This window comes from Dendronephthya gigantea, unplaced genomic scaffold (genome assembly GCF_004324835.1).
Source record: "Dendronephthya gigantea isolate DGI-Jeju-01 unplaced genomic scaffold, DenGig_1.0 000040F, whole genome shotgun sequence".
Taxonomy (NCBI): Eukaryota; Metazoa; Cnidaria; class Anthozoa; order Malacalcyonacea; family Nephtheidae; genus Dendronephthya; species Dendronephthya gigantea.
This window is the reverse complement of record NW_021163050.1, coordinates 869,797-941,885: the sequence shown is the minus strand read 5'-3', so window position 1 is coordinate 941,885 and position 72,089 is coordinate 869,797. Positions and strand designations below refer to the sequence as shown.

At 36.3% G+C, this 72,089-nt stretch overlaps 1 protein-coding gene and 7 pseudogenes across 1 annotated transcript; 1 reads left to right on the top strand and 7 right to left on the bottom strand.

The window, feature by feature from the left end:
• Positions 1-49,531: 49,531 nt before the first annotated feature.
• LOC114526711 lies at positions 49,532-49,650 on the bottom strand (annotated as a pseudogene).
• A 123-nt stretch (positions 49,651-49,773) lies between these two features.
• Positions 49,774-49,892, bottom strand: LOC114526708 (annotated as a pseudogene).
• Positions 49,893-49,976: 84 nt separating this feature from the next.
• On the bottom strand, positions 49,977-50,095 carry LOC114526720 (annotated as a pseudogene).
• Positions 50,096-50,462: 367 nt separating this feature from the next.
• LOC114526681 lies at positions 50,463-50,581 on the bottom strand (annotated as a pseudogene).
• A 124-nt stretch (positions 50,582-50,705) lies between these two features.
• On the bottom strand, positions 50,706-50,824 carry LOC114526705 (annotated as a pseudogene).
• Positions 50,825-51,434: 610 nt separating this feature from the next.
• LOC114526706 lies at positions 51,435-51,553 on the bottom strand (annotated as a pseudogene).
• A 124-nt stretch (positions 51,554-51,677) lies between these two features.
• Positions 51,678-51,796, bottom strand: LOC114526684 (annotated as a pseudogene).
• Positions 51,797-54,294: 2,498 nt separating this feature from the next.
• LOC114526638 lies at positions 54,295-56,457 on the top strand. The gene is made up of 2 exons (XM_028548223.1): positions 54,295-54,567; positions 56,230-56,457. Exons 1-2 carry the CDS (start codon positions 54,415-54,417, stop codon positions 56,455-56,457), a joined length of 381 nt encoding a protein of 126 aa, XP_028404024.1. The 5' UTR covers positions 54,295-54,414.
• Positions 56,458-72,089: the final 15,632 nt, after the last annotated feature.

Here is a 72,089-nt window from a genome sequence, read left to right as displayed (position 1 = left end):
CATAACATCAACATGAGTTTCTGGCTATGGATCAAGAGTTTTCTGTCACAAAGGACACCAGCAGGTCAAAATACAAAATACTCTATCATCATCATCACCATGCCCTGCGGGGGTGCCACAGGGATCGGTGATCTCACCTGTTCTGTTCAATGTGATTATAAACGACCTAGAAGATGCTGTCCCTGGACATATATCCATCAGTACAGATAAGTATGCAGATGATTGCACGCAATGTGAATATGTAACTTTGAATTCGCATAGCAATATGCAGGAAGTAACTGATGAAATAATAAAGTGGGCGGACAACAATAAAATGGAGTTAAATCCAAAGAAAACTAAAGATATGTGGATATGTTTCTCAAATAAGATCCCTGAACCACCTAATATTCGCTGTGGAACAGAAACAATTGAAAGAGTCCAGTCGTTTAAACTTTTGGGGGTATGGCAACAGAATAATCTCAAATGGAACACTCATGTCCATAACATTACTCGTAAGGCCTGTAAAAAGCTTTTTTATCTACGTGAATGTCGCAGATCCAACCTCCCCGTAGAAATTGGACTCACTACATATATCTGAAAAATAAGACCTATACTGGAATACGCATCCCCGATATGGGGTGGTCTCCCCAAATACTTAGAAGATGAAATTGAACAAATACAGACTAGAAGTATGAAAATCATTGGCCTACCGAAGAACTACCTCCCTACGTTAAGAGAAAGCAGAATTGAAGCAACTAAAAGAGAACTTGAAAAAATTAAATCAGATTGCAACCACCCATGCAAAGTATTTCTACCCAGTTTAAAAACTCATAATTACAATCTTAAAGGTAAATCCAGCTTTAACAAAATAATATCAAAGACAGATAGACATAAAAGTTCATTTATTCCTAGGGCATGTTCACTGACTGTTTAATCAATGTAATATATTGTACAATTTGTTAATATTTTTTAAATGTAAATCCATTGTATTTTTCAATCTAAAGATGGATCAATAAACCTCTATACCACTTCCAGAGATATGTATTGTTTGTGGAAGAGACGCCTCTTGGTTTTCACTAGACAAGGTATGGTCATTTTGGTATGGTCAATTATACTAGTGCAATGTGCACTAGTACATTGCACTAGTAGCACAACATTCTCGGGTTTGGTTTTAAAATATCTACAACAAATATATTCTCCGTCCTGTTTGATACAGGTAGGTTTTTTACCTGACACAATTTTCAATGAATTAAGATGTTAATGTAAAACGGTATTTTGAAACAATAGCCAATGAATTGAAGTGATTTAGCATACAAGCAAGCAAAATGTACAATGTGTTTTAAACAATATTTGATGTGTGTGTATTTATTCGTTAATATTACAAGGTTTAATCTTTATTCCATGATTTAATTTTGTTGTTTTCACACAGGAAATCGGGGAAAACCCACAGGGAAAATCCATTTTTCCTGTTGAGCGTGCGCAGTGCGACTTTGGCTGACATGCGCATGCGTATTTGCTATTAAAACAATGGCGGTTCAAATATTTCGAAGCACCAAAATAACAAACTTTGGAGGGATTTTTTTCCCAATTGTGCACCTGTTTCACTTGGGGAGCAACAGATTCTGATAAAGTAAGTTTTTATCAATTGATTAATGTAAAAATTACGTAGTTCCACGAGGGGTGCAACGGAATTGCATCTTTTCGATACTCATCCCACAGCCTAACATGTTCTTAGTCATTTGACTGAACACTTCCATATCACTCTTTTTTGTTGCAATAGTCAACAGTATTCAAATGATCCTCCCCTCAATCTCAGCAACAAAGATTTCAACAGCATTGAGTCTCTCCAAAGGAAATCTTCAAGAAGCAGTTGAACTACTATTAATGGGTGAAGATAGTAAGTATGATCTTTGATCCACCTATATTTTGGCACACATTAGTCAACAAACCAAAATGTGGGAGGACAGTTTATAATCCTTTTATTTGTGACTTTAAAAAAGGTTGCAAGTTATTGCTAGATATGTAAATGTGAGGGTCTTTATTTTGTGTGTGATGGTGGGGATTTCTTGGCCTCATTTGTAATGCAATATTTATTTCAGGATATTGTTTTAATTTTGACTTGCAGATGTATTTCTTTGATGGAACCCACAATTGTTGTATAAATATAAAATTAATTAGTAATGGAAAGTTTAGTTGTAACTTGTAAACAAGTCCAAAGTGAAGTTCCTCACATCCTTACATGGCAATGTGCTAGGAAATTTTTTGCACATTTTTTGAAAAAAAATTTGCATGTCTCCAAAAAAATATATGTCTACGATAGATAAATATATGTCCTGCGATAGACGGTGGACAACCTGTGCGGGAGTTCTTCACAATTCTTTTGAGACAACTATTGTCTCCATCATTACCTGTTCGCCTGTTCGTAGGAAAATAGTATTTTATTCCGATACACAATACAGATGCCTTACCTTCCAATTTATTCAAGGTGGCAGGGAAAATGGTGACAGCGTCCCTATGCCATGGGAGTCCTGGCTTGCCAGTATTCCCGAAGGCAGTATATTCGTACTTCCAGGATCCTAATCCTGGCAACTTTATTGATGAGATTAGCAAACAAGATGTCGTAAACATAGAAGTACTCAATGCAGTCAACAAGGTAATTGTATATATAAACCTTAAGACTCGGTGAATATCACTGATATCGAACGTTTCAATCATCCACGGCAAATAATTGTTAATATATAGATATATGCTCTTGTGTTATATCTAGTTGGACACTGTCAAACAAGAAGATGTTGCAGCAGTAGCAGTGGATTTACAGGGTTTGTTAATAGAACCTGGATTTCTGCACATCCTTACATATGAAAATAGGTTTCAGTATATATAAAAAGCCAATATGATATGGATAAAAAGATATTCATACATTAATATTAATTACATACTCTGTGTCTTCATTCTGTCCTTTTATCAAGAAAAGCCGAGTTGGACCAATTTACATCTAGTTTGGGACCTCTTGTCAATGTTGTGCGTAGGCATCCTGATCTTGCCGAGGCACTTTTCCTTGCTGTTAGTTCCAAACCTCCTAATCCTGAAGATGTTCTTTCCATTGTGGAATATGAAAATGTTGATGAAAAATACAAAGAGTTCTTCCAGAATTATGTAAGAGCAAAATGTAAGTACACCTCGTTTATTAGTGCAAAGTTTCTGTGAAACTTTGCAGTATTGTGGTGAGTGGCGAAAATTTACATCAGACAGTCAGTCAGTCAGTCATTCATAGTGTAAACTCCGGGGGGCGGAGTGTTTTTTGTTTGTCGTCTTTGATCCTATGTGGGTGGGTATCAGGAAGTTTGTTTGATCAAGTATATAGTTTTCTGATTTGTATATTCTTTTAGCATTTTCCAATTTAAACAAAATATAAAAGAATTACTGTGGTTATTGTAAATTTTATAACATTCCTTACGATGATATGTGTGTTGTTCCCCCCGGTACACGCGATTTCATCTTGAACAGCGCATTAATGCGCATAGGGCCGCGATTAATATTCAGAAGCGCAAAACACAATAAGGAACGATGGAGCGACAAAGTGTTGTTTTGAAATATTTTAAAGCGAAAAGCGAGCAAATGTTCGAGAATTTGTGAACTCATTAAACGCAGAACCAAGAAAGAATACGTCCACATCCACTATCGTATTTTAACTACACGCATAACATAATATACACGACTTATTTTGATAATGTACTTCACGAATCTAACATGTGTTGATAGCAATTGATACTGCTGTATAATCGACTATGGAGGTTAAAAATTTTTTAACCATAACAGTGCTTAATAATTACTATTTGTTATAGAGAAACAATGGAGCGAGACAGTTCTGTTTAAAATGTACAAATCTGAAGCAAATGGCGATATTACTAGCAAGTGCCGATCAGTATTATCAGGTTAAATGGTATGCTAAGGTGCTACACGACATGCACTATTACTACACGTAATAAACACTCTATTTGAACTGATCCATTGATGCGCGCATCGTGTTATAAAACACACGCATAGAATATTACACTGCGCGATTTATTTAGATCGTATACTTCATTGAATAGAGTGCTAGACAACACAAACTTCATGAAGCATAGGATTGTTTTGTATTTTACGTATTGCAGTTAATTCTCGCTAAAATGTTGACAATTAAGTGCTAATATTATTTAGTTCGTTTTCTTACAGCACAACTTCATAGAGCTATATTTATTTAGTGCTTTGTATTTTATTTAGGTAGGCTATAGTGCGATTGCGCGCATATGGTTATGTAAATAGATGGATCGGTTTTGAATATATTCAGGCGTCCAATCAGTCCAAAAGAAGGGCAAAGTAACTATTACATTAATTACGTTAGACCATGTTTCATCTGCGCGACCACATTTTAAAAGTCCCGTACGCCTATGCACAAACCAATTTTACTGTCATAAAAAATGCTTGAAAATGAAAACTGTGGATCCACACAGTAGGCATTCAAGGCTAATTATATTGTTATGGTTGATATCCATATATAATATCGCGACTATAGTAATGTAATTTGAGTATGTTTGGTTATATTTTCGTGCTGTCAGGACAAGTGATCGATTCACGCATCGGTTATGTAAATCATGCAAGGTTTATTTACTTTAAGGGTTTATACAGTATAGTGCAATTTGAAAGTATTTTGTGGGATTCTTCTCAGAAATATTTTATTATAAAATGTTTACATCATTTATTTAATACTTCAGTTCAGGCGAGAACGGGTTGTTTGTTTGAGCTATATTCCTCAAAAGCACAACTCGCAAAATAATGATGTACGTAAAAATTGAGCTAGACGCACACCTTGCCGTAGCTTTTGTTTTCTTGATAATAGATGAAATATATTGATAATATAATACGCATCACAATAATATTTTACCTCGGAAGTTGAAACATGAAGCGTCAATTCACAAGTAAACTGCAGTGTAATATTAGTAAAAATAAATGTAATATATAAGTAGAAATACCCCTTGTGTGCGAAATTTATATCAGAGCTATAGTTCTTATAACTAAACATAATCACAAAATTTTGAATGGTTCCATCTAGAATAACAAAAGATATAATCGATTAAACACTGCAAGATGGATTTCTATTTTTACAAACTTTCTGAGCGCTGATTGGCTGAAATATGAGCGCGAGATCACCTGGATAACCGCGCATTTTTGCACAATCACAAGTATAACAGCATTTGCATTAAAACTTTGCACTATCCTTGGATCCCTAGTTTGTTATCCTCACAATAATTGCGTATAATATTAATTTATATTTTAACTATTATAGAGTGACCAGATTGCCAGGTTTACTGATGTTTGCTACAGGTTGCCGAGAAATACCATCAATGGGATTCTGCAACCCTTCTGGGATAACTGTGCTAAAAAATGCATCCGTTTTCCCTAATGCAAATACCTGTCCCTTGGAGTTGGAAATTCCAGGAATGTTGATACATATGAAGAATTCAAGAAAAACATGGATTCTGCAATAAATGCTCAGGAAGAAGGATTTGGCATAATCTAAAGCTTCTACTTGCACTACAGAAAACTTGGACTGCGATTGCTTTGCTGTTAAGTTTTAAAAGGATTTGACCCCAGAATCCCACCCGAAAATTTGAAGCCCGCAAAGAGTACGGGGCTGAATAGATCACGTGGTGTGTCAAAGGCACACATGTGGTCACCTAATCCGTGACCTCAGTCTTGATCTTTAATGCATGGCTTGAAAATATTATAAATATGGATGAGTTTTTGGGTAAGGATATTTAATTTGTTAGTGATTGGTTGAGAGCATCGAACCTTCCAAATCTTGTGGATGTTTTTGAAAGTATGTAGACATATTAAATACATTTATATCTTTTTTCCATATCATATTGGCTTTTTATATATATTGAAATAAATTGTGTGACAGCGGCCATCATCTAGAACTGCCTACGATTGGATTTTAATATCTCACAAAGCAGAAAGCTGGATTGCTAAAATTTTTAAAGAAAAATTTGATATAGCAATTGTAAAATGTTTGCAAGTTAAATTTTTTGTTTATAATACTTGTATATCAATATCAGAACTTTATATTTCGCACCATATTAATTTAATTTCTTGACCTTTTACAGTATAGTATTTACAATCAGCACTTTTTTATATAAAATCTCACACCATATTAATTTTATACTCTTTGACCTGTATAATAAACAATCAACACTTCATTTTTAATACTTCACACTATATTAATTGAACTTCTTGACCTATTCACAATCAGTGCTTTTTATAATTTCACACCATATTAATTGAACTCTTTGACCTATATTAAAAAATCAACATTTTATTTCATTTTACACTGTATTAATTGAACTTCTTGACCTAATTGCAATATTTAATTTCACACCATATTTATAATTGAACTATTAACCTATACACAATCAACACTTTATTTCACACCATAAATTTATTTATTGAGCTTCTTGACCTATTGACAATTTGTATAGAATATTTGTATAACAATAATTAGGGGTTCAGGATGACTCCTTCTTGGCTAGTTAATTAAAACTAATAAGCATACATAAACAAAAAATATAATGAAATAAATATTCAAATGAATTGTTTGAATATAATGTACTCATACAATAAATTTAAACTTTTAAATTTGAATTTTTAATTTTCTGGTTTATATGCATTCATATTAGATTGTATTGGTTTACAAGAATTTCTATCATTCAGCCTGGCATAAAACTGCTTGTGAGATTCTGAGACAATTCAATGAACCAGTCTCAATCTACAGCCCTTTTACTTGTAGAGTAGTAAGTGGAAATAGCATTGCAGTGGGGGTTAGAAAGTTGTTTATTTTAATATACTTGATTATGGATATTGGTGTAAAAAATATCTTTAAAAGAATGATATAAATTTTGTATAGAAAATGAAATTGATGGTGACGCTTTTGTGCTATTAAACGATCAAGCAGTAAAGGCAATGATAAAAAAGCAAGGTCTGCTTTTGAAATTTGAGAAGAAATTCCAACAACTGAAAGAACAAGAGGAAAGTGCCTCTATTCCTACCAATAACCCAGATTCTTCCATTGAATGTACTACCAGCATGGAGTCAACATCTACAGAGTCTTTGCCTCAGGTGAAAATCATTCAACCAATGATTAGTAAAAATGTGATAAAAGAACAGTCCAAAATATATGGTAGATACAAAGATAATGCCAAGCTTTCAAGCTGGCAAATAGCTGTAAATGAAGCAGCTTTCGTTATAGCACAAGAAGCACCAGACATGATGTACGACCGTGCTCAGTTGAAACTTCCTGCTGAGGAAGAAGCACGGAAAACATACATATTTAAAAGAAAATATGAATCAAGGTCAAAATTTGAAGATGGAGATAATGCTCCAAAAAAGAAGAAGATGTCAACAACAGAACGAAAGCAAGAGATTGTATCCTGCTCAGAGAAAATTCAAATGATTACTTCAAAAATTACCAAAATTGAGAGGGACATTAACCGTGCTAAAGTAACTAAAGACTTTGGAGCATGTGCCAAGTTGCATAGTGAACAACGCACAATGATGAAAGATCTCAATGGTTTGTTTAAAAAAGAAGTATTCCAATCTGCAAAAAAAGGAAATTAAACATCAAAAATATCTGGAGAAAAGAAGTACTGAAAGCCAACGTAAAGGTTCTTCCAGTGAATGTGAAGATGTTCTTCAAAAAGATATCAGATATTTTATGCAGAAACCAGGAAATGAATCAAGTGGCAGCCAAGACCAAGTGCAAACCAGCCAGCATCAACCAGAAAGTGATGATACAATATTACTTTCCAGTGATAAAGACCAATTTATTTGTAGAAATGAAGAAGAAACAAAGAGCACAAGTGAAGACGATTGCAGAGATGAGAAGATGTACCCTGAAGAAGAGATCCATGCTGAAAGTACAAAAATAAATGATGATCTTAACAAGAATGAAGCAGATGAGAATTATGTTATAGAAAGAGATGAAAACAAGAGAAGCAATTTGCCAGAGAGTACTACACTACCTTTACAAAAACATGAAGACAGCAAATCAGCAGAGGGTAAAGAAGTTGAGGAAATTTTTAATTCCACCCAAACAGAACCCATGAATACCCACATCATGGTAGAAGCGAAGGGAACGGAAGTGGAAAGCGATTCTTTTTTGTGACTTTGGAGCCTCAGATAACTAACAATCTGAGGGCTCCTGGTAGAAGAACAGTTGTGGAATTAGTTGAAATTTTAAATAAGCAAGAGTCCAGAAACCTTGTAGACACTAAAAAACAGACAATTTCAGATTATGTTAATGTTAGTTTATTTGAAGGATTGAGTTTGTCACAATATGTTGTTGCCAAGATGGCGAAATGTGAAGAAATACACAAGAGCAGTAATCCGTGTTCAAAATGTTCACCATTAATTGATGCTGCAAACAGTTCTTAATGGAAGCCCAGCATCACTACCCTATCTTTGAAGGAAGAAAGAAACATTACAAGAATATAACACCCTTCAAAACAAAATCCAATCAGAATTAATTTTAAAGAGTCAGAAGTCACATATTTCGAGAGAGGAATATCAGGTAATCGTCTCTGCGGTGCAAGGGGAACCTGAAAAGGAACTGTTAAAACATACATTGTTTAGCTCGCAAAATCTTTCAAGAAGGAAAGCAAGTAAACTGTATGGGATATCAAAACTGAAAGAGAGAGCAGACAAAACTGCTATGGCTATGGAGGAAATAAAACACAGACACTCTACTTTGGCGAAATTGGAGAAAAAAACTTTCTTGCTTTCTTGTGCAGAAAATGTTGATGAGTACTAAACAAGTAGTTCCGATTCATTTGTTGAAACAGATAGTTCAAGTGATGAGAGTGAAAGCGACGTAGACGAAAATACTTTGACTGAAATTCAAGGCAACATTGGTATATCATATGCTAGTATAAACATAGCAGATAATGATAAAACTAAGGGTGACATCCAAACAGCAGCAAACCTATTAAGAGAAGTGTCATTAAATTAGTATGCTTTTGTTTGTCCTACTGCAATCTAAGTTTGCTTCTGCAGGCTAACCTATGGTGCATTTGTTGATGATTGAAGTTGCCTCACGGTTGCCAGAACTTGTATTTGGTGAAGTGGAAGTTGCACTGATTGGGCAATCACGCTCTGCTTATTTAGAAACAATTCAGCAGAATGAAATTAGTGCAGATCATTTTCTTCAACTGATTCTAGTACAGAGGAATCAGAAGGAGAGAACCAGGAACGTCCTCAGCACAAGAAGAAAATACAGGCAACATTACAAAAAATAAAAGACAGGTCCCGAAAAAGAATGGTTAAAGAGATTGAGGGAAAACGTTTTCTTCGGAGGAAGATCTTTAAATCTACAAAGACCATATTGAATACGTACAACGATATTGGTGAAATCATTGAGAAAATCGTTGAAGAATGTGATGTAGGCGCCGATCGTTGGTGCAGAACTGGTGTCTACACCTTTTCTGGCGATGTTAATTCATCAAAGAGAGTGACTTTTGGCAAAATTCAATGAAAGCTGGAAGAACACTATGGAAGGCGCTTCAGCTATGGTACGGTAGTACAATTATGTGTCCCCAGACACAAGCGCCATCGTTCGTCCAGACGTTACTGCGGTGTTGCCAATGTGAAGTACATGAGACCAAGAAAAGGTTTCACATTAAAATTTAACCCCGATTTCAAATGGTCTCGCTCAATGTACAAGTCTCTGAATGAATTACAAATTGATGGGAAGCACATGGTTCTTGTGAACAGAAATGACCAAGCAGGTTTTCGTTTGGACTCCACGTTTACCCACAACAACTACCCTTCGTTGTCAGTAAAACCAACTGTTACAACTCGCACTGACTTCCTAAATAAATATCAGGCTCAGTTGCAGGTCACAAGCTACAACTTTACAAAGACAACAACAACCGAAGAACTATGTGCTGGCATTGTAAAAGCTTCTGGACTTCATGAAAAGTCACCTTCCCAGCATGGTGCAGATATGTGAGTGATTGAAAGGATGGATGCGATAGCGTCATCATTTTTAGATGATGATGGAGAGAGCAAAGAAATTGAGTGTATTAGAGTGGATGGCGCAACAGACGACGGTCCTTCACACATTGAAGTACAATTTATCTGGTGCGAGCGTCATGTAAATAAGAAAACAACCACACTTGTAACAACCCTGTGTAGCTGCGATAGTTACCTAAATTGTGTCGAATTGCAAAATGGGTGTTTAAGTCGTGGACATTCCAACACATTCATTCTGTCTTCTCTTCAGGGCGCGCCCTATTCAGAAAATGGTGAATTTGATAAGAAACTACATGAAAAGAACATGTCTACTGCTTTGGATCAGTACATTAGTCGAGTCGATGGCGCTCCTTGCATGAAGACTGCAATCCATTTGTCAAGAGGTGCCGAAAATCATGTCTTTGTGTGGAGGAGAAGTAAGCTATTGGTGTTTCTTAAAGGAAACAAAATGGAAAAGCAAATGTTGGAGAAGGAAGACCCTAGAATGTTTTAAGTATTTTTCAGAAATCTGGGATGTTCGTAACAACCACATAGACAAAAGTTTACCGGAAAAATGTTTTTTTGTTGAGGTGTTGTTAGGCAAGCAATTAGAAATGACATATGGTCCAGTCCAGTTACACTCTAATTTACCACCTTTTCTTGAATCATTTCTCATTGATTTCAGTAAAACTTCGTCTCCATTTTTAAAAGAGGGACGCTGGTGCTTTGCGTCATAATTTGCCTTCATACGTTGTTGGGTTTTTGATATGTTCTTTAGTGCCTTTGCGTTGACTTGTTGACGTATCTCTTTCATCACCTGAACCTTGTTCTCAAACTGTACATGACCAGCATTCGCACAGCTTTCATCTTCTGAAGTCGAAGGAAATGGTGGTATTTGGAGCTCAACTGGTAGAACAGGTTTTCAGCCAAACATCAACTCGTACGGTGAGTATTAGGTGGAATCGTGGATACTAGTGCGGTATGCAAATAGGACTAAGGATACATGGACATCCCAATCTGTTTGATTCTCGTTTACATATTTAACTAGAGAAGCTTTGATTGTTTGATTCATGCGTTCATTTAGACCATTTGTCTGGGGATGGTATGCTGAACCAATTCTATGATCTGTTCCTGTCAAGCGAAATAGCTCTTCGTTGATCTGGTTCACGAACTCTCGTCCTTGATCAGAGATTATAAACTTCAGTTACTCCATATTGTGTTAGTAATTCGTAGAGGAAATCTGCCACACCAATAGCCGTTTTATCCTTTAATGGTTTCGCTTCTGGCCATTTGCTGAAGTTGTCGGTGCATGTCATGAGATACTTGTTACCTTGAGGAGTCTAGACAACGTTAAACAAAACTATATGGAATATGAAATTATTATTATTATTATTATCATCAATATTTAAGCAGCATTTTTCTTCAGTAAAAGACTGTTATCAATGAAATAGCTGTAACTACAAGTATATAGATAAAAAACATTCCATGCACTAAGAGTATTACGAGTTATTAAAAAATATGTTTAAAATGTTAATAGTTACTTTTATATCTAAAAAAGTCCCGGCTTTTATGTTTAAAAATAGTTATATTATCTTCTGAAACAATTTCTTTTGGTAGAATGTTAAATAACAAAGCGCCTTGAAAACAATAAGTTTTTCTTCCATTTTCACTTTTAACTTTTGGCAATCTGAGTCCCTTTTGATCTCTCCTTGTATTTTTACCATGACTAAAAACTTCGAAGTAATCATTGAAAATGTTGGGGCCTTGATTATTTATTGTTTGATAAACCTGCTGTGCCACTTGTTCCAAACAAAGTTGTTTTATTGTAGGCCATTGATTATCTGAAGTTGATTTTCCATATACGATCTTATGTGCCCGGTTTTGAAGCGCTTGGTATTTACTATTCATTATTGCTGAGGTCATCAGTTCATTCTCTGTTGTCGTTAATAAAGGTTGTATTATTGTTTTGTAGATGGATTCTGCAGTGTGAGGAGATATTTCGTTTCGTATACGCGACAGCAATTTCAGTCTCTAAGACTTTTTTGCTGACTTTTTCGACATGTGGTTTCATGGTCAGGGATTGATCAAGTGTTGTGCCAAGATATTCATAAACATCAGTGGTGTTTATTTTGACTGTATCAGTTGAAATATTAAGTTTTGCAGCTTTCTTTAATTTTTGTTGTGTTCCAAACAACAATGCTTCAGTTTTTCCAGCTTTTGGATTTATAATCAATTCATTTTCCTTTAGCCAATCCAGGAGCCTCTCAAATTCGATTGTTAAGACTTCTTCGACATTTTTTGCACTGTCATTACTGTAATACAAGACCATGTCGTCAGCATAGAGAAGCATTTTTGATTTATCTATCGTTCCCACAATGTCATTAATATGGAGAAGGAAGAGAAGGGGCCCCAGTATAGAACCTTGAGGTACCCCCATTGTGACAAAAAGCCTTTTGGAAATAGTTATCTTCAAACTGTACCAGTTGCTGTCTCCCAAATAGATAATCTTTAAACCACTCCAATTCCCTTCCTTTAATACCATATTGGGGTAATTTGGTAAGGAGAATTGCATGATCCACTGAATCAAACGCCTTTCTTAAATCGATGTAAATTGCCCCTGTATATTGCCCTTTATCCATACTTTCTCTTATGCGATCAGTTAGATATGTGATAGCGTGTTTCGTATTGTGACCTTTTCTAAATCCAAACTGGTAAGAGGTGATGAAATTATTTCTTTCCAGGAATGCATATACTTGGTTATAAACCATACGCTCCAAGATCTTCGATGTAATAGGGAGTACTGATACTGGCCCATAATTATCAAAAAGGTCACGGCTCTCCGCTTTATAAATTGGTGTTACTTTAGCAATTTTCTCAATTGAAGGAAAAGTAGAGGTCACCAAAGAGCGGTTTATTAAGTGAGTTAGAATTGGAGTAATTTCCTCAGCACCATCTTTTAATAAGTGAGGTGGTACTTGGTCGATACCAGCAGCTTTACCATGTTTAATTTGCTTCAGCTCTCTTAACACTTCTCTTGGTTCAACCGTTTTGAAACAGAACTCTTTGTTGTTTTCGTTTAGCTGTGTAAGTGAAGAGGTTACGTATCTACGATTCTTCTCTTCATAATAGTTACCTCGATCCCATGACAGTTTCTTGCACAAGGATATCCAATAATCATAGGAAGTTTAGAATAAACAGCTGTTCCATGATATGGACGATTGAGATTTGAAACATCGTCATTTCTGAATAACTCATGGCCTTCAATTGCGTACATTTCACCAGGATCTTCTTCACTAAATCTCGTTTGGGTAAAAATTAGGATATCAGCAGACATGTAATTAATCTTTTTGTATATCTTCAATGTGTTTGTGCAAAGATCTTGCATTAAGATAGCAAATTTTTAAATCAGTGGGATTCAGCATGTACAATGGAGTGAAACAAAGATCTAATTTATACTCATTTCTCAGTAAGTGCATCTCTTCTACAACTTTAGGATCAACGGAAATCTTACTTTCGCACAGATCAGTTATATATAGCCCTTCGATTGTTGTTACTCGGCTTAGAGCGATGTAATATGAGGAATTATTCTGCTTGTATTCAAATTAATGACGATTTGTGACTGAGTATCACCTTGTGATCGATGAACCGTTTTCGTGGCAGCTGGCCTCAAAGGAAATTGCTTTCTTACCACTTGAGCAGACTTCGTTTTACCTACAGCAAATTGCGTTGTAACAGGTTTTATTGGTGTCCAAGTACTTAGTATAGATGTACCTCGAGCATAAAGAATTCTATTTTCTTGTCGGGTTTTCTTTCCAACATCTTCTCGTCAAACTGAACCCAAACGATGCCAGAAGGTTTAGTATTATCAGTCAATTGAACATGCTTAATGACATTACTTGCACCGTTTGTCAGACCATCATCAGTGCGTATATTCACCGCAATTTCTGTTCGTTGTCCGACAGCAATATGCAGTTTATAAGTCAACTGTTTTGAATTTTTCAAAGGAACATGTGGTATTTGTCTCATTATCTTTTCTTTCAGTTCAGCTGAACAGGCTCCAATTACGCTATCTTATGCCCTGATTATGTATTTATTACGATCATCAAAATGATTGATAAACTATATCATTGTATTCATCAACTAAAGCATTTTGAATGAATAAACGTGGGGCTTCTTTGGGGCAAGCACTCTCTTCAATACATCTTTCCTTTAGTTTTGTAGATCACTTGGAGTATGATTACCTTCACGAAGTCGATTAAGTATCTCTGCAAAAATCTTGCTTTCTCTCTGTCGCATGATTTCATCAAGCTCAAACATTCTAAAATATTTTCTCCATAAGTTCGGGGCAAGAACATCATAAGAACTTAAAGACTGAACATCTGTAAAAATGTAACCATCCATTACAGGTTTGAGTTGAGATAAGTCACCTATTGTGATTATGCTGACACCACCAAAATCATCTTTACTACCTTTTAAATCTTTCAAACGGTTGTTCAATTGAATGGTGAACATGCTGTTGCCAACCATTGATATCTCATCAAGCAATATTAACTTTAATGAACTTAGTTCGCATCTCATCGTGTTCAGTCTTCCAGAATCTAATGGTTTATAATTTTTCAATGACTGACTAGCTGGAATGCGCAAGACTGTAATGTGTTACCTTTTATAAGATATGCAGCTTTTCCCGTTGGAGCAAAAGCAATAATATATGAACACAATGAAAATCGTCCCCAGCTTGTGAATTGTAATACTTCAATGCTGCCTGGTAAATCGATTTAATAAGGTGAGACTTTCCGACACCTCCACTTCCACTGAGAAATGCGTAAAATGGTTTATCTGATGTTTTTATTAAATGCAGAGCATGATAGAAGAATTCTCTTTGCTTCTTATTCAGCAGCTGAACTAAGCTTCGATATTCGTTATCTTGCATTTCATTTAAAATCAATGGCTCATTATTTGGTAAAGAAGACGGTATGCCCAAATTTTCAGCAAGATGATCAAATGTTTCGTTTAAATCAGGATGTGTATTCACGCATCCTTCATCCTGATCATGTCGTTCAACATCTTGTGTCACAGGTGCAATGGCATCAAAAGCATCATCATCACATTCGTCTAAATGATGTCCAATTTCATTTACTACAAACAGCATATTGTTCCATTTGCTTACTGATTTCTTCATTTCGAGCTAAATAGTGCTCTTCAAAACAGAAATAATTTCCCATCAAATCGGTTTGCTCATTCCGTCAAAGAGTAAAGAGTATGCTCTTGCATATTGCATAATTAAAATTGCATAATTAACTCGCGATAATGTTTTTCAGGTTAAGTCTCTTTATTGAACCAGACACTTCGGATTACTCTAGCTCGAGATCTTTCCTTATTTTCATATTTTCAGGAGTTTTTACAACGTGAAGATTATCGTCATTTATTAACAACTCGTCGTCATTATCTTCATCATTATTTTCTAATGGAAGATTATCAACGTCAGGCTTGTTTGTTTTCCTATGTTTTTTGACCACAAGAGTCTTACCATGCTGCCCAATCAGCCAGCTTCACAATCAGCCAGCTTCACATTTTGCAAACAATCAGGTCGTTCTACATATCTTTTTAAAAGACCACCAGACTGAATTTGTTCTGATTCATCAGACATTTTCTCTATTTCACTCAATGGTTTAAGTAATTCGACTCTTTCAGAAGGAGGAGATGTGTTCATGAAAATTACATTACGTGACGATTTTCACATTGGAAGTTGCAAAACAATATACACAGCTTCTTGTGCACATATTTCAACAGAATTCAAAAATTTGTTGCCAATATCACGAACTTGCTGTTTGATATTTGTATTACCTTCTTTCGCTTCAGCACAAGCTTTACATAGTAATTCACTCATTCCTTTTTGACCTTTGGAAATATATGATACAATATACATTGCACATGCATATACATCTAAGACATATTGAATGTCCATATTTGCTCGCCAGGCCCGAAGGCAAACAGGATTGTAATTATTGATTCTTAATTCATTTAGACTTCTTTTTAAGAAGATTGTTGGATGATTGTATAGCAAGATGATTGTATAGCAAGAATATATTGCCGTTCCAAAACACCTAACTCTTGTACTAATTCATCAACTCTTGTACATTTCTTCAGAGTACTGATCTCTAAATAAACTCAACGGCCTGTTACCTTCACCAGGAGCAACATTATAGATTTCCTGTCTCTCACTATCACTGACAAAGTCTGGAGGAGTCAACATACTATCAGTTACTCCAGCTGGTATTTCTGCTTCAGCCTCACTCCATTCATCTTCAGGGAGGTTTGATGTTAAATCATCTTCACCATTTGATGTCTCATATAATATCACTGGTCACATCCAACGACTCTTCCAGGTTTCCCAATTCTGGTTTATAACAATTCCTTGATCTTGATATAAAGCGCTTGTGTTAATTAACCATGCAGTTGCTTGCATTACTTTGTGAGGTCTTATATTCATTGAAAGTGCAGAGCTTTTGTATTGTAATCTTCGTTTAAGTTGAACTTTAATAGTACCCATCTCATCTGATAGTCTGGGCAGCACATTAACAGTGCTGTTTACATCTGCAGGCACATTGACAACATTACCTGTAATCTTGAGTTGGCCACCTCTTGGGCCCTGAAAAATCTTTTGAAATGCCAACCGAGGAGCAATAAGTCGACATTCTAGTTCATTTAGATCAAAGAAAGAAGGTCTTTCAGGAAATTTCATGCCATTAGCAATTGCACAAGGGGGGACTTTGCTTTTCTTTAAATGGTTGTTACAAGTTTGACAAAGCCATTCAATGTTGTCAACACTCTTTATACTTTGTAGATACTTGGTTATATCAGGATAGACCATTCTTAGTCTGTCTGCCAGAGAAACAGAATGTTTATACCATAATTGGTCACAGCAAGTGCAAACATACAAAGGTCCTGTAGATACAGAATTATGAAAATTTCTCACAAGTGTCAATGTATCAATATCTTCACTAAGCAAGTAACAATTCTCAGCATTTGCAATATTTTGAACTGAATGTGATTCATTACTTTTCTTTTGCTTTTCAAAGCAGGTATTTTTTCTAGAAGCTCTCTTTCTTTCTTTCTCTTTTGCAATTGTTCATTCCTTCGCTCAGTAGTTTCATTTTGTTTTGTTGCTTTCTTAGCATTATTATTTTTTGCAAGTCTAGCATTCCTTTTCCTCTGCTGACTCATTTTGTCTTCTTACTTTCTGATAATTTCTATTTTTTGAAAGTCTAGCTTCCCTTTTCCTCTGCTGCTGACTCATTTTGTCTTCTTACTTTCACAGCATTTCTAATTTTTGAAAGTCTAGCTTCCTTTGCCTCTGCTGACTCCTTTTGTCTTCTTAATTTCTCAGCATTTCTATTTTTTGCAAGTCTAGCTTCTTTTTCCTCTGCTGACTCATTTTGCCTTCTTACTTTCTTAGCATTTCTTTTTTTTGCAAGCTTAGTTTCCCTTAGCTGAGTGGACTCATCTGGTCTCACCCTTTTCCTACATGTATTTATTTGACTACTAATTATTTGACTTGTTTTATATCACATTTACGACCAGATAAATACTGTACAAGAGTTTTAATTCATGAGAGAAAGATTACTTCGAGCTACCTATATTTATATGAAGATGTTCAAGTCCTGGATTACGCATAATTATGAATAGCTAATTATATGTTATTATACATATCTAATTGAATATCATTACATCTCCTTTTTTTTTTAAGATTTCAATGCCTTATCAAATAACAAACTAAACTATAATTACAATGTTGCTATACATATTTAGTTTCTATATTAAGTACATATATATACATATAATTATTCTAAACTATGTAGAGTACCTCGATGGCGGTTTACTAATACGTCCAGATCTAGTTATATAATGTTGTTCAACAGCTTGTTGTTGTGTTGGTACTGGAACTATAGGAACTGGGTCTACATCAACATTCGTTTCCACATCAAATTTTTCTGACGTTGGCAAGAGATCCTTTCTATTTCTTCTAATATGATTCCCTCGAGGTGTTTCAACAACATATGATCTTGGAAACCTCATATTCGAAACTACCTTGCACTTAGTTGACCATTCTTTCTTATCAACTTGTTGAATTCGAACAGTTGATCCAGGAGATAATTTACATAGGTCCTTTGCACTCTTATCATAGTATAGCTTTTGCCTCAATTTATTCTGTTGCAACTTTAATGTTAAGTTCTCATTTCTTAAAAGAGGGCAAACAATTTCTAATTTTTCTTCCAAACATTCTCTCTGCTGGAGATGGTAATCCATCAGCCGTTGGAGTAGAACGATAAGATAAAAGTGCTATGTATGGATCATCATTAGCTTTCTTTGACTTCTTTAACAACTTCTTTATAGCTTTAACTGAACTCTCAGCAAGTCCATTTGATTTTGGATGTTTTGGACTACTTGTTGTATGTTTGATATCATACTCCTTACAAAATTGCTGGAAATGAAAACTTGAATATTGAGGACCATTATCACTAATTATTATCTTTGGAATGCCATGTCGAGCAAATATTGACTTCATGTGTTTTATGACAGTTGCACTATGTGTGTCTTGCAACAAACAAACTTCAGGGTAATTGGAATAATAATCTACAACAAGTAAATAATTTTGTCCCAGACAATTGAAGAGATCTGTCCCAACCTTTTCCCATGGACTAAAGGGAATATCATGTGATATGAGCGACTCCTTCTGCTGACGATCTCTATGCTGTAAACACACACTACACTTAGTTATATAGTCCTCAATCTCTGCATTCATACGAGGCCAGCACATCACCTCTCTAGCTCTAGCCTTACATTTTTTAATTCCCATATGTCCTTCATGAATACATTTTAACATGTCACGCCTCATTGACGATGGTACAACTACTTTATCCACTTTAAGAATTACATCGTCAACAACTGTAAGTTCTCTCTTAATATGATAATATGGTTTAGCTTTTAATAAACATTCGGAAAATGATGCCACCCTTTCCTAATAAGACTCATTATTTCTTGTAAAACTGGGTCTTTCAAAGTCTCTTGTCTAAACTCTTGAAGCTTTGCTAATGAAATCGGCAAGTTAGAAACTACACAATGGATTTGATACTCAACTACCGGTATCTCACATTCGGAAACATCTGACAAATATGCTCTTGATAATGCATCAGCTATATACATATGCTTGCCAGGAGTAAATTCTACATCAAAATCATATCTCTGTAATCGAAGAAGAAACCTTTGTATTCTGGGAGGCACTTTAATAATTGATTTTGCTAAGATGGGTTTAAGAGGTTTATGATCAGATTCTACTGTAAACCTTCTCCATATAAATAATCATGAAATCTATCTGTTCCGAAAACTATTGCAAGTGTCTCTTTTTCTATTTGTGCATAGTTCCTTTCGCTTGATGTCATGGCCCTGCTGGCATATGCAATCGGTAACCAGTTATCTTCATGTTTTTGGAGTAAGACTGCTCCTAAACCTGTTTTTGATGCGTCTACTGATATCTTGGTCTCTAGTTTTGGATAAAAATCTTTAAGTACTGGACTTTGCGTGATTAGTTTCTTTATTGTATCTAATGCTAGTTCATGCTGTTCAGTCCAGTTCCATTCTATGTTATCTTGCAAAAGGTGTCTTAATGGTGCTGAGACAGACGATAAATTAGGTAAGAATTTTCTTAAGTGTGTCACCATGCGCATGAATCGATGAAGAATCCGTTTTGTTGTTAGGGACTGGCATTTCCATTACAGCTCGAACCTTATCTTCATCTGGTTTGACCCCGTTTGCAGTAAGAGTACGTCCAAGAAATGTCAATTCTTGTACACAAAAAACACATTTTTCTTTATTTAATTTCAAATTAGCTTCTCTAATTCTATCTAGGACTACTTTGAGCCTTTGATCATGCTCTTCTTTCGAGTGACCCCAAATTATAATATCATCCTGGTTGTTCCTACAACCTTCTAATTCTTCAATTATTTCTCCTACTTTCTGTTGAAACACTTCGGAGGCACTTTTTATGCCAAATGCCAATCGATTGAATTTGTACCTACTGAACGGGGTTTGAAATGTTAGCAGCCCTGTACTAGGCTCATCTAATTTAATTTGCCAATACCCTGATGATGCATCCAATTTAGAAAAGTATTGGGTGCCTGCCATATCTGCAATGATATCATCTGCTGTTTGCATAGGATAGTGTTCTCTTAAAATTGCTTCATTTAAGTTCTTTGGGTCTAGACATATTCTAATAGAACCATTTGGTTTTTCTACCACAACTATAGAATTAACCCATTCTGTTGGCCCATCTACTTTCTAAATAATTTCTAATCTCTCCATCCTGTCAAGTTCATTTTTGACTTTTTGCTTAAGCCCAAAAGGTATGGGCCTTGGAGAATTTATAACAGGAGGAACTGAAGGGTCTAAATCGATTATGTTCACCGTTTAATACCCCTATCTCTCCAAATATATCATCATATTCACATAAATAATCAGGTGCTACTTGGTTTTACCACCATTACTCTTTTGATTAAACCTAAACGTTTGGATGTTTCCAAACGAAGTAAAGGGGGTGATTCAGTAGGCACAACAAAACATTGCACTGGGTAAGACTTTCCAGGTACATCTGGCTTATTTGATTCTACTGTTACTGAGCCAATAAAGAACTCATCATCCTCCGATTGATTTGTATACTCACTTTCTTTTTCAACATGCACTGTTTTCACTCGTTTTGATGTCAAACATACAGCAGAAAAATGATTTAATTTACCACAGGATGTGCAGACCTTGCCATAAGCTGGGCATTGTCCTCTATCATGTGTTTTACCACAATATCTACACGTCTTGAATCTGGAAATTTTTTATTCTTTAACCTCTTCGTGATATTTGGATTTTGGCCTGTGTTGTATATCGTTTCTTGTCCGACTATTTTCCTTTTTACTTTTGTATTTACGACTAATTTTGACAGCACCTACTTTGCTTTCGAGATCAATTACGTGTTTCTGAATTTCATTTGTTTGATTTCTAGTATCTTCATCAGCTTTGCATATAAGAATGGCTCTATCTAAAGTCAAATCCGACTCTCTTAACAGTCTTTCTTGTAATTTCAAGTTATTTACGCCACACACAATTCTACCTCGAATTAAACTTTCAGTTAGCTCTTTGAATTCGCATGCTTGCGCTTTAGTTTTAAGATCATTAATAAAGTCGTCGACTGGTTGATTTTCTTGTTGCTTTACGTTAAAGAATTTAAACCTCAGGAACGTGACATTCGATTTAGGACAGAAGTGGGCATCAAATTGTTCAATAACTGTTTTATATTTCATGCTATCTTCTTCAGTATCGAATATAAAATTATAGTATACTTCCCTACTGTTCTGACCAATGCACGACAATAATGTTGAAGTCTTTATGTTGTCTGCTTTCTTATCAGTCTTTGTAGCGACCAGGAAGAATTCGAATTATTTTTTCCACCTGCTTCCGATATGTTTGCATTATTATCCAAGCTCAACTCTCTGGGCGGCGGGATCTTTGCAGCCATAATATCTTCGTATCTTCCTCTAATAAACCAAAGTGATCCCACACCTGATACCATGTTTTATATCACATTTACCACCAGATAAACACTGTACAAGAGTTTTAATTCATAAGAGAAAGATTACTTCGAGCGACCTAAATTTATATGAAGATGTTCAAGTCCCGGATTTCGCATAATTATGAATAGCTAATTATATGTTATTATACATATCTAATTGAATATCATTACATGACTGTTCAATTCTTTTCTGTTAACATTATGTTGTTCAAGTACCTGAGTAGTATCTGTCATATCTGTATTTTCATTATCTTCTGTAGACAATACTAGTGTCTCTAAATCATTATTATTGATGCACTTTACGCCCTTTAACTCAAATGGCAAAACAATATTTGCTTCATTGCACCTTGATGTTAACTGAAAATACTCTCCAAGATTTTCTATCCCTTCCAATGATATCAAAACACAATAATGCAATGCGGATGGTCTACCATACATATCTCGTGAATGAGAATCAAACACTTTAAACACATCAGGAAAAGGCATCATGATTGCCACAGTGTTCATACCAATTGTAAGTAAACAACTTTTATAGTTTAAAGAATAAAATACTTCATTCAAAGCATTTTCACTCAAATATAATGCTCCTTAAAAGGAATTACTGTATTGCAAATTAAAGGTATGATTATCTATGTCTACAAACTCAGGGACATCAGTTAATAATAAATAACTCTTATTTATACTTTGGCTGATAACACAATACAAACTGTTTCCACTTACTAAAATTGTGTTTAGAATTGACTTGTCCCAAATATTGACTGATTTAATTTCTTTGTAAACAATTGCATATAGTGACATGGCAACACACTGCTTACCAGCATTCACACCAAACATTTAAGTCATTACCTTAATTAAAATCAGCATGGATTGTACAAGCAGGGTCAACTATATAATTTATAGTCCTAGGACCTGGATTTTCCTCCACATCATTTGAAAGTCTAAGTAATAATGGCGCATAAACATTATTATAGTATATCATTTGAACATACCATACGCATAATTCACTGTTTTTTTGGCTCTTATTCAATTGGCTTTTGAGATAATGCAAGCAGAATACATTAAAGTAAAACATTAATAGTAATTGATTCCAAAGTATACCTTTATGACGACACAGACTGTTGCGACAATCTGTAAAATTGTGATGTGAACCAATCCTGGCGCGATAAACTTCAATAGTCACACCCATATTTAGGGCCTAGAACTCAGAAACCAAATGTCAATTCTTGACTATAAAGTGTCTTATTTGTCAGTAATTTGCGTGCAAGTCGGCAGGTAATATTTGGGTATATTATAAGGTTGTCAGTATATTTGTTAAAAAGTGTTGTAAATGCAAGTTGGCAGCAATGTTAAATAGTTTGTTTGAGTATACTAGCACAACGGCTGTCGTTTTATATACCCGCACAATGGCTGGATTCAATTTCAATACTCGCACAATGGCTGGGTTCAATTTCAATACCTGCACAATGGCTAGGTTTAGTTTCAATACCTGCACAATGGCTAGGTTTAGTTTTGATACGTGGTCTTTCACGTGAATAGTACCCTGATCTATGACGACCAGTGCGAGCAAAAATGGCTCCAGTTTATTTGATTTTGATACGTGCACCTTTGACACATAGAGCGCCTGACAAACCGTCAGTGCAGGCAAGTTCGCCCCGAATATATAATATGTATGCTCCAATAATCCGATTGTGATCAAACAAATGTAACAAAAATACACAAACTTTAAAGTACTCACCTTCACTTTAAAATTTGACAAACGTATTTACGGGACTTTGGTTGCTTCCGTCCTTCGAAGACAACAAAATTTTCCGGAAGTAGAAAAACTATAGGCAATCGTAAAACGAACGTACCGTTCGTCATCTTTCGTATATCCGGCTATTGCCGAAGATGTCGCACCCACCAACACTACATAGTGACTTCGACTACATAGTGGTTAGCCGCGCATGCGCAGGCTACCCACAAAAACCCTTACATGTATAATATTTACTTATTATATAACAGTCTGCAATGCAGTAATAAATAATACAGGTAACAGGATCATTATGATAAACAGTATCTGAATTAAAGACACAATCCCTATAATTACACAGTAATAACTAATTCAACCATTTCAATCATTGTTCAACATTCTTTTGCTATCAGATTGCTCTAGACTTTCTGTTCTTTTCATTAAACATTCTTTCTATTTGGTACCAATTCCAATAAAAAACCATGATGTAGATATAAGTCATAACTGCATGTGTGATCTGTAATTTTTAAGCACACTACCTGCTTTTTTACAGGAAACTATGTCATATTACACTTTGTTAGGTTCGCGCAGTAATTTACCTCCAAACTTTATCTGTGTTTACATGTGCAAAGCTGTAATTTTGGATTTATCTGTGCCATAGAAAACAAATATTTTCCATTTTGTCAGAAAATAAAGATATTTGGCGTCCATTTTTATATGCAAATTACACTTATACTGCTATTTACCGAATTGATACGCTGAAAAAATTTATAAAATGAGACAATATCGTTTTCTAGGTCATTTTAATCAATATAATTTATTCTCACACACATTTGATATATAATAAATTATATAATTATATACCAAAAATATAAGATTAATATTATTCATTAATGTTTAATATATCGTCCATGATTTGATACGACTAAAAGTAGCCTTCGAGCCATGGATGCGGTGAGTTTCCTGATTGCATCAGGTGAAATACCTCTAGCAGTAGTTTTAATTGCATTCCAGAGATCTTGTTTTGACGAGTACTGTTTTCCACCGGCATGTACCTCTCTTTTGAGAATGCTCCACAAGTACTCAATTGGGTTGAGATCCGGAGAGCATGCTGGTCATTGCATAATTTTACCTTTTTTAACAAGAACTTTAGTAAAAAAGCCTGTTGTCAAGTGTGCAGCATGGGAAGGAGCATTGTCCTGCCCAAAAACCATATTCTCCGAAAAGAGGAATTTTTCTTCTTATACCATGGCAAAAAATGCTCCTTTAGGAAAGCTATGTATTTCAGGGCAGTCATTTTAACTCCATCCTCGACTCTAAATGGGCCGAAACGTTCATCATTGATGATCGCAGCCCAGAACGTAACTCCACCTCCGCCTTGTTGACGCCTGCCACACTGTGGAGGTAATCCTTTCATATTACACCATCCTCTTCTCCAGCCATCGGGTCCATCAAGGGTTGCTCGGCAGTCGTCAGTAAAATATTAATAACACCAACTCAAAGTTCTGTTTCATGTATTTTTTCGCCCACTCGAGTCTCTTTTCTCAATGAACTTGCTTTAAAGGAGGTCGCACCAAGGGTTTCTTACATTTTGCTTTAGAATCGAACATTGTGTGCTTTTAGGGACGTTACACATACCAACTGCTTCGAAAACCTGCTTGGAGGTCTGTAGAGGATTACGGTGGACTTCGCGTTTAAGTGAACTGAGTACGCGACAAGACACACCTGACTTTTCCCGAATCTTCCATTGCAGGATTGTGGATTTGTAGCATACTTTTTGATTGTACGATGGTCGCTTTGAAGCATTTTGGCGATTTCAAGGGTGGGTTGCTTCTGCTGTAGTGCTTGTATAATTTTGGTCTTCTCAACCTGCGTCAATGCCCCTCTGCGGCCCATCTTGCATATAAAAATGGACGCCCAAGTTTGTTTACTATTGCTCAGATCAGCCAAAAGCTTCAGTTGTGTGCATGTTACAGTGTTTACATAATATATACCAAATTTCATAATCCTCTTTTAAAAACCAAATGAAATGTAGCGCAAAAACGATTTTGCATATAATTATTGGACGCAGTGTATGTCTTACAAGTTACGTCCTCTGTATAAGTTTTACATAAAACGTATTTCCTTCGAAGGTATTTCCTTCGAAGAAAACTTTCGTCAGCTATTCAAATATTCAAACACCCGTTAGAAAAAGATAAAACGACCAAGTTCAATGGCTTATAAAAAATGCAGTGCAAAGTAAGGCCAAATTTTACCACTTCAAAAACAAGGTCAGATAGGCTTTTTACGGAACACCGCCTCGTTTGTTTACAAGAGATGAAATCATAAAAAGTTATAACTCTGTAGTTTATTGATTTTTATATGGTATAATAATATGCTTTGGTGGACAATAAATAAAAAACCAATTGCTTTTTGCTGGGATAAATTTGGGCAAATAATTTGTATATTAGGGTAGGTCTTTTGACAAATTTTCATATTAAAAGCCGTTATAATGTGTCTCCGGCAAGCTGCAAACACGGGCGCACAACTTCAATAAAGATTTATTCCAAAAAGTCACCTGCACTACAAAAAACAGTCTTGCAGATGAGGTGCAAGGTCGGTCAAAAAAAGAACTGCAAATTTAGAAGCAATAAGACATTATTTTCACTTATGTTAGGGGAAATCGTGGAGCTCTAACTTTTTGCAATGTGTAGCTATATTAGTGAAATTAACCAGAACGCCAAACAAAATAATTTACAAAACATAATTCACAAATTAAGGCTGGTTACTTCAGATCGATGTGTTAATTTCCTATTGTATTAAGTCTGCGAGATAACATACCTTGGTAGATTATGAGCGGGAAATCCTGAGTTGATTAAGCAAGTTCAACTTGTTGAACGGACCACCAATAGGAGCACAGGAATTTTTTTGGCTTGCGCTTCACAGAAAATCAGGCTTGCCCTATTTCATGTCAACCAAATTCCTACGACTCGACTATGGTGCCATCTGATAACTTGTATTCCACCATTACAAAATACCGAGTTAGACGTCATAGTCTTTACCCATAAGAAATAAAAGTTGAAATAAGACAAGTCCTTTGTGCCGGCGTTCTCGTCCCGTCGCACGTGCATCAACAAAAACCCAAATCCTTCGAGATTTCGAGGTATGAAAGACGGACTACTTTTCTTTTTGCAGAAATAAATTTCAAACCAAAACATTGTACAAGTTTTCTACAATCCGGATATAAAAATAATATGTTTTCTGTTTTTTACTTCCTTTCACGCTTTGCCTGCACTTGGAACAGAAGCCTGAAACTAATGTAAAAATCAACCAATCAGACAATTGTTGCCTTTGTTCTGCTTAGCTCTTCTGCCTCATTCTCATTTAATGGTAGTTCAGTTTCTGGAACCACAACATTGATTTCATCTGTTGCTGCAGTGGGGCAGGGACTATCCCAGTCAACCCCATAGTGTGCATAGTCCTAGATAATAAACATATATGAGTTCGGGTTAACATGTGCTTAATAACATGGTATGTAGATGCAAACTGCAAAGCTTTAAACGCTATAAAAAATGAGATTGTCACTGGATAGTACACAAGACTGCACATATTTAAAAAATATTTATTTACGTACATGATCAGAAGATTCTTCTGCAATTCTCCTGCTAGGGTTTGAGAGCATTCCTCTAAACCATAATTGCTCAGGGGAATGGTTTTGCTCTGTACTGATAGGTCCCCTGTTGTGGCCCTCTGTGAATAACATCAAATGCCGATTGATTATTGGAAGAAAAACATAATGTAATGCTGCCAGATGTTGTTCATTTAATGGATTAAGAATGCCTTCATCTTCCATATGGTAAAACAAGTTGTACAAAAGATAAGTGCAACCAGTGAATAAATCTCTCCACAACCTTTCTATTTGTTGGTTGTGGACACTTTTACCAGAAATATGACTCCCCCTGTCTGGACCTGTTAAAGGGTGTGACAGCATGTACCACGCAACTTCGGTATTCTCACCAGAAATATGGCTCCTCCTGTCTGGACCTCTTAAAGGGTGTGACAGCATGTACCACGCAACTTCGGTATTCTCACACCCCCCCTTATCTGAGCGGACACGTGAAGGAAGCCCAAATTTTTCAACAGCTGATGCGAAGCACTGAAGAACAGTAGAAGCCCAGTTGGTTGTAGAGCATTTCAGAAACACAACCATACGGGAGAAGCCGTCTATCCCACCATGAATTATAAAATGCCAATTGTAGTAAAGCATGAGTATTTTTTTTCTCAAATATTTATAATGGTAAATTCAGAATTCTGGTGTACCTAAAAGTTAATTCACTTAGTATCGTAATACTGTATTAACACTTTGGTAACACTTTAAGAGAGTACAGGTGGTTTGCAATTGCCACCATCTTGGTTGATTTTTCAAAACATGTACACAAACAATTTTTTCGTCATTGCTGTATTTTAAAACCAGCCCAATAATACAAAAGAGATAAGCATGCAGTTACAAAATAAATAAGTAAAAATTAAATAAACGCAGTTTGTTCTAGATCTCTTGAAAATCAGAAGTATCAGATGCCGCCTAATGACTGATCATGACGTCATATGCAAACTACCTATTGTAACAAATATCAGCTAAGTGTACTATACATAAGCATGTGAATAACATACCAAATTAATTTGTGATTTCCATCTATATGCCATAAGAAAAGAGGCCCAGCAACACTGTAATGTCTTCTGGAAATTATATTCATTTCAAGTGCATGTAAAAGAATTCCATCAGGATCGACTCTATGCATGGATTCACGGATTCCGACCTGCTGCACGTAGACCCCCCTTGCCCTCAAAAGGCCTGTAACCCTCTTACAAACAACATTTGGAAAATCCCTTTGAATGTCAGTTATTAATGTATCTAATTGTTCATCAGATAAAGAGGTATAAATACTTGAAGCGGACAAGCCAAACTCATGCTACGCCTTTCAACAGTACATTTACTGATGTTGAATAATTTTGCAATTTCATCAATATTTAATTTTTTTGCAATAAAAATTCCAGCTGTTCGAATGGTATTTGAAGACGTGGTCTGCCTTGCTCTCCTGAAAAAACTCTTTCAATTGCAAGTGCTTGAAATGTACTGCTCCCTGTGTTTAGCTGTAGGCATTCCTTAGCCAGTATGCAGTTAACAATCCTCTCGTCAACAACACCCAAGTCAACATACCTCACAACTGTGTTATAAATCCAGTCAAGACGATACTGTACTACCACTGAACAACAAAACTTGAACATCAAATTACTCATATTAATGCTCGCCATTCATCTGCATTAGCAAAAAAGATATCCTCAGATGATATGTCTGGGTTTGAACCTGTTGTATTTCTAGCAAAAGGTGCCAGAGTCATGTTAATCATGAATTTGTGGTCAAGTGTAGGCTTCTGTAATGGAGCAACTGGAATGGTTGTTGATATTGTCTATCAGATCAACCACATGACTTGCCTATTGCTGTCATTATTGACTTTGAAAACTACAGAGGTCCCGTTTTCAATGTAATATGTCTAATCACTCTCTCATCACAGTCAAAAACAGGCTTTCATAAGCGGCAACAGTTGCCTCTAAGACTCGCCTGGGCTCTACTAACTATACACAAAAGCCAAGGACTAACTCTTCCAAAAGCTTGTGGAAATGCTGCAAATATAATAATAATTGAGATACCAAATCGTTTAGCTGGATTTTTTAAACTTCAGCAAATTCAATGGTGAATAGTCTAAGACACATAAACCAACAGTGGCAAGTGATGTAAAACTTGACCCCTCTGAACATGGCCCTCTTTCGTATATTGCTGGCTATATAGTTTCAAAATTTCACCAAAATTCAAGGAATAGGAGAAATGAATGCAATTCAGAGTTGAAAACTCTTACAATCCTTGAAATCAGCTGGACAGGATAATGAATTTATACTTGTTCGAAGCAGAGGGGGTCTTGTTGCTTCTAGCCATCACCTAATACTATCTGTAATTCTACATTAAGCTCTCTCCGGTCCAGTCGTTGTGGAACAACATTGTACGAAGCAAAGGCAATTAAAGGAACTAATGTATTTTTGTGATCTATTTGCATATTTACATTGTAATGCTTAGTAGTTAGTAGAAAAGCAAAAATAGAAACCATAACTTTCCATTATTTGCCTGGCACAAAATATATCACTAATCAACCTCTAAGACAACATTAATTGCTTTCTGGATAGCTTGAAGAAAATTCTCTTTGATATGGGCTTCTTCTTCGTCGTCATCCATCAGAAAATCTTTGATTGCTTCCATTGGTAGCGCCATTCCTTTGCGTCTGGCTTTTGCAAGTCGCGAAAAAAAACCTTGGATTTGTGTCTTGGTCAGCCATTTGTTCCTTCTAAAACGTCTCTCGCCATCGTGTTCTCTTGCTGATCTCATATCTAGGGAGACTTGGTGCGGGTCTGCTTTATTTCCTGTAGCTTCTCCCAAGTTAAACTTAGTAACAAGGTAATCAAGCAAGATTTGGGGAAACTGCATCCCGCCTGTTTTTTTGCTTGCTTAGAGCCCAACCCATTTGCAGCTGCACCGATTTTTCTTGGATAGCTAATCCTCTCAAACTGTCGCTGAAATCAACTGTTGTTTGTGTCTGGGTCACTGTCGAGTAAGAGGCTGCCCACTCTCTTCTTAAGGTATCATAAACACCCTCGTTCTTTAAAAACCAGCAGTGTTCGCCAAAACTCTGGTTTAAGTCTAAATCATCAAGTGAGGAGCAGACGTAGTTGCACCTTGCTTTGGGACAATAAAATAATCCACTATTCTCGTTCTCCGGATCTTCATTTTCACTTGTTTTTACAAGCTGCGTTGATGGTTGCCTGACAGTAAACTTCTTTTCAACAAGAAGACTTGTGTTTTCCTGGTGGGTAGTAAAAATTTCAGTGTATTTGAATTTCTTTCCTTTACCAATACCATGTGCTTGCCATACTCTTATGCCATCATCCTCATATCTAAAGTTATGAAAAGCGCTAAAGTGTGTCAATTTCTTGACTTTAAGTTGGCTCACGCATTGATTGATTTGGTTCACCGAGGATGAGGTGCCTTTCACAGGATGAGTAGTATGTGAAGCATGCATATCAGATGCACTAATGATGTCATCTCCTTCATTGCAGTATGTATGGATAGGAGACTTTAGAGGACAAATTTCCGATCGCAGACGTCCTTTCCTTGTCGAGGCTCTGAGTAGTCGTATTGTGTGACGGCAATCCCTTTACGGTCTCCCACATATCTTAATCACCATTGTGGTAGCAGCCCGCCTCGTCCGACCGAAAATACACAGTTTTCGCAGAAGGATAAATAGACTTGATGTTGCCAAGAAGATCGTCAGCAATGGAAGCCATGGCGAACCAATCTTGAGTACAGGAGTGGAAAAGATGTGCAAAGGATAGTACGTTGATGTGCTTCTTATCGGCGCCCTTCGAAACAACAGTACTAATGTGCCAACTGAGTCCTCTCTTTCCAAACCAGTCTGATTGTTTCTCTCTGTGTTTGCGTTGCACATATTTAATGGCCCAATCCATGACTACTAGAATAGATGTTTCGTCCAGGGTGTGGATTGCTTCTTGCTTTGCTTCTTCCTGATTGACTGATCTGATCTTGATTATACTTGCTACTCTTAAAAAAAGTTATTTTCTCATTCAGCTCTGCGAGAAGCAAATCTAAAGCTTTGCACTGTTCACAAACAAGCAGATGTTCATGATTGCAACAGGATTTGAAATCGTCATCGGCTGGATCGCTTAGAGCAAAGAACTTGACAATTGTCTGTGCATCTGCTAGTTTTATCTTGACAATCAACCCAATAGTCAGTCTTCAAATATTGTTTACGTTTGTCCAATTTTGTGTTCATTGCTTGGCACCAACTTTTGTCCACTCCAAACAGCTCCAGTTGCTGAACAATAGTCTTCAAAAATCTAAATGCTGTAGATCCTTCGGCAGCAGTATGGTCTAATCCCTGCGGTGATTTTCGTTGACTGGCCTCTCTTACCTCTAAAATACGGTATAGAGTCCTTCTACTTAGAGGCTTGTATCCAATGTTTTCGCAGTGCTGGTTATACTGCATAACCATAGTTGTTCTGGTTATTATACGAACTACATCAGGCATAGAAATAGTTTCCCCGTTGTCTAATTTTAAAGTTCTCATCCCATAGGCAACATCTTGATGGAAATAATGTCGATTTAGGAAATCCACGAAATGGTCTACTTTGGTCATGCTGCCCTTTTTTTATGACGAAGGCTCTAGGACCACATTTCTGAGCATGTGCCCGGGCTCTTTTTATTTGCCATTGACTCAATATAGCGCAGGGTTCGTGGATTCTTTGGAGTGTCTTAATAGGATACTCGTACGAGTAAATGCTTAAAATCTGTATTTTTAAATTCCTCGCTGGGGCTTTCAAAAATGCATTCATCAGCGCAATGAGGTCGCTCATCGTCAGCATCAATTGTTTAAATCGCGTTTGCAGACGAGTTTAATTACGGATTTTAATACTTCAAAGTGTCGTTTTTCCAACTATACTAGTCACTGTATGAACACCGCAGAAATTGGTGTTTATGAAGTTTCAATCCGTAAAGCTGATCGCTGGTTCAGATTGTGCATTTCTGTATCGCTATCAAAGAGAAAACTATTGAACAACTTTAAAAAGTTCGGTTTTTCTTCCGAATACGCATTATGCAATCTTTTCACAGCTCATTGTAAACATCTTAACATTTTATTAACACCATTTTGAGGCTGAAAGTATACGCAAGGTTATTAATTCAGATGATTCGTTTTTGCCGTGAGCAAGCTTTAAATCTTTTGTGCAAGACATATTTTGTGTAGTATCTATAAATCTTTTTTCTCACCAAGTTTGAAGCCTAAGTATTGAGAATTGCGGCTAAGTATTTTTCAGTTTTACCAATTTCCGCGGTGTTCACTGTATGTATATAGGAGTGGAGTATAGTAGCATTTTAAAGCCGTATTTTGACATGGCGCTCTATATCGCTAAATATTGCCACAAATGCTCTGTAATTGAAAACCTAAGTTTAGTTTAGACGAAATTAGGATACATTTTCTGTGCTGAGTGTGAATATCAGAAATTTTAAGCAATAAATTTTGAAGTTATGTTTATTTAAATTCAGCCCATTTTTTTGTTTAATTAGCCGGTGAATTTCTCCCGCGATAATGGGAGACCAAAAAATCGCTAAAACATTGAAACTAAATATATATTCAAAATTCCAAACAACGTTTGTTTGTTGCTGAAGTAAATGTCGTTCACGGTAAAAGTTTCGAAGAAATCTATTTTTCGAGGCCCAAGTAAGTGGGCAGTTTTTAGAGACACACACTATTAATTGTTGAAAAATTTGATGTACGTATTAAGTAGAACTCTCTATTGTATTGTGATGTGTTGTGATGTCTGTGATGCACAATCGTAGGTAAATAAATGTAATGTGATATGATGCCATATGTGATGTGTCATGTTAACTAATTTAATGTAATGAAATGTATGTGTAACTTTAACTTTCCTTGTAAATTCGTGTAAAATGATATTTGACATTAGGCAGACTTCTGATAGAAAATAAATACTTATTGTGTATTTACTTATTAAAATACCTATTGTGTTAAAATAATTTTACAATATAAAAATTTTTCTTGAATATTAAAACAACCGTGTAATGTGTTATATAGATCACACAGCTGAATAGACATACGCTGATGTCATGACGTTACTCGTAAAAAAATTATATATCTAACTAATCTCTCAAACTTTGATTTAAGCCTAATTTCAGGGTGTGAGGATGTAGAGTTCATACTTTATTGATGGCACGTACCGTACTGTCCCATATGCTACATGCAATAGTGTTAAATAGATATGCCTCACCTAACAACGAGGCCTAACAAGAAGCATACATAATTAATTATGATCTACTACATTACATTCCTCCCTTTGTCAAAAGAAAATAGAACTATCTATTTTTTTTTTTTTTTGTTCATTTCTGTCCTTATCTAATAATATATTTACAAAAGTCCATAACACCGGTTTCTAATTAATATCTAATTAATATCTAAAAATAGTGTCCAACCAAATTCTCAGTCCTCGAGTTCTCAGTGTCAATCTCTATAGTTAAGTCTATCTGGAGGTTTTCTAACCCGTTCTGGATACCGTCTCGTTGGCCCTTCTTCTACTGCATCTTCTACCTCCTCAGATTCTACCGTTTCTGTCATCTCTGCCAACCCACCATTCTTTTCAGGCATAGGCTTAAACCATGACGCATTTCTGGTAACCCTTTCTCCTTCTTCTGTCTGCACCGTGAGCATAGTCCCTTTCTTCTGTATTACCTTGTAAGGATCCTCACGGTATGGAGTGTCACTCTTTTTTTTACTTGTGTCGCGTTTTACCAACACCAGGTCTCCTTCCTTTAATGTAGATGGCTTTACGTAGCTCTTGTTGTCAGCGTATACTTTCATTTTGGCTTTAGCCGCCTTGTCTCGGTCTCGCATTCCGTTATCAGGTAGAAATACCGCTATTTCAGATGACTTCGTCTTCACTGATCTCCCGAACAACGCTGTTGCTGGTGGTACACGCCTAGTCGAGTGAGGCGTAGCTCGATAATTTCTCAAAAACCGATTTAGCTCTTGCTTAAAATTCTTTTTTCCTACACGCGACGTCTTCATAATCTTCTTCACTGTGCGAACAAGTCGTTCTACCTCACCGTTCGCTCTAGGCCATAGAGGCGTAATTTTACGATGCTTAAAACCAAGATTCTTCGCGAAGAGATGAAACTCGTTACCATTAAATGGTGGGCCATTGTCCGACTTTACAACACTCCGGGTACCAAACTCTGAGAAGACCTTGTCAATCTTCGGAATGACTTCTCTCGCTGCCGTTGAATTCACGACCTCAACCACCGGATATCTGGAGTAGTCATCCACGATAAGGAGCAGATACTGCTTATTTGGGAGCTCAGCAAAATCAACGCTAAGTTCGTCCCAAGGTGCTGTGGGAAGAGGTGACATTCGCAGTGGCTCTTGCTTGGACTCTGGCTTTGATATCAGACACTCAACACAGGATTTCACCTCGTTCTCGACCATTCTATCAACACCAGGAAACCAAACTTTTTCTCTTAACAACGACTTCGTTTTAACAACTCCCTGGTGACCCTCATGAGCTAACTTAACAACGTGCGCTTGCAATTTAAACGGTATTACAATACGCGCTCCTCGCAAAATAATATCATACTGCGAACAGACTGTCAGTTCATCCTTGACCCTCTGCAGTAAGTTAAACTGGGTCATGTCAATTCCAGGTCGTTTACTCGCGTCGTACCAGTTGCTTTCTACTATTGCATCACGTACAGCTTGTAACATGGAGTCACTCTTGGTTTCCATTTCGATTTCTTGCAACGGAATTGCTTTCGGAGCCGAATTCTGGACAAGATAGTTGACGTACTCTTCCGCAATTTTCTCTTGTCTTCTTAAGCTGTTATCATGTTCATCTTGATTCTTGCCAAATACCAGAATGTCGTCACTGATATTGATTGCTCCTTTGATGCCCTTCAAAGTGGAACTAATAACATTTTGAAAAATCTCTGCTGCACTACAAATTCCAAAATTAAGCCGTTTGTATCGCATCAGCCCGAGATGTGTACTAAACGTGGTTATATACCTCGACTCCGGTGACAACTCAATTTGGTTGTATGCCTGGTTAAGATCCAGCTTACTGAATACTCTCGCTCCATTCAGGTCTGCTATTATCTCATTTATGGTAGGCGTAATGTGCCGCTCTCTCGATAGCTTGATTCGCCCGGCGCATGTCAACACAAACTCGAATTTTTCCCGGTTGCTTTGGTTTGGGAGCGACCACCAAGGGAGATACCCACGGTGTTGGGCCTTCGATGCGCTCTATAACGCCTAATGCTTCGTCTCGGTCTAGCTGCTCCTCTAGCTGCTTACGCACATGAAACGGAGCTCTCCGGTGCGGTTGAGCTATGGGCGTTACGTTCTCGTTAATATGTAATTGTACTTTATAGTTCCTCAACTTCCCGAGGCCCTTAAATAAGTGGTCATACTCATAAACTAGACAGTCTATTCCACCAGCATTTCTCGTCACCGACTGGACTGACTGGAGGAGATTTAACTGCTGTGATGTCTTCCAACTCAAAAGGGAACTACCCGATCCTTCTACTACGTAAAATTTATCTCGAGTAACTCTGGATTCAGATGCAATTGTCGTCTCAAACTTACCAAGTACTCGGAGTGGCTTAGCTGACTGATATGCATAGATTTTCACATTAGATCGCTCTAGCGGCGGGCTTGGTCCTAGCTTACGATAGTCCGTCTCATTTAAAACGTTTATAGACGCTCCAGAGTCTGCAATAATTTCCATAGACACCCCACTTATTTTGACCCGAAATAATGGTTCATCATTAAACTTTAATCTCCCGCTAAGCGAGAATACATACGCATCATCACTGTCACTTGTCTCGCTTGATTCGCTTTCTACAACCTTGTTTACCTGTATTCGCTGTTTGCCCTTATCAGTTGCCGCATTACACATTGAATAGCACACCATTTTGAAATGCCCGAGCTTTCCGCAGTTGTAACACGTGGCGCGATATGCAGGACAGGATGTCTTTCCGCCAGAATGGGGAAATTCCTTACCACAATTCCGGCAGGACTTGTCACCGCTTCGACTTTGCTGTTCGTTACGTGACTTACTTTGCATCTGTCCGCCTCCGCATTTTATACCATTTGCGTGATTTGGTCGACTAATTCTTCCCCTATGAAACCTGCTCTTATTGTTTACCGAGATTTTATAAGCTTGTTCGTTATGTTCAATGTTTGCTGCTTGTGTTTTAGAAATTTCCATGGCTTTGCCTGCTTCCAGAAGCTGACTTAAAGTAAGATCTGGGTTCTCTAGGGCTTTCATTCGTAGCTTATGCGACCGACAGCTTTGCATGATTTGTGTCTTAATTTCTCTCTCAACGCTTTCAAACTCGCACGTTGCTGCTAATTGCCTTAGACGTGTGTGGTAAGCAGTAATACCTTCGTTAGATTCTTGTTTAGCTTGTCTAAACACATAAATTTCGTACTCACGGTTTCTTTTCGGCGTGAAGTATTTTGTCAAAGCCTCGTATGCCTTCTTGAACGGGTCTTGATCTTCCGTCGCTTCCGTGTCTGGCAAAGTTTCAAAGATTTCATTCGTTGCTTCCCTAATGTAATGTAATAGCAATGCTCTTTGCCTGGCTTTATCTGTCACGTCCATTGCCACCATCAGATTGCAAAATCGTGTCAACCATTTCTTCCATCTTTGAGCTAGCGTTCCGGGTTCGCTGTTGACATCAAATTCGTTGAAAGCTGGCAACGCTACTGCCATTCTCAAGCTTTCTATAGTAAGTGTCCTTTACAATCTTTACAATCTTAATTCAACATCCTCGTCGCCAATGTAGAGTTCATACTTTATTGATGGCACGTACCGTACTGTCCCATATGCTACATGCAATAGTGTTAAATAGATATGCCTCACCTAACAACGAGGCCTAACAACAAGCATACATAATTAATTATGATCTACTACATTACAGAGGATACCCTAATTTTCGAGCTATACTTGAATGAAAATGGGTCGATTAATTGCAATGAAATTCGTTAATAGAGGTATATTGACAACTGTGACATCCGCAAGATTGAGCTTTGGAACCACTTCTGAGACATTTTACTGACAGTTAAATTTATGAAGAACAAATGTGACTTACCTTTTTACATCAGCTTGGATCCAACTAGCTCTGTAGCTGTGGCAAAAATCCTGTATTTGGTGTTGAGATGCAATTATTTCATTTTTACTACTACTACTAAAACATTTATTGAAACACAATAGAATTTACAGATTAACTGATGTTGTCGTGTGTTTACCAGAACAATTTAAACTATATATAATAAAAAGAAAAACCAGTCAATAATTATCTAAATTTAAAATTTATATATCTGTCTTTAAAAGACATTTTAAAACTTAGCTATATTATTTGATGCCTTTGTTAATTCGTTAAAGAATTCCACAGACTAGCTGCTTTATAAGATATTGAATTCTTAACATAACTAGAAATACATGCATGCAAAATACCCTCGCCTGAAATAATAAACCTATATTTCCATTAGTGAAATTCTATAATACTCGTTTCTGCTGAATGATCGAAGTCGTATAAGTAAAATCCTATATCAAGTACAATTAGAAAGTCGACTCTTGAGTTATCACATTCAACTATAATAGTAATTCATTAATTGTGCAAGAAATAGTTTTAAACACTACAATTTTTAGCAAAATTTCAATTCCTTTTTATACAGATTGACCTTTAAAAATAAATGCTTTCCCAATCAAATCATTTTAATGAAATTGACAAATAAATTCAAAGAGGTGTCGCATACGTTTGTTGATAAATCTAGAAGTTAAACTTACGAAAATACTTGCATGCTTTAAAATACAAAATCTACCTATTTACCTGTTCAAAAACACCCAAAAAATGCTTTAAAATCGTAGATTTTTCACCATCTATTTGAGTCAAAGTTTTTCTATCCGAAAGAAAGCATCATTTACTTTACATTTTAATCAATTTTAAGAGTGAATTTTTCTGTGTATTTTCAAAACCATCCAAATGAAAAATATTTTAAAAGTTTTATAATTCAAAATATCAGTGTGTATAATTCAAAATATAATTCAATATGTTATGCTGACATGAACCAAAATTTTAATTTAGCCAATTGCACGCTTGCAAACGTTTGCTGGTTACCAGTTTTAACTTGTCTAAAACTCATGCATGTGCATAACTTACAAAAACACCCAACGTTCATGACATAATGGCGGACAACTTTTATTTCGCATTTGCATTCCCAGGCGTAATTAAAATCTGTGGGCGCAATTAGTACCCTCGCCCGGTGCTCGGGGATTAGACTTAGGCACATGTAGGGATACGCTTAACTTCCTTATATGTGTAATTACTTTTTCAAACAATAGATTGTAATTGTTATGGAACGTAACCATAATAACACTTATATGCAAAGCTTAGCAAATGTTTTGAGTTAATGTCTCTGATAGTGTTACAATTTGCCTTCGCCAGCACTTGGTCGCTGGGAGTACTCCAGTCCAGTTGGTAGATGACCTTTGCAGCACGAACATGGATTCTTTCTAATTCATCCATGAGGGTCTTGCCACACGAGCTCCAAATCATTAGGCCGTAGGTTACGGATTTAAGTATGATGGAAGTGTTTTCGCCAGGAAAATACATTCCATTTCGTAACCGATTTCGTAACCGATTTCGACGCATTTTAGCTTATTGTAAACTGCTTTTCCTACTCAATAACGGTAGCCAATTTTTAATGAAAATGCTTTAGAGTAAACAGAGTAAATATTGGACTAAAGTCTGTATTTTTAGTTCTTCGAAGCGAAAATGGACATTGAAGAAGAAATAAGCCCGCAATTTTCGGTCAGCGCGAACAAAATGCCCACCTGTTGGTACAACCCATTCCTGGAGGACTGGCTCCTCCCATTTCAGTAACTTTGTCTTTTGTTTCAAAAACATGGCGGACTTCGCCCTTCTGCGCAACTGCAGAAGCTCTGCTGATGACACTTGGTTCCTTTTGGCCATGGTACTTACCACTGACCAGGCTCAACTATGAGCCTGCTGCAGCAGCATTCTCCCCCTTGGTTTTTCAAAACAAAACGTTTAGGAATATCCTGTATGCCTGCGCCACAAGTATTTTATGAAGATGGCACGGATGATGCTTTTTAGTTTGTATGTAGAGCTATCAGATAATAAAAAAGGGTGAAGGAAAAACAAAACATATTTTTGAATCAGCCCACAGCTAACTGATGTTTGAACCATCAATGGTAAAACATTAAAATATTTTTTTAGAATGTTCGCACCGCCGTCACATGGAAAACAAACATGAAAGTCTACAAGTGAAGTTTCGAAGTGAAACAGTCAAACAGGTATAATTTTTTTGTAATATTTGCTAAAAATCTTCATGGACTATTGCTTTGTGCACATCCTTAGTTTTTTAAGAATTTTAGGGATGGAAATAACGTCAGTGATCAGTAGTGTTGATAAAAATGCTTTTGATCGGCGAACAAGCAAGTATTTTTGTATTTGCACTCGCATTTGCTGGCAGGTAAAAACAAATGAAAGTATAAACATGAATGAAACACATTCAAACACACTCATTTTTTATGTGCAATCGTGCATTGTTTTAACTATTTGTTTTTGTTTCTACAGACAAAAAAGCTCAGAAACCTCAGAAGACAGAAGTGAGGACTGTTACTCTAATCTTTTTAACAGATATATTAAAAACTAGAAGTTACTATCGCAACGAAAGTGCTGCCATGGAAACTGGAAGCTAATTTGATGAGCAGACACCATCAGCTGAAAAAAGGAAGAGCCTATGTTAGACCAAAAAATGAGTTCTACAAAATGCTCAGATACCACAGGCATATTTTAGACCAAAATTTTAGTAAACACACTAGAATAAGTTAAATTATACCCTGACGAGTGGAAAGCAACATTTAACTTTTCCTAATTTCATCCTTTTCATTGCTCCTAAAAAGTATCGCGCACATTTTTCATGGGCCTAAAACTCGTTTTTTCACAAAGGCAGATGAAAAATCCAACAGAAAAAAAGTTACAAAGTGTGAGGATAGTCAAATCCTTGATCTAGATATTCTGTGATGAATGGATCTCTATATAAATGCAACAATAATTTAATATGCTATATGTGAGACCTCATAGAATCCAAAACATTGCTAATAGACCAAATTTTTTTCAACATTCTATAATTTACATACCTCATCTTATAATTTAAAGGCTCACCAGTATTGTTCAAGCTTTATTTTCCTTCCTGGTGACTTTTTCAAAATACCAAACAAAACATGTCAAAAATAGTGGACACATACAATGTCAATTTAACCCCTTTGGCGCATTTTTCCTATGTTGAATCGTAATTCTAATAAAAAGACTATAAATAAAACTTTGATTTAAACCTAAGTTCAGAGTGTGAGGATACCTTAATTTTAGAGCTATACTTCAATGAAAATGGGTCGATTTGCAATAAAATTTGTTAATAGAGGTATATTGACAACTGTGTCATCCGCAAGATTGAGCTTTAGAAAGACCTCTGAGACATTTTACTGACGTTTTAATTTATGAAGAACAAATGTGACTAACCTCTCTTAACTCCATGTCATATGGCCTTGCAATTGCTATGTCTGAGATCTTAGTTGGTGTTTCTTCAATTTCACACTGGTCTTTCACACAGTTCAGTATCTCCGTGTCATGTTGAGCGACGCAGTTTCCACCTCCTCCTTTAATATTGTGCCTCATCAGCAGTTTTTTGTACTCTGCTACAAACTAGCATGTGGTTGGATTGTCATTCCATCCTCTGCATGCTCTCACAGCACCAAAGAACAACCCCAAGTGATCTTGACTCATCTTGTACGTCAAGAGGTACTTCAGGACTGGTTTCTTGGTCATAACCAGATCATCGGCCAATCCTATAACTGCTTTGATGCAAATAAGAAAACTAAGAAATCCAGTTTTTCTTTTTTCTTGAGAATTGACCTATCATCATGACCCTTCAGGTTTCGAATGTACTCACACGCCTGGTCCAGAAACTTCTTTGTGTCTGATAATTCGATCTCCTGGAGTATGCCGGATTTTCAGAACAGTAATGGAATGCAACAGAGTACTGTCACATGATTGTTCGGAACTGTTCTGGCTGCCCCAACTTTGAAGATGGGGCAGCAGAATCGAGATGTGTGAACACGTGGTATTTTGAGCAAAAACCATGGCGACTTTTTATCAGTGTGTGAGATGCAAAGGTTTGTTTCAAGATATTACTACTGTTAGAAAGCATGAATGTCGTGGTTTAACTCAGCCTAAAGATCCAAAAATCTCCAATCATGGCACAAATCAAGCTAAAAATTCAAGTAGGCCTAATTCGAACACAAATGCTGAAAGAGAAAGCGCGAGTGACCATCATCCAGTTGAAACAAATCAACAAATGAATAGTAGCGCAACAAATTTGAGCACAGGGATTCAAGAAAAGGACACAAGTAACCCAACACCTAGTCAAAGCCAAGGCACAGATATATCATCGCCTTGTAAGTTTGAAGCAAATAATTTTTCTACCTAATATTTTGTAAACGTATATACTCATACTGTATATATATATTATATATATAAATGTAAAACATTTCACAACATTTATATAGCTTGTGCAAGTGGTAATGCTGTTTGGGGACGACCTGAAACACTATTGCTCATAGACCAATATAAGATATGGAAACCAAAAATAAAGAAGAAGAAGAAACTTTGGCAAAAGATTGCTGAAATGATGCAAATGCATAAGTACAATTATAGTGGTGAGCAGTGTGAAGGCAGATGGAAAACATTGATGAGAGGCCTGAAGAAAGTGTGTGACCACATAATTAAAAAACTGGCAATAACCTTAAAACCCATCCATATGAAGATGAACTTAGCTTCGTAGTTGAACGTCCAAACATCAGACCAACATATGTGGTTGACAGTACTGAAGATATTAATAAAGCAGATGAGGAAAACAATGATAGTAGTGATAGTGATAGTGACAATAATATGCCATTATCTGCACCACCTGCACCAACGCCTGCAAAAAAGAAATGATCAAATGTTTCTGAAGTTTTAGATGTACTAAAAGAACATATAACATTACAAAATCGGCGACATGAGGAACACATGAAAAAACAGGATGAAATGCACAGTGAAAGGATGACTGTCATGAAGGGATTTTTGGATGTCTTTAAAGACATGAAAAAGTAATCATGAATATGCATGGTTGGAGTATGTTTAACATTGTTGATTTGTTTGTTCTTCTCTGTTTTACCCTTGAAGGTGGTGTAACAATAATTATTTTGTTTCATTGAGTTTAGTTATCATTACGTAAAGACAAATTTGCATGTATTGCAGTGCTCTGTTTTTATAAGTTTGAAATTAACATGTTACTTAAAAAGTGATAATTTGGACATAGTGTGCTTTTTTAATTAACAACATTTTAATAACATTACAACTATGTGCTCTAAAAATATTTACACCATTAATAATTAATAGACTGTTTGGTCTATAATTAATAGACTGTTTGGTGATAATTAATATATCTTTTCTATTTTGCTTTTACTTATATATGTTGCATATTTTAAATTTTCTAACTGTCAAGCAAACGTGTTAGCAATACGATTTTGCTTTTCTAGACCATCCTCATCTTCATCATCCCTACCATGAAATATTTCTGCCGCACCTGCATTGTATTCCTGTTCCTCCCTACCATCTACAACATATTCTTCTAAAATGTCCTCATTTATTATACACATATTGTGAAATACACAACAAGTTATAATTGTATCAACAGCTGTTTTAATAGATTTTGTATCTAATAGCTTGAGGCGACGAAAACGACCTTTCAAGAGGCCAAATGCTCGTTCTATTACCGCCCTTGTTGAAGACAGACGGTAATTGAAACGTCTCTGGTTTGTGTGAGATGGCCATTATCTTGAAATGGTTTAAGGAGCCAGCTTTTCAATGGATATGCCCCATCACCTATAAGATGGTTATCCTGGCCACACCATTGCTGGCCAATATTCCAAATGTCACAATTTCTTAAAATCCTTGCATCATGTACGCTCCCAGGCCAACCGGCTACCACATGTAAAAATTGCAAGTTACTTGCACAAATGCCCTGAAGAACGATGGAGTGAAACTTTTTTTGATTAACGTATACTTGTGGATGATCGTGTGGAGCTACAATGCGAATATGAGTTCCATCGATTGCACCCAAAACATTCGGGAATTGTGATGCTGTGTAAAAATCATCTATGATTTTATTTGGGGCAAATAGATGAACTTCTTTCTCAAAGTTCGCAGTACCACGTCAAATACTTGATCTCTACATCGAATGACAGATGAATCTGTAACGTTAAACCGGTCACCAATTCTGTGTATGGTATCTTGATGGGCAATAAACCAAATAGTGATAAATAACTTCTTCTCTGGCTTAATAATTGGTCTTCCTCTTTGAATATCCGGCGTAAGAACCACAGCCACGTTCCTGAGAATAATTTCAAAAGTACGCCGAGATATTCTGAAGAACCTTTGAAAATCTTCGAGCGGGTAAAATAGTATTGTCTCCTCAGCGAAACTGCTTATCTTTCACCTATCCTCATGAACCCTGACATTATGAAAAAGATATTATGAAAAAGGTATATCGGTGGGCTCCGCACACAATCACCGCTGCTCCGCGATAAGTTTGATTTTTAGCTACCCGAGATCTCAAGCGGATTGTGGCAATCGAAAAAAGACAAGCAGTACTTTTTACTATACATGAAACGGTAAAATTTCAAAAAAGTTTTGAAAATTATTTTAGATATGAACTGGTTATACTCAAAAATCGGCCAATATAAATCGTAAAATATCAAAACGGTTTGATGTTGTCCGATAAAAATCGGGCAACAAAAATCGGTTAAAAATAAAACGTCACACACAACAATTTGTTAGTCTTTATAGTCAAACGATTTTAGTCGACCGACGAAAATCGTGTCGTGTGCGCCTGGCAATTTTTTTGTGTTCACTTTTTTGAAATAAAGCAAGGGTTTTCCAAGACATCTTATCTTTCATAAAATAGCTTCAAATTTTCACTAGAAAAGAAAGTATAGCACACTTACATTGCAGTGGTTACAGTAATTAAATTTTCAACGAAGCTGTCACTTTCAAAGGCATTTTCAGCTGGTTCAAAATCCCAAAGTAAAATCGGTATTAACTTTTCAGCCATATTGAAAAATGCGAATTTAATTTATGCACACTCATTTTCGCAAGCCAATGTTCCGGAATGCATTCTAGTGCATTCCATTCCACAAAAAAACTGATAGTGCTTCAAAAAAACTTTATTCTACCTTAGAAGTGGACAAAAATCTTCTATATTTGCAGCATTTCGTCATAAAATCTAACTAGGGATCCAAGGATAGTGCAAAGTTAGATAGATAGTGGTAAGCAACCATGCAGACATTTGTCATAACATAAACGTTTTGACTTATGCCAGTAAAAATATAACGAATTCGGTTAAACATTACACACAAAAAAAACAGGTGTGTAGAATGTAGAAGACCCAGGTGTGTTTGACTGCATGCACACCAAGGTGTGCTCAATTGCGTGACATGGAGTGTAATTTGTACACGCCTTTCTATGCGCTTTTACTTTTGTGTGTATGCAAACACACCTGTATGTGTTCACTTTCGTGTGTTGGCGAAAACACCTCAACTTTTTGCCATTAATGTCCCAAGAAAAGTACCCTTTACTATCTTTGATAAAACAAAATGTTACATTGATCGCATGCTACAAATGCGGGTCATTTTTAAAGTTAAACAGCCTGCCCCAATGGTTGTGCATGACTCCCGCAAGCCGAACGTTGATGTTTGTATATGCTTCAACTTAAGTAAACTAAATGAAAAGGTACTAAGGGAAGCTTATCCACTTCCCTCTGTAGCTAAATAACTAAGTTGATGCCAAAAGTGACAACCTTTATTACTCCCTGGGGGCGTTACTGTTTCAACCGCTTGCCATATGGTGTATCAAAAGGGATCGATCAATTTCAAAAATGCATGAATGAGAATTTTTAATTGGTTTACGGGGCTGGGGTTGAATGTGAAATTATTGATGACTTAATTATTCATGCATGTGAAACACAAAAACAGCATGATGAAAGATTACATTCAGTTCTTTTGTTTAGCCTGATTTTACCTTTATACCTAAAAATATAATTAGGAATAATTTTCGTCTACAGGTTAAACTTTCCTCAGTTTAATTAATTCATCTACAGGGTGAGTAAAAAAAAATGACACCTTTAAAATTCAAATTAGCCGCATAGCAGCTGTAATGTGACAGATATTGGCTAAAATCTCATGGGTATACGAAGCATATCAAATAAGTGAGCCCATTAATTAACCTGTAACAAAGTTTGTTCCCTTTGGGAGTTAAAATGCATTCTAAGCTCTGTAAATAAAGAAGAATAGTTTTATCAATTCGTTTTTCTAGCACATGGGTCAGGTTGAGTTAGTTCAATTGGCTTAAACACTTTCGCATTAATTAACCATGTCCTGTTTATTGTACACATGGGTCTGTCATGGGAATTGTCGCGATAAGTTCGTGGCTAATTTGAATTTCAAAGATGTCTGTTTTTTTTACTCACCCTGTAGTTTAATAGTTATTTAGATTTATTTAATTGTTTACACAACTATATAAGGGTTTTAATCATTGCATTCTGTAGAGTATACAGTTATCTGGTTTTGCTCATACTATCAGGTTGTTTCGTGTTTATCTCAAAGACGATTTAAACGACTTCCAACAACCACACAACAACTATACAATTCTACATAATGCTGTTTTAATGTATATATGGCTAGCGACATTGCATGTTTGTGCGCGCATTGAACTTTGGCTTTATGGAAACAACAAAAGTATTAAAGCATAGATTCTAATGTTCTACCAAATCCAATGTGATTGAACAAAATTCCGGCAAACGTTCCAACGAACCGTAAATCAAAACAGTTGAATGCTTTTGGAACCATTTTCAAACTTTTTTTCTCGAGGCGTTTGAACGGGCAATTTCGAACAACGATGAACGATCTTGAAAATCGTTTCAACGAACACAGAACGCTTGAAGTGTTTGAACAGCAAACAAATGAATAACTAACGATATTTTTCAAGGAAACAAATAGCGTTAAGGTATGTTTTCCTGTGGAAGGTCACACATAAACAACAAAGTAAATTGCTTCGTGTGAAGGGCAAATCACAACTGTATGAGTGTTACTGGTCTGCTTGCTTCTACTACCTATAATTAAGCTACATATGACATTGATTGAGTACTTATGTCCTGCCGTTAACAGAGCGTAATTAGCCCTAAAGCTGTTGGACGGCATTTATCATAATATATGTCTGCAGTCAGTGCAGTGGCATGATTGTGGCCATGCACTGTTAATTTGAAGGTGTCAATTTAGCACCAAAAAAGGTGTTGAGTGAATATGGCAAAAATAACACCTGTCGAGGTGCTATTTTAACACCATGACCTGGGTGCTAAATTAACTCCAATCCCTGGTGCTACCTTTTTACCTACTGCAATTTAATGTGCAGTTCTTACATCAGTAATCATATCTAAATCAAAATTAATATGACACTTATACAAGGAAACAAAAAATCAATATATTTGGTCACAGTTGCATATTTACAATTGCTCCTGCAGGACTATTTACAAAAACAACCAGACAAATATTTACAATTTTCAACAATCAATGTCAAGTTCTTATAATGCAACATTACAATTTTCGACAAGCAATGTCAAGTTCGTATAAATTTATCAACAGAAACTCACTTCCCAGCATGTTCTTTCATGGCCATTTTTTATTACTTGTATGTCCTCTTCTGTATATGGAGTCATCAACCTAAGATAAATTGATCAATAATCATTAAAGTCAAATCAGCGCACAAGGTTTCTTAACATAAAGAGGAGAGATTCTCCTTCAGTTAGACCTAAAGTAACCACTAGCTGTGCTCTGAATGTCGGTTTTGAAAAACAATTTTTTTATTAAATATCAATAGCATAGTTAGGTTACCAAAACTATAATAGCCCACTACGCATTGGATAAAGACAGTCTAAATTGCAGGTTATGGGGCAATAAACTACAGGTGACATTGTAATTTTGTCCTTGGGAAAATTATAGTATATTAATTGCATGATTTACCTGATTCTCTGTGCAGCTAATCTTGTTTCTTGTTTCTATCCCATTCGAAAGAACCAATGCATACTTCTTGGCACAATTTTTGGCATTCCTGATTAAAATTTGCCAGCCATACCATGGACCAATTTGTTCTTGCACATTTCACTTCCAAATTCTGCCTTTATTTGCAACAAAATAATAGGATCTGTTCAGTTGCAAACCTTACTTGCAAAAGAAAATGATTTTACTAAATTATGGAAACAACTTTGTTATTTGACTAAAATGTAAATGTGAATTTCAAAAATGACAGGCTAAAATGGGACTCTCAGCTAACCTGTAGGAGATTATATTTCTTACAATAATAATTTTATCAAAAGACATACACAGGCATTGATTTTAAACAAATAACTTGCCCTCTAACATAAAATTTATCAAAATAGAGCAAGGATTATCGTTAATACATAAAAATAGAGCACAGACAATCGTTGATATAGGGTAAAATATCGCTAAATTATGTTAATAATATACGAGACAAGCGAAGACGCATCATAAAATTACGGTAAAGTAAATATGAATAGATACCTATAATTGCAATGATATTTTTTTTACCACAGTTTGCTGAAGTGATCGCAGTAAGTAGAATACGTCATTTTGCTTCTCTAGAATAAAAAAATATAGCACACATTAGTTTGTTTAGCGATTTGGCCGTTTGACTTTGAGCGAACATGGATACTGTATGTCAGGGCATACTAAGGCTTTGACAAACATGAAAAAATTATTTTAAACTATCCTACAACATGTCAATTTCTATAGTCTGCCACGAAGATCTTGTACCGACTGTTAGAAAAGACCTAGATTTCTGGCTCTAAAACCCCATGGTGACTTCAAAATTTTCCTGCAATGATGCATGATTCTCACTGATTAAAAAGGTAGCTTCATTATACAGGGTGTCCCAAAAAAAAACGAAAGCTATTGAAATCACCCATAACAATGCAATTGTTAGAGTTTGGTGTATAAATGTTTGCCATGTAGTCATTTTTATGCATGCATATGATGCAGTAAAATTTGCTTGTTCGCAAAATGATATTTATTAACAATATTTACAATTTATAATGGATAACATTATTTAAATGTGCATCTCAAGGACCATGACCTTCGACATGTCCCCTTTCTCTAGCAACACAAAGCATTTAGCATTTTATAAGTTGCATTAAATCCCCACGGGCTGTAATTCTTGAACACAGCATTCAAATTTTAACAATGAGTGATTTCAATAGTTTTCGTTTTTTTTGGGACACCCTGTATATATTACCACATTCTTACCTCATTGATTATTTCCATTACCTTGTCTGAGGTGTATGTAGGGATTGCCTAAGGCATAGTAAATATTTTAAGGCATCTGCGTGGTGAAGATTAACTCTGAATAATTTTCTGCATGATGTACTTGAAACAGTTCATCAACATCATCCTATACAGCAAAAAATAAGAAATCATAATCTGGAAAACAAACATTCGTTTATATTCGAAGATAAAGTATATTTCTTTATGGTAGTCCATGTATATTGTATACTCACCATACTAATTTTTTCATTTCTGCTATCTCTTAATAGTCTGGAAACGAAATTAGAAGAAATGTGACGGTAATTTGGTTGGTAAAAGTAAGAGTTGAAAGCTTTAAATTTTAGGCGGACATATATCGACTGTTATCCATTACAGGGATTTCATAACCTCACTTCTAGCTAATACAAACTTGTTATTGGTCGACCTTATATTCTATATAGTTAATTACTCTTTCCTGACACATTCACAATTACATTCTTAATATCTGGGATATTCCTTTTAGGCAAACTGATAAGAACATTGGAATAATTTTCTATGAATAAATCAAAAGGAACCTCCAACACAAAGCATTTCTAAGACGTCACCCATCCAATTACTAACTTTGCCTCACTTGTTTTAACTGTGGTGATCACACAAGAACCGGTGCTTTTCAAGTGGTATGGACGTAGACATCTTGTGTGAGAAAACAAGAGCTTTTGATCTATGAATATTTTTAGGAAAAGTAAAACAAAAATCATCCTTTTAGGCAAAATGATGAGAACATTGGAATAATTTTCTATGAATAAATCAAAAGGAACCTACAAAACGAAGTATTCCCAAGAGGTCACTGATCCAAGTACTAACTTCGCCTGATTTCTTTTAACTTCGGTGATCAGATGAGAACCAGTGCTTTCCAAGTGCCATGAACGTAGACATCGCCTTTGAGAAAACAAGAGCTTTTGATCTATTAATATTTTTGGCAAAATCTAAACAAAAATATTCCTTTTGGGCAAATTAATGAGAACATTAGAATAATTTTCTATGAATAAATCAAAAGGAGCCTACAACACGAAGCATTCCCAAGAGGTCACCCGCCCAAGTACTAACTTCGCCTGACTTGTTTTAACTTCGGTGATCAGACGAAAACCGGTGCTTTCAAAGTGGTATGGATGTAGACATCTTGTATGTGAAAACAAGAGCTTTTGATCTATGAATATTTTTGGGGAATGTTAACAAAAATATTCCTTTTGGGCAAATTGATGAGAACCTTCGAGTAATTTTCTATTAATAAATCAAAAGAAGCCTACAACAGGAAGTATTCCCAAGAGGTCACCCATCCAAGTACTAGCTTTGCCTGGCTTGTTTTAACTTTGGTGATCAAACGAAAACTGGTGCTTTTCAAGTGGTATGAACATAGACATCTTGTTTGAGAAAACAAGATTTTTTGATCCATGAATATTTTTGGAATACATTGGAATAATTTTCTATGAATAAATCAAAAGGAGCCTACGACAGGAAGTATTCCCAAGAGGTCACCCATCCAAGTACTAACTTTGCCTGACTTGTTTTAACTTCACTGATCAGACAAGAACAGGTGTTTTCCAAGTGGTATGGACATAAACATATTGTTTGACAAAACAAGAAGTTTTTATTTATGAATATTTTTAAGGAAAGTTAAACAAAAATATTCCTTTTGGGCAAATTAATGAGAAAATTGGAATAATTTTCTATGAATAAATCAAAAGGAGCATATCACATAAAGTATTCCCAAGAGGTCACCCATCCAAGTACTAACTTCGCCTGACTTGTTTTAACTGCGGTAATCAGAAGAATACCGGTGCTTGCCAAGTGCTATGGACGAAGAAATCTTGTTTGAGAAAAAAAGAGCTTTTGATCTATGAATATTTTTGGGGAAAGTTGAACGAAAATATTCCTTTTGGGCAAGTTAATGAGAACCTTGGAATAATTTTCTATGAATAAATCAAAAGGAGCCTACAACACGAAGTATTCCCAAGAGGTCACCCATCCAATTACTAACTTCACCTTACTTGCTTTAACTTCGGAGATCAGACGAGAACCGGTGCTTTCCAAGTGGTATGGACGTACACATCTTGTGTGAGAAAACAAGAGCTTTTGATCTCTGAATATTTTTGTCGAAAGTTGAACGAAAATATTCCTTTTGGGCAAATTAATGAGAACATTAAAATAATTTTCTATGAATAGATCAAAAGGAGCATACAACACAAAGTATTCCCAAGAGGTCACCCATCCAAGTACTAAATTTGCCTGACTTGTTTTAACTTTGGTGATCAGCCAAGAAGCAGTGCTTTCCAAGTGGTATGGATGTAGACATCTTGTTTGGGAAACAAGGGCTTTTCATCTATGGATATTTTTGGTGAAAGTTAAAAAATAAAAAATATTCCTTTCGGGCAAATTGACGAGAACATTGGAATAATTTTCTATGAATAAATCAAAGGGAGCTTATGACAGGAAGTATTCCCAAGATGTGACCCCTATAAGTACTAACTTTGCCTGACTTGTTTCAACTTTGGTGATCGAATGAGAACCGGTGCTTTCCAAGTGGTACGACATAGACTTCTTGTTTGAGAAAACAAGAGCTTTTGATCTATAGATATTTTTGTGAAAGTTGAGCAAAAATATTCCTTTTGGGCAAATTGATAAGAACATTGGAATAATTTTCTATGAATAAATCAAAAGGAGCCTACAACACAAAGTATTCCCAAGAGGTCACCCATCCAAGGAATAACTTCTCCTGACTTGTTTTATTTTTGGTGATCCGACAAGAACCGGTGCTTTCCAAGTGGTATAGACATAGACATCTTGTGTGAGAAAACAAGAGCTTTTGATCTATGAATATTTTTGGTGAAAGTAAAACAAGAATAATCCTTTTGGGCAAATTGATGAGAAGATTGGAATAATTTTCTAGGAATAAATGAAAGGAGCCTACAACACAAAGTATTCGCAAGAGGTCAACCATCCAAGTACTAACTTCGCCTGACTTGTTTTAACTTTGGTAATCAGATGAGAACATGTGCTTTCCAAGTGGTATGGACTTAGACATCTTGTTTGAGAAAACAATAACTTTTGATCTATGAATATTTTTGGGGAAAGTTAAACAAAAATATTCCTTTTGGGCAAATGAATGAGAACATTGGAATAATTTTCTATGAATAAATCAAAAGGAGCCTACAACACAAAGTATTCGTAAGAGGTCAACCATCTTAGTACTAACTTCGCCTGACTTGTTTTAACTTTGGTAATCAGATGAGAACCTGTGCTTTCCAAGTGGTATGGATGTAGACATCTTGTTTGAGAAAACAAGGGCTTTTGATCTGTGGATATTTTTGGGGAAGGTTAAACAAAAATAATCCTTTCGGGCAAATTGATGAGAACATTGGAATAATATTCTATGAATAAATCAAAAGGAGCCTACAACACAAAGTATTCGTAAGAGGTCAACCATCCAAGTACTAACTTCGCCTGACTTGTTTTAAAGTGCCTATATCACTTGTGGGATCTTTACGGATTTGAATAGAGCTTGAAAAATTAGTTTATAAGTTCTACAACCCTTTTTGATATAATTAAATAGTTTCGGAAATATTTACATCTAAACATGACGATTTGCCTAAATTTCCATCGTGCTCGGGGGCCTGGGACTCAGGAACCGAGTTCCTGTCAAACATAATATAATCAATTGTAATTTTACTTCTATCTTCTAATAACGTAAAATATTTTAAGAAAAACTCGCCCATTTGCTACAGCCATACACACCGCACCATTCCTGCATTTTTTTCTTGAAAAGTGCAAATTATATCGCCAGCGAAACTCTTCATGTTTACATTATAAAAGACGGCGTGTTTGCAAATTATTCCTGAGTCCCAGTTCCCCAACCGACGTATTTTCGAAACTATTTAATTATATCAAAAAAGGTTGTAGAACTTATAAAAAAAATTTTCAAGCCCTATTCAAATCCGTAAAGATCTCACAAGTGATATAGGCACTTTAACTTTGGTAATCAGATGAGAACCTGTGCTTTCCAAGTGGTATGACACGAAGTATTCCCTAGAGGTCAGCCATCCAAAGTTAAGAAAAATATTCTTTATGGGTAAATTGATGAGAACCTTGGAATACTTTTCTATGAATAAATCAAAAGGAGCCTACGACACGAGGTATTGCCAACAGGTCACCCATCAAAGTACAAAATTTGCCTGATTTGTTTTAACTTCTGTGATCAGACGAGAACCTGTGCTTTCCAAGTGGTATGGTCGTAAACATCATGTCTGAGAAAACAAGACATTTTGATGTATGAATATTTTTGGGGAAAGTTAAACAAAAATATTCCTTTTGGTAAATTAATGAGAACATTACAAAGTATTCCCAAGGGCTGACCCATCCAGGTACTAACTTCGCGTGACTTGTTTTAACTTCATTGATCAGACGAGAACCGGTGCTTTTAAAGTGGTATGGACGTAGACATCTTGCATGTGAAAACAAGAGCTTTTGATCTATGAATATTTTTGGGGAAAGTTAAACAAAAATATTCCTTTTGGGCAAATTAATGAGAAAATTGGAACAATTTTCTAGGAATAAATCAAAAGGTCACCCATCCAAGTATTCCCAAAAGGTCACCCATCCAAGTACTAACTTCGCTTGACTTTTTTTAACTTGATCAGACGAGAACCGGTGCTTTCCAAGTGCTATGGACAAAGAAATCTTGTTTGTGAAAAAAAAACAACTTTGATCTATGAATGTTTTTGGGGAAAGTTAAAAAAAATATTCCTTTTGGGCAAATTAATGAGAACCTTGGAATAATTTTCTATGAATAAATCAAAAGGAGCCTACAACACGGCGTAGATGGACGTAGACATCTTGCATGTGAAAACAAGAGCTTTTGATCTATGAATATTTTTGGGGAAAGTTAAACAAAAATATTCCTTTTGGGCAAATTAATGAGAAAATTGGAACAATTTTCTAGGAATAAATCAAAAGGAGCATATGACACAAGGTATTCCCAAAAGGTCACCCATCCAAGTACTAACTTCGCTTGACTTTTTTTAACTTGATCAGACGAGAACCGGTGCTTTCCAAGTGCTATGGACAAAGAAATCTTGTTTGTGAAAAAAAACAACTTTGATCTATGAATGTTTTTGGGGAAAGTTAAAAAAAATATTCCTTTTGGGCAAATTAATGAGAACCTTGGAATAATTTTCTATGAATAAATCAAAAGGAGCCTACAACACAAAGTATTCCCAAGAGGTCACCCATCCAAGTAGTAGTAGATGTGATTTTTTTGTGGGGGGGGAGCATGAACCAGCACACTTTCATTATATTTTAGTATTACAAAAAATGACGTCACATCCTATTTACGCAAGTAATCAGGCTCTACGGACGGGGTTACCGTAACATTGACCGTCCAGATTGTTCAAAAAATTAGATCAGTGTGAAAAAAAGGAAGTGTGCTGGTTTACGTTTGCATGTCATGTGACCTGTATTAAAGATATTAACTTAATTAATATCTTATAATAAAATAATAATACTTATGCATGATACTAATATTAGTTCATTATGTTTACCAAACAAGATTAATGCGATTCAAAGGTGAGATGAAAAGAAAACCAATGTGTTGATGGGTGACGATGGCATTCCAGTGTAGACGAAGTAAATTGGTGTAGACGAAAAAAATGCGATGATGTAATATAATAAAACTACTATTCACAATGCTCCCAGTAGATGCGAAACAGGAAATAAGATTATTAAATGCAACAGGAAGTAGAATTAGCATGAACGAAGTGATGTAACAGTGAGTAGGTATAAAAAGAGTGGTTTAGCGGCTGTTGATAGAGCTAAAAGTCAAGTTCCTCGAGAAAGAAGAGTTGAGGTTTAAGAAGAAACAGGGAAACCACACGAATTTACTCGTTTTATGGATCAAGTCCAATATCCTGCTGAAGACGATGTCGTTCAACCACCACCAATTGATGTACAACCTGCACCTTTGCCGCCGCCGCCAGCTCAAGCAGATCCCGCGGTTGTGCCTCCAGTCCAAGCGCCGCCACCACATAACGATGATCTAGAGGTAATATTACTTTCTGCTTGTTAACGTTGTGGTTATTCTTCGCCTTATACTATGTTCTGCATAAATCATATCTTAACTTATACTTGGTTTCTTCAATTCTTGGTGAACGTGTTACTGACCCGCTTGGTGTTTCTTGTGAGATTTTCGCTTACAGTTCCTTATTAACATGTTCATTCATGTTGATCCCAATATTAATGTATTGTTCACAATTAGAAGATTGTTTATTTGGTAATTCGATTTCTCTTGTCCTTCGACTATTTGCTTGCTGTGTTCAAATATTAAGCATGAATCCTACTTAGAAGATGGTTTGTTCGGTTTATCTTGTACTAATTTTTCGCCTGCCGTGTTGTTTGGGTATTTTGGGCATTTATTCGGCTTCTCTTGAATTGATAATATTATTTCGCTTACCATGTTGTATTTTGTTCGTCAAGTATTGTTCGCAATGACAAAATTGTTTATTCGGTTAATTCCCTTGCATGATTATTATTCATTTACTGTGTTTGTCCTTATATAGTGTTTATAATTAGAATATTGTTTATTCGCTTTAATTGTCTTTGATTATTGATTATTCCCTAGCCGTGCTTGATTTTCCCGTATTGTTTACAATTGCAAGATTGCTTATTCAGTTATTGTGTTTCTCTGTGGAATGATTGCTCGGCATGTTGTTCGAGTATTGACCACGGACGATTATTTAACATGTTTCCCTGTGAAGTGATTGCTTGGCGTGTGGTTCAAGTTTTGATCACAGGAGATTGTGTTTCTCTGTGGAATGATTGCTTGGCATGTTGTTCAAGTATTGACCACGGAAGACTATTTAATGTGTTTCCCTGTGAAGTGATTGCTTGGCGTGTGGTTCAAGTTTTGATCACAGAAGATTGTGTTTCTCTGTGGAATGATTGCTTGGCGGGTTGTTCAAGTATTGACCACGGAAGATTATTTAACGTGTTTCCCTGTGACGTGATTGCTTGGCGTGTGGTTCAAGGTTCGATTACAGGAGATTGTGTTTCTCTGTGGGATGATTGCTTTGCGGGTTGTTCAAGTATTGACCATGGAAGATTATGTAACGGGTTTCCCTGTGTACTGATTGCTTGGCGTGTGGTTCAAGTTTTGATCACGTACAGGAGATTGTGTTTCTCTGTGGAATGATTGCTTCTTGACAGGTTGTTCAAGTATTGACCACAGAACATTATTTAACGGGTTTCCCTGTGAGGTGATTGCTTGGCGTGTGGTTCAAGTTTGATCACAGGAGATTGTGTTTCTCTGTGGAATGATTGCTTGGCAGGTTGTTCAAGTATTGAACACGGAAGATTATTTAACAGGTTTCCCTGTGAAGTGATTGCTTGACGTGTGGTTCAAGTTTGATCACAGGAGATTGTGTTTCTCTGTGAAGTGATAGCTTGATCTGTTGTTCAAGTATTGTCCACAGAAGATTACTTGATGTGTTTCTCGGAAGTGACAGCATGCTGGGTGTGGGGTTCAGGTATTGATCACAGAAGATGATTGCCTTGTTGATGTGTTTCTTCCTATCCTCAATGTTTGCATGGTTGTGCCAATACCGATCACGAAAAAAGAAAAAAACCAAAAAAAAACGAGGGGGCTATTATTGTATGTTGTTGCACTGCTTGGGGCGCATGTTGATATTCATTGTTCGCCCACTTGTAGAGCCTCCGCAAGAAGTACGATGAATTAAAACACACCATGGATGGACTAACAGAGACATCTGTTCAGGCAACTTTGACACGTCTCATTCGTTTAGCTTCTCGCCCGCTCACACAATTCAACAAACACGAGGCTCTCGAATTAGTCGAATCAATAAAACATGCTGCTCATGATACGAAACACGAAAAAAGCACATTGCTTCGCTCTGGTCTACGAAACTCTGCGTGGTAAGCTGGATCAGTCCGACCAGCAATTTCGTGACTTACTCCTCCCATTACTTGGCGATAAAGATCAGGAGAAGGTTCTTGATGTTGTTGCTAAAGTTGAGAAACGGAACGCACGCCTTCTCCTCCAAGAAAGCCAGAAAACTCCTGGACGTCGATTTGTTGCCTCTCCTAGACCTTCCTACCGACCTCCCATCCGGTGTTTCTATTGCGGCATTCCGGGCCATCTTCAAGCTCATTGCTGCTAACGGGACCTGGACGACTCTGGGCCATCACCGTCGTCAACATCTAAGCAGCCTCGATGTTCTCCGACGAACTCGTGAACATATTCCGCATGTGTTGACTGCACTGCAATGCTAGTGTGCTATATGAATGATACTTAGATATTCATAATACCTAATGTGAATTATATACAGAATACGGAAAAAAAAAACCTGTCATATTTAGACATGAAATATACCTTTATTTATACTCTAAGCTTTGTGTTGCTTATTCATCCAGGGTTACGGGTCCATCACACGAGTCCATCAGAAGCCCTTACCTTTCATTTCCATGTTAGGTTTTGGGAATATATATATACCAATTGCTAAATATAGAGCTTCAGGACACATCGAATATACAAGTATATCACTACTTATTCGATCATATGTCTTTCTATGTATGTATGTGTATGTATATATGTATATATATATGTATATATATATATGTATGTGCTCTCTTTCCCACATTCCACTTCATTATTACATCTTAACATTACTATTTATTCCATGGGAAAGTCCCTCAAGTAGTCCTCCAAATAGGGGAGGTTCATGAATACACGATTCTTGACAACATGCTCTCCATTTTTATGTGGTTATCCCTTGCCGTCAATAATTTTCCGTCTTTATATGAGTTGATTATCCTGAAAAAGAGTACCTCAATCACCTCCCCCAGTATTATTGCTGGGTCAGGATGGTCGCCTCCTATACTGACGGTGGTTTTGATTCCCACATTGATCCTTATAGATAACTACTGGATGGGAATAGGAATATGACTCAGATTTTTACGAACGCCTTCATAATCTGACCGTGCGCAGCGATTCTGCCATACCCTGGGTCGATTATCGTGGGAACCCAGCCACCCGTCGGTGACAGGGCGACTACCCTTGACCCAACGTATCTCAATCGTGTTTTTTCCGGTGATACCCTGGCGGAGCCTTCCACGCTTTTATTTCGTGACCCCAAGCACTTCTGTGCGAGTGAATTGCACAACCATGTCTAACAGTGGAGATGCATGATTGGTGACTCCCCCACTGCACAACAATTCCAGGTGTTGGAATGGATTGAAAACTATGTTTCTATTGACGGCAATGGTTTGCTATTCAGAGTTCACCTGCAATTAAACCAAATTTCAAAATGTCAAACGGCTTCGAAGCGTTTGATGATTGTCTTCAAAAGTGCTACCAAAAAGACCTAGATTGGAAACTGTTACCAGCAAATTTGAAAAGAGTAAGTGAACCTCAGTGTGTTATACAGGGTGTATAAAAAAAATGTCCCAAATGTAAAATTTCTGTTTTTCAGGATATTTTGCAGAATTTGGCAATTTTTTTGTGTTCCTAGAGATAGTTAAGACTTATCTGGTATACCTAGGCCAAGTTTGGTTTTTCATTAACAAAATTATGTTACCGGGGGGGGGGGGTGGTTCCTTTCCACTGATATTGAGACAGCTTGCGCGCGAAAATGTGAAGCTGAAATTGAGATATTATTTAGCTGTCTAAAAGTAGGAAAGCTTTTTAATAAACTGTCAAAGTTTCAGGAAAAATAATGCAAACTGGGAGCAACGCGCGCGACCCCTAAAAGTGACAAATATTTCATTGCGCGCAGTGGATTAAATGCATGGTTGATTTTAGCGTGACTGATCTGATGCAAGGCTGCATGGGCAAATGAATAAATTAAAGCGAGAAACTGAGCAAGAAGACGAAGCGATTTAATAACAAGATTTTTATTCTTGATTTTAATCCTCAACATTTCTACCATTTCTTTCTAAGCAAACTGCGGCTCGTCTGAGCATGGTAAACACTGAACGCCGAACCACATTTGTCTGTCCTGTCTCAAATTATCCATTTCGTTCGAAATTCTTTCTTGCAAATCGCCTACGCTACCACCGGCAAATCTAGGCGAATGGACAGACAAATGGTTCGCTGTTCAGTGTTTAGTATGCTCAAACAAGCCGTAGTTTGCTTAGAATGAAATGGTGGACATGCTGAGGATTAACATCACTTATAAATCGCTTTGTTTATGTGTTCAGTTTCTCGCTTTAATTTATTCATTTGCCCACCTTGTATGAGATCGGTCACGCTAAAATCAACGATGCATTTAATCCACTGCGCGCAATGAAATATTTGTCACCTTTAGGGATCGCGCGTTGCTCCCAGTATATTTTCTGAAACTTTGACAGTTTATTAAAAAGCTTTCCTACTTTTAGACAGCTAAATAATATCTCAATTTCAGCTTCACATTTTCGCGCGCAAGCCCTCTCAATATCAGTGGAAACGAACCACCCCCCCGGTAACATAATTTTGTTAATGAAAAACCAAACTTGGCCTAGGTATACCAGATAAGTCTTAACTATCTCTAGAAACACAAAAATTTGCCAAATTCTGCAAAATATCCTGAAAAACGGAATTTTTACATTTGGGACATTTTTTTTGATACACCCTGTAGAAAAACCAACAGCATTTGTGTCAAAAGACAATCAGTTAACATACGTGTTGTACGTCTTGTATAGGTTTGCAGCCTTTTTGGGAAAGGAATGAAGCAGAGAGAAACAATAGTATTGTTGGGCCTGCTGTCTCTCATCTCCTTCTGCATAGGCCATGATTGGCAGCAATTGATGTGCACGAGTTCTGGACTGAACCTATCATCGTCAGCCTCGTTCCCAGGCGCTTTAAATAAAATAAAATATAGAAACACTACAGGCTTTTTACATAGATCAGTGGCTAAGCAGAGCGAGCTCGCAAGGAGTTTTGGGGAGGACGCAGAGAAGGAAGCGCCTGGCAGAAAATGCATAAAACATGGCTGCCGACGATTTATTATTTATAAATGCAAATGAGGAACTTACTAAAATTCTGTCCCAATTGGAAAGACCGATTCACAGAAATGTATGCATGGGGAAAGTTTTATGTCCAAACGAGGAGTGTTTGGAGAGAAGAGATTTTTTTGTTGAAAATGGTATCGCACATCATTTCCGAATAAAACATAGGCAAGAATATTCAAGCGAGGCAAAAATTCGCCAAAAACTATATGAAGAAGAAACCAGAAAGTGCATGGATAAGATATTTGATTATCGTCGAACAAAGGTATGTACCTCTATATACATTTATTTTAACTCTTCTGAAATTTTAAAATATATTAATTGCCGTTTGAATGGAATTTTTTTTATGATACATTTTTTATGATACATTTTATGTATATTTTTAATACAGAAAGAAATTTACAAAGATGTAAATGTTATAGCCTGTGGTCGTGAAATGAAGTGTACGGTGCGAAATGAGCGTGAAGCTGCACAATTTATTTGCCCGCTGTTGTATTATGGCGGAGCCCTTCATTCCTACAGCAAAGGAAATAAACCATGCGATGTTGTCGTCAAAAGCGCTGGTTTACAGGCGAAATCCCATTGCTGGTTTATTAAAAAGCAAAATGATTGCGTGATGTCCTTTCAGATAGAATAATTTTTTGTTAAACGGGTAAGTCTGCAATAAATTATATAAACATTTACTGTTTGATGTCACATCATTTTTTTGTGACATCTTAGACTTGTATATTGGTGCTGCCTTATTTTTTCAAATTAGCTTGTATGGTAGGTGTGAGGGTTACTTAAAACCCAGAATCTTACCAGGGAGAAAAAATAATTTTAAATGAATGATGGGGTTCATAATCTTAAAATGCCTACAACTTACATAAATTGATAAACATGTATTCAATTAGTAATTTATTTTTCTTTTATAGAACCAGACATCACATATTCCTGGTTCTAGTGACATAGTGTCATTAAGTGATGTTATGTCCACCCAAGGCAATATTCCCCAGCCTTCTGGTGACATCCACCTTGACATACTTCAAAACATTTTCAAACATGAAGACTTTCATGGCATACAAAGGACAGTGATAGATGCCATTGCAACAAATAGAGATGCTTTAGCGGTAATACCAACAGGGGGCGGTAAATCAGTATGCTATTGGATTCCAGGTCTGTCATGCACTGGCATTACTGTTGTAATCACACCTTTTCAACGACCAATCAACGACCAAATTTCAAAATTACGAGGCTATGGAATAAATGTCTGTTATGTTAATTCAAGTATGACCCCTGAAGAACGGGACAATATATTCATGCACTAACTGATAAACAATCAGTTCGCAAATTTTTTTACTTGACCCCAGAGTTTGCTATGTGCCACCTGCTACAGCATGTTTTCAAGCAATGTCAGAGAACGGAACATTATTGCGATTTGTAATTGACGAAGCACACTGTGTTGACACATGGGGAAAAAGCTTCAGACCATCGTATGCTCAACTCAGAACACTTAAGCAGTTTAACCGACCCATTGTGGCATTTACAGGAACTGCAACTAATCAAACGAAGCAGAGAATTGTAGAGAAACTAGGCTTGGTTCAACCCCTTATTCTCCAATCATCCTGCAACAGAAAAAATTTGGTTTTTAAAGTAATTAGCAAAAGTGGTCCACATGCAAAAGAGGATGTAGTGAAGTATGTTCAAGAGAATTTTCCAAATGTTTTTGCGGTATTGTGTATTGTTTCAGTACGAAAGATACTGTTGAGCTGGCCTATCTATTTAAATCCAAAGGTGTTTCATGTGTGTATTACCATGGACAACTCGATCACTTTGAAAGAACTGACAATGCTCGAGCATGGTTGTCAGGAAAGGCACAGATAATATGTGCTACAAGTGCTTTCGAGATGGGCATAGATAAACCTGATGTCTGTTTTGTCATCCACCTCAGTTTACCTCAGTCGCTTGAGGAATATTACCAAGAAGCTGGGAGAGCTGGTCGTGATGGAAACACCTCACACTGTGTCATCATGTTCCGATTTGAGGACAGAAACAAACTGATCCAGCTAATTCACAAAGCAGCATCTGAAGATCTCATAGAGTTTCAGATGCATTCATTGAATAGAGTTGTATCCTATTGCATGTCCTTTATCTTGGAATATTTTGATGAATTTGATGTAAATTGTAATAGATCATGTGACAATTGCCTTACAACACCGCCATCCCCCAAGGATTATACCGTGGAAACCATCAACATATGCCTGTGTCTTGAACAAATGTTAGCTGTTAATGCAAAGATTAATGTCAGGCAGCTTGCCCTCACTTTTAAAGGCTCAAAATCAAAGCGTGATGTAGAAGCTAAAGGGTTTCACCTAATCCCACATTATGGTATTGCAAAAAATGCTTTTAAGAATGATGCTGATTCAATTAAATTTGTGCAATACCTTATCATCAGTGAAGTTTTAATGGAAAATCTTCGTGCAGTTGATGACAGATTTACAACAACATACATTACTCTTGGGAATAAAGCAACCTTGGTAAGGAATAAAGAAATACAAATTTTCTTAATCTTTTAAGGGCCAAATAGGAAAATAGGTTTTATGATTGTGCCAAATAGGTTTTATGATTGTGCCTGTAGACATAAAAATTCTTTAATGTAACTCTTTAACATTTTGAAAGAAATATGATGAAGAAGTGCTATGATCAATCTGTAGACAATAATATCACCATACATAGTTTTGAAAGAAGAGTTAGGTATTACTGTTAGTTACTACTACCTAATACATCTAAAATACTGTATTAGTTGTTCATGTAAGTCATCATTGTCTCACTAGATGTATACACTTATACATACAGATATATGATATAAATGTTTTTTTAATTTAAAATTGTAAGGACTAAATATGAAACAAGGATATTTACCTTGAGACTATATTTAGAAATGTTTTGAGTTCTTAATTATGCTAAATTGCTTTGTTTTTAAATATTTTTCTATGTACATAACTTGCAGATTAAACAAGCTTCTATATAATAAGCTTCTACATAATAAGCTTCTATACATGTCCTGTTGCTGGTAAGAAGGAAACAATATTTCTCAGTGGTAATCAAGTATAACTGTTGTCAGCCCAATTCTGCAGAATTAAATTTGAAATTATGCCTAATTATGTAGAATTTAAAATGTCTGTAATTCTTATCCTGGGAAAAATATTAATTTTTCTTTCTACAAGCAACTAAACATGTGGAAACTTTTAGACATTTCCATAACATTGAGGTAAAATTGTAAAATATACTGTTTCATTACTCATTGTCAGTCTCTTGTAAATTATCTAAAGATATTTTCCTAAAAGAAGGAAAAGTCTCATGAAGTTTTGCTTCAAATTTTTCTTCCACTTTTTTCTCACCCTTCTTAATGATTTCCATGAAAACTTTTGAAACTGGTTTTGGTACAGTAGATGTAGTGCTCTTTAAAGGATGTTCCATAACCTCCCCACCAGATGACACAGCGAAAAAGTTGTTAGAAAGGCAAAACCACATTCCCTTAACAACATCTGGCAAGGAACTCTGTTCTTTGTGCTTCGTTGTTGGGTGATAGTTGAAAGGTTGGGTATATGCTTGTCTAGCAGACCCAATAATATCTAGGTTACCCATCAATCGTTGGCACATTTGTACTGATGTGTGACCTTAACAAGAAATAAAATGGTTCAGTAACTGACTATATCAATTTCCAAGAACTTTGTTGAACTTTAAATAAAGATTATTTAAGCTGATAAAGATTTACCAACTGATTATAACTCGGACATACAGTATAGACTATTAAGAAAGCAACACCAGCAACTGTTCCTCTAGTCGCTCTCTTTAGTCTTGCAAATAGCGTATTCAACATAAAATACTGTAATGTTGAATGTTGTCCTTAAATTGAATATAGGTATTTAACTATAATTATACTCTACCTGTTGCATAGTTCTTAAGAGGTCTGACAATATGGGTTTCCACATATTCATCAAGATCTATGTTATGACCGCGTTTTCCACTTAACTGACATATTATTCTTCATCATACATCGGAAAGCAAGCGGCCAAACGGACGTGAAATTCACCACATGCACGAATGCTTCTGTCCAATAGTTTCGGAAGTTCAATTGTGCAAAAATAGGCAGTAGTAGAACCCATGCTGTCTCTCGCATGGTTCCATCTCCTTCTTTAGACGTGGTTACGAACAAGTCCAACAATGGACCAAACAAAGAAAACATTTGTTGTTGGTAGCTGTGACTGTTATCACTTTCAGTGCACTTTTTTAACCAATTCTTGAAACTACTAAGTAGAATTGTATTGTGATTTCCATTTTTTCGCAATGCTCCAATTAAATCCTCATTCGATGGAAATTCTTTTGAGGCCGCAAACTCCTGCACTACTGCAAAGCCATATGCACGGCTTGCATCCCTTACCGCCTCTTGGATATGGTTTAGGTTCTGCTCTTGGAACTTTCTCTTCTTAAATGCTTCTTCAGTAAGTTTTGGTCTTTTCATGACAGAGTTAACAACTTTATGGAACCCTCCCTTTCCATGTGCTTTGAATGTTGCTTCGCATAAATGTCCATTTGCGTGCATGTCTCCGGGTATTTCAGTCATCCAACCATATGCTGTAATGTTCCTGTGCTTTACACTGCGATTTACTTTACATGTTCCAACATCGCCGACAACTGCTGTAGGAAAGCCTTTGCAATCGGATCGCCTGTACTCGTATGCATCACTCTGAGTTGGAGGATCGCTATCATCCATATCTTCGATTGGGGTTTGAAATGAATTATTGTTGCTAAAACTGCTGTCAAACCTTTGAAGCGCTTGTACTAAAGGATTTTCATTTTCTCGCGAATATCTCTGAAAAAGTTCTACTATATCTGTCGATTCCATGGCAGTCGCAATTTCTAGTGGACTTGGAAATGAGCCAAAAAATGCGCCTTCGTACTCCGCAAAATTTTCCAACAAAATTCTGGTTGCTTCAAAGTCAGCATTAACTATAGCAATGGTCATAGCTGTGGCTCCACATCCTTCTTTTGCGTTAGGGTTGACTCCAACTGCAAGTAGAAGCTTTACTACAACAAAGTTCCTTGTTTCAACTGCACAATGGAATATCGTTCTTCCGTACTTGTCTCTTGTGTTATCAATCAGCTCAATTTCGCTCGAAAGCTTCTGTATAACGTTATACAATGCGTCATCATTTATAGAGTGACTTGATTCTTGAGCCATGATCAAAATTCTTTCGTACAAAGATCTGAATTTTGAATCTTTTTGTTGCTGAGCTGTCTTCTTGGTCACAGATCCTGAAGATATTGTCCCATCATCACTGCCCTCGCCCGAATCACCATCAGATTCAGTCTCATCAACGTCACACATACCTGCTTCTATCTGTTTTTCATACGATCGCAGTTGTTTGTCTATTTCTTGCATTTCAGTGCCGTGCATATCTACTGACATCATGAATTCATATTGCAATCGGGCAGAATTTAGATCATATTTCTTCGCAGATTTGTCAAAGGGAATTTCACAATGATGAGGACAAGGAATGGAAAATTCTGCACCAAACTGTTCTAGAATGGCAGCGGTACCGGTAAGGGTTGAATTGTTCTCCAAAGACAATCCAAGGTGAACAACATCCGTCTTGGTACATTGATCATTTAAACAACATTCTTGCTTCGAAGGAGGGCCAGTCATCCCATAATTTTTTGTGTTCAGGCATAGAATCTTAAAAAGACACAGAATAAAAAGATTAACTATGAATATGGTATGACTGAGAAAAAGATAAATACAATAAAAAGACTCAAAACCTTATAGTGCGCAAGTACATTGTACAATTAATATTGTCAACAACCCAGGAATATCTACCTTATTTCAATTATAGCCAATCAAGTGACTCATTGTTTACAAATACCCGCCCTTACACACTGTGCATATTATTTAGTATTTACAGTATTGTGTAATACGTACCTAAAAAGAGATCTTTAACTGTAATTTCTGAAATATCTGTTTGGGCCATTGTGGCAGTTTCCTTACACGTCATTAGATCTTCAATTTTGCCAACATTTGGTATAATTGCTCCTCTTACGGTAAAATTCCACATTTGGGGCCCCAAAGTTTTGAAAAGTCGTAGATGGTGTTTCCTTCCACGATACATATTCATGTTATCCATCAACAAAATGACTGGTGTTGTTTCAGGGCATTTTTCTCTGATAATCGCTGACAATTCTGCTTGGTGCTCATCAAGAAAATTATTTCTATAATGGAAAAGTTCAGGAAAAGATTAATAAGCTTGATAAACACTCAGTGTACTGCTCTCGACCAGTCTTATCAAATTCTTGATGAAATCAGTACATAAGACTGCAGCGCGTTCTCCAGCACACGGTCATGATAAATGAAGACTAGTGAGAGTTTTTGTTATTAGTCCTATTATAAAATTTCATCTAAATTCTCATCTTAAGGTATAACAAGGACAAGTCCCAGGTCTTAAGGTTGTTTCTTCTAGGCCAAGTCAAGTTCATTCAATCAAATAAAGAGAAGCAAATAGCCAAATGACTGGATGGGTAGCATGGATTCCTATGCACATGTGGTTATATCATAAATTGTGATAATGGTATGTACATGCACCTCATGCAGTGATAAAAATAGCATACTTACATTGTATCCCAATGTGGAGTCAATCCAATAGAATTCAAAAGATTGATAAACTGTTTCCCAGCTCCATATGTGACACAAACAAGACCAAGGAGCAGTCGAACTTCATTTTTGCACTTATGATTCCTAACACTAAGTAACAGAGACAAAGCATTAACACCACACATTAGTTTATATTCTGAGGTTTTGTTAACTTTTTGCCTTTTATCTGTTACTAAAAGTGCTTGCAGAACACTATGCAACAGTGGACACTTCTCTTCAAATTTCCCAACCAGCGTCTTGAAGATTTCTCTCTTGAGTACGTCTTGTACGACACTTTCATCTCTCATTCCAAAGGAAGTAATTTTTTCCATTTCCTTCACTTCTTTTTCAATTTGTTCTTTCTGTGATGTTGTAATGTCTTTTGCATCACTGTCAGCTAACTTTTTAAGTTTACTTTCATACAACACAAGCAATGCAGAATTTAATTTCGAATACTGCTCCAAGTTTCCTTGATATTTTTTAGCAAGTTTTCTCGCTCTGTTGTCACTGTCTAGTGCTGAAACAACCCCAACTGCTTCTTCCACCAAAGAATTCTCCTTGATCTTAATTTCATTTTGTACCATCAAAATTTCACTACTATCCACAGTAAGCAAGCACTTACGAACAGTAGAAATTCTCCCCTGTGTATTTTTTACTGCCAGATTGGAATAAACAACTCTTTGTTAATTGTTAAGAAAAAGTGAATTGAGAAAAAGTGTATTGGGCTTTTATAAATATGTATTATCAAAGTATCCCCCATTATTGCACTAGTACTGGTGACAGTCCTGATGATTAGTAAAGAGAATTCAATGTATTTAGATGTAAATTGGGTACATTGTTTCAACTTCAGAAAAGGATACATTGTTTCACCTTCTATCATTTTTCTCTTTTAATCACAGTTTGGGAAAAGTCCCTTGATTGACCTTGTTAGTATGCTTTTCTCCTCACTAGGTAAATTGAGTAAAGCCATCAACAGAGACTGTTTTACACATACATTTGGATCCTCGTTATATTCGACAATGTGTTCCAAATCTGCAACCAAGCTGTGTTGTCTTTTACTCCAAGGGCCACTTCACAAATGATATGCTAGAATACAGTAGGTATAATGCTTTAAAAAAGATTCTTTGTGTTAACACCCAAGTTCATTAGAAATGTGATAAAAAAGAGATTATGAAGTTGAATGTTGATTGCATGTATTGCAAAATGCTTACTTACATGCAGATCTCTTGGCTGGCTTGGATTGAACAACAGCTTTTGATTCTGGAGACAGTAGATGTTTTTCTGCTCTTTTTTTAATTGGTGTACTAGTAGCACCAGGCTCTAGATGTTATTTAAATAGTGATTTAAAAACTATGCTCACATAAAAATACGTATCATAACCTGTTGGATAATAACCCTTGAGGTTGTAAATGGCAATATTAAACGTTAACTTGAGGTTTAATTGACTGGTGTTATTGTGGCAGAGCTTGGCAGCTGGCCCAGTCATCTGGCATAAAAAGTGTTTGAAATATACATACTGTATGGCATTAAAAATCATCGTCAGAACTTGAAGATGCTATTGTAAGGATAATTTTATTATCAGAATATGAAGATGGTCGACGGATTTATAAAGGATAATTTTATTATCAGAATATTTAAGATCAACACGAAAGATTCACTGACAGTCTACTCTAAAAACGTACAAAATATTATATAAAATGCAATCAAATTCTGTAAAAAAACTATTACCGTCAAATGAGAACTCCTTCAGCGATTGCTCCAGGTCATCCATATGGCCACAAACCACCAAAAACGCAAGAACGCACGAGTGAAGTGTCGAAAAGCTCGATTTGTCAGAAATGGCATTTCTGGCAAAAAATATTTGCATTTTCTGCCAGGCGCTCCATTTCTCCGTCGCGTCCTCCCCAAAATTCCTTGCGCGCTCGCTCTGCTTAGCCACTGATCTATGTAAAAAGCCTGTAGTGTTCCTATATTTTATTTTATTTAAAGCGCCTGGGAACGAGGCTGTATCATCGTGTGGATGGTCGTGGCTTCACCTACAGGTATGCCCATTAATTATAGAGATCTTAACATTGACGTTTACGCTGCCAGCTAACCAAAAACGGCGAACTTCAGTCTTCAAATCGTATTTAAAGAAAAACTGTTGCCTGTTCCAATTAAGGTCGATTTTGGCATTAAACTTGAAGTGTGAATTATAGTTCCGGTGTGGAGCGAAATTTCAGACCTCTGCGAAATACCTCACCAAGCGTGTCAGGTCAGGAATTTTCATCAAGCGTGTCGGGTCCAAATATATGATGCTTGCTAAATTCTTAGTGGGGGAAAACTGTGTTTTAGAGTTTAGATAAGAAAGTTATTATGTTAATTTCTATTACTTTGTTAAAGATTTCAATTTGACTTCGCTAAATTTGAATTTACAAACACTTTAAATTTCAAAGCTCATTGTGCGGTCGTGGGCCACGAAATACGCAACATTTGATAAATACGGTGGAATGATTTTTAGGTCCATATACGAGTTACAAATGATGATCGTTAAATATTTCTAATATAGACATTGCTAAATCTAAACAGCCAATACATGAACTCATTGTTGCTGCTTACTAAATAGTGACTAGGTCAAATGCGATCCGATTTTGGTGCTTATAAAATTCATATAGCATCACCTTTGTTTATTTTATATTTTGACATAGGTAATTGGAACCATATTGTAGTTCTTTGTAGTTATAAGTTAATTTGTAACAATTGTCTGAATTAAACAAACTAGACAAAAAAATTAGGATGTTATGTATATGTGGGCAAAAAGGGAATATAATGAGTAATTTAAAAGCAAAACAAAATATTTTGGCCTACCTTAGCCAAATGAACAGCAAAGGCTCAAGACTTGATGGATCAACCATTTCGCTATACGGATCCTAAAGCCGTTTCACCATCCGTCAATTTACTTTACGGATTGTAAAGTTATTTCACGATCCGTGCGGATCGTCAATTTACTTTACGGATCGTAAAACCATTTCACGATCCGTACCGACCGTAATAGCTTATCGTCAATTTAACCATCCGTACGGATCGTACAATTATACCTTACGAGCCGTCAAACTATTTTACCATCCGTACGGATCGTGCATAAGGCTTCACCAAATTCACGATCCGTATCAGTTCGACAATATTAGACAACCATCAATTTATAAAAACTACCTAAATTTATTAAAAAATGATATTTAGATATTCCTGATGGAGTGACTGAAGAGGACAGAAACACTCAAGAAAAAGAAAAAAAGAATTTTCCGAATTGCTGCTGTTTTGTTTCTTCCGTATAATTGATGAAAAATGATGAATGATTTATCTGAAGATGATGTGAGAAGATTAGTAAGTGCTTTATCTGAACATCGTGAAATTTTACAAGCAAATGATAATACGTCATTTCATTGGAGCAAATTCATGAAAAAAGAAAAAATTATGAAAAATTTAATAGCAAAACGTTAACGTATGTAGTTAATGTACCCAGAATTCAAGACATGAGTATCTTTGATTTTATTGATAGTTTAAAAGAACTTTTTGAAGCGCTTTTGAGTGTCGCACGTTTAAACAGCAAAAGTGATAATGACTATGCGCGTTTTGTTTTTTTAAATGCGCCTTCATACCTGTTTTCAACACCTGTTGTGAAATTGAGTGAATTGTCGTCGCAATTTTTCTTGGATACGTTTTCAAATATGCAAAGTGGAGATAATGCAGTTGCAGAATGGTGGACAACATCGGTTTCGATTTCGATATTTTCACTGGAACATGTAAAAGCTAAACAGAAAAAAACAACTAAAAATAATAGAAAATCAAAAACTTACCCGTTTCTGGGTAAGGGGAAAGACGATTCAGGTGGTGCACGTGCTCAATCTTCAAAAAACAAGACGCCCGCTAGGCGTTAACCTTGGGTCGGTGTATCGATGCAAAGTTAGCTCATTGTGTTTGTCTGGTTGATATTTAAAATTGCACCAAATACCTTTGGGAGTACAATTGAATTGAATTGATTACCATATATGCCATGATAATGAAAGTATTTACAGTTCTTTTGTGTATAGATTTTAGCAAGACGATGAAAAATTTGATAAGAGCTTTTGTGCTGAAAACAAATTAATAACTACGTTGTTTAGAAAATCTTTGTTTGAATTGAACCATGACTTTGGTACTGTGTGTATATTTGGGTTGTGTTAAGCCAGGGATGGATTTACTGGGGGGGGGTGCGGGGGGTGCGCACCCCCCCTAGCCGTGGCCAGAGGGGGTGCAGGGGGGGTGCTATTTTCTATGGTAAAACAAAAAAAATATTGGAGACAATAATTTGAGTAATAAAATAAGATAAATAATGATAAGCAAACTGTGAACAATTAAAACTGAAACACAATATTAGTCACGCATGACTAGTGACAACTAGTGCCTTGCTGCCTGCAGTGGTACACGTCGTGTCTTGTCGTTAAAAATGTCAATCACATTGTTAATATCCAGTTTCTTTGTGATATCCCTCTCAGATGACAGGAGGCATAATTCAGACATTTTTTCATCGGTGAGTCTGTTTCTCAGCGGTGTCTTGACTCGTTTCATTGTTGAGAAACTTCTTTCTGCCTCTGCAGAAGAAACTGGCAAACTTCGCTTTAAGTGGAAAAGTTTCATCAAGTTCGGGTAGAACTTTGGATCCATGTTGATTGCACTTGCATTGACCTCGCTGCTGGGGTCACACTGCAGTTTGAATTTCTGTACTTCAAGCTGAAGCAGTGTTTTATTTAAATCCAAGTTATGAGTGCCGTAGTGATCTACCAACTGTGACAGCAGTTGCTCATCAAGGTACCTTGGACTGGTTGCATTCAAGGAATCCATACCTTTCAAAATAACCATGTTCTCTGGAGGGAATCTCAAAAGCATCTCTGCTAAAATCTTGTCACACACTTTCATAACAAAATCCTTGGTGAATTGAAAGACATCAACTTCTGTATCACTGAAGTGGGATCTTAAGCTATAAACAGGAGAGGTTAGGCTTAGGGGTATTGCACATTTCTCACCAATAGCTTTAGCTTCATCTATGATAGAAGATATTGACTCGTCTTGTTTGAAAACGTTATAGCTAGAGCTTTCTTCAAAACAACACAGGTGAGGATCATCTGTCCACTGGCTAGCTTATGGTATAACCCCCCAGCAGTGATAGCAGGATCATCAGTGTCTGCGGCACGTTTGACCAGCGTCAACAGAATTTCTTTGTATCTTGCACAAATAACATCTAATACATAGAACATAGAAGACCACCGTGTTTCACATCGCCCTGGCATAGCCATAACATTCACTTTGGTTTCTCGCTGAACCTTTATAAAAACATCATTTGTTTTTGCAGAACTAAATAATGAATGCAACTTATCAACGAGGGTGAGAATGTTTTTACATGTCCCTTTCAATGAAGCCACAACAACAAGGTTCAATCGGTGGGCAACACAATGAACATAAATAAGCCATGGGTATATCTGCTTAAGCAATGCTTGCACACCTGCCCATTCGCCAGACATCACAGAAGCCCCATCAGCACCAAGGCCAGTCAGCATGCACCCAAAGCTTATCAAATCTGTAACAAGCTTCTCCACTTGTTTTGCAATAGCTTTAGCACCATACGAACCCTCAGATAAATGAACAATTTGAACAAATCTTTCAATTGGCCTGGACCCAATGGAATACCTAAGACAGAGACTGAGTTGTTCAAAGTTACATACATCTTTACACTCATCAACGATCACTGAAAAGAATTTTGTAGCTGCTACTTCCTGGAAGATTAATTTCTTTACTTCGGTTGCCATGATGGTAATGAACTCATTGTAAATAGTTTTACTCAGGTAATCAGTGTGGATAGAGTATTGGCTGATGATCACTTGCCT

Coding starts and splice junctions, on each gene's coding strand:
- LOC114526638 (XM_028548223.1), top strand. CDS start 54,415: ATGGATCAAGTCCAATATCCTGCTGAAGACGATGTCGTTCAACCACCA. Junction 54,568..56,229: donor CACATAACGATGATCTAGAG/GTAATATTACTT, acceptor GCCCACTTGTAG/AGCCTCCGCAAGAAGTACGA.